Source organism: Cervus elaphus, chromosome 5 (genome assembly GCF_910594005.1).
Source record: "Cervus elaphus chromosome 5, mCerEla1.1, whole genome shotgun sequence".
Taxonomy (NCBI): domain Eukaryota; kingdom Metazoa; phylum Chordata; class Mammalia; order Artiodactyla; family Cervidae; genus Cervus; species Cervus elaphus.
This window is the reverse complement of record NC_057819.1, coordinates 132147759-132219847: the sequence shown is the minus strand read 5'-3', so window position 1 is coordinate 132219847 and position 72089 is coordinate 132147759. Positions and strand designations below refer to the sequence as shown.

Here is a 72089-nt window from a genome sequence, read left to right as displayed (position 1 = left end):
CAACTGAACACGCGTGCCCGCAACTGTTAGAAGGGAGTGGGTTTCTCGGGAGAGAGATCTCTCAAATGAATGACATTTAACCATTTTATTTTCATCATGTTTTATTTGTACTACCACTTGAACCTATTCTCAGTTATAAAATTAATAAAATAAGGGCTGACTCTGGGCCTTCCTTGCTGGAATTAGAGGTTATGGAGCTATCGATATTAATTTGAAAGGATCAGTGGCCTAGAAATCCAGAGAACTGTGATTTCAAATCTTTGTATCTGTTTGTCTGTTAAAGGGAGTTTATTCACTGGGGTTGGGGACCTTAGCTGAGGCCATGACACTGAGTGTAATAATATCATCTGAGTTTCATGACACGAAGTATAACAATATCATCTGGGTCCCAAGCCATAAAAGTGACTTGTGGGAAAGGGGTAGTTGCAGTCATTTTTTCTATGTAGATTCTGTCCCTGGAATACAAAGAAGTAAAAGAAGGAAGAAAGAGGAGAAAGAGGAGGAAGAGAAAAATTCTATATCTTATTTGCTGTGCTGTAGTGAAATATTACTAATATACAATAATAATCTAGGATCTTACTCCCCTGAGTTGCTTTGAGAAAACCCCGATATAATCATAAAGCCTTTTTCCAAGAGTAAAAATTATTCGAACCTTAAGTACAATAAATAGGTTAAAAGTATTTAGTCCTCTTGAAGGCCTCTGCTTAGAGAAGAAAACAAATGAAAATAACAGCCAGGATTCAGCATGGATAACGTGATGAATGTTTGCATGACCAGTCTGTGGATCTTGTAATTTTTCTAGCGCTCATCTTCCACTTGTGGAGGCCTAGGAACATATACATCCTTATCGTTTTGATTAAGCTTTTGCTTTTAATGTGCCCAAGTTTTCATGAGAGCTATCGCTTTATTATTGTGTTATGATAATATTTCATGTCTTTGTCCATGCTGAGTTGCTTCAGTCATGTCCAGCTCTTTGCGACCCCATGGACTGTAGCCCACCAGACTCATCTGTCAAAGAGATTCTTGAAGCAAGAATACTGGAGTCCATTGCCTTTGACCCATACAAAGCCAACCTAAACACATTTCTACCTAGTACATTATTTGAACTTCAAAGCTATCAGAAGAGTAGGTAAAAGAAATCCAACTATCTATATTTTACGAGTAGAAACATGAAGTTTCAAGATACTGTGACTTCTTTAACTTCAAGGTCACACATCTATAAATCATGGGGGCTGCATGTTAGAATTTTTGTGCCTTTCTAATATAGCTTGTTCCAGTATTATTAACTTTAAAAGTTTCAAGGAAAATTTTTAAAAATTCCACTTACTTTTTTTCAATACCATCCCTCCCTCCTCCCAAATTAAAAAAAAAAAGGGGATTCTCTTTAACCTGTTGCTCATCAAATTCATTTTGTGGAACTAACCAAGAGGGGAAAAAAAAAAACTGGAAGAAAAAATAGCAAAATGTCACCCTCTTTAACTGCACTGATTTAAGACATAACAAGGGAAATGGAAAAAATTGGGCTATCCTGACAGATAATTTTGTTTGCCAAACTACAGGCAGATCAGGATTTAAGAAGCTTAGTCTTAAACTCCTGGAAAATAAGAGAATTATTCCAACTGGAAATTTTGTAAAAAAAAAAAAAAAAGACTTTCAAAAGTAGGACATTGCAGATTAGTGATACGGTACAAATGCAAAAGTTAATAAAGAGAGTGTAATTCATCAGACTCTAGGTACACTTACTCACATGTCTAGAGGCATTCTATATGTGTTGGTAAACATCTTTATTGCCAGTGGTGCAAAAATGTTATATATTCTCAACAGTTTCAAATGGTCTCTTCCAATTTAAGACCATTAAAACCCACTGAAATCCATGGGGCTATAGTATAAACAGAGATATATAAACATGCATGCATTAAATGTCTTCAACAGCGACCAAAATGTTAAATCGATTTTATGAGAACTTGGTTTTCCAGCCACTGAGTGGCTGTAAATGTTAAATGTTTTTACAGGTTGTTGCTTCCCCAGCTGCTGAACAGCCTTAAATGTTATCACACACACACACACACACACACACACACACACACACACACACACACACGCATTCTCCCTTTCCCAGCTGTTAAGCCTCTCTGTACATTTTTATGAAGTTTTTCCTCATTCTTCCACTTGCTAAATCTATTTATATTTTACTCACAAAAGCAAGTGCAAAGTTGTCTTGGCATCACCCAGCTTTTATTTTTATTGTATTTTTTTAACTACAAATAAAAATTCCATCCCCGTTTCAGTGCTTTCCAGAAAGTAGGGGCTCGAGTTATAATGAATCCAAGATGAACATTACGCGTTCATCTCAGAATTTAGATACCACAAAAGCACTCTCGTTGCGGTACGCTCAGTGGAAACACTGTTCTTGTGGTATTTCCATTGGAAATATTGTACTTGTGGTATTTTTCAATGGAAAAACTATTACCGTGGCATGACTGAGTGCTGCAGGAAATGCTGGCTGGAGTCTCGTAGCAAGTGGCCAAGAGACAGACAGAGATGCTGAACAAGAGAGTTACACTCAGGTACGCCAGAGGAGAGCCGGGGTTAAAACAAGGAACGGTGCGGATGGTGTTTTATTTGAGAATCCAAAATGAAGTCCCTGTTCTATTATAAATGAGCGAAGAAGGAAATCCTTTCATGTGCAGCAGAAGCTTCATAAAAAATAACCCAAGATAAAAGTGGGGGTTTGAAGTAAGATTTACACATGATAGTGGAATGAAAATAATGAACACAAAATAAATGTGTGAGATGGGGGTGAGCCATGGGGGTGGGGGATGTGCTTAGAGTTGAATCTGAGTGTCTGTTCACAAGTCCCAGAAAGAAGTGTGCAAGGAGGGGGGACACAAATAAGAAGTAGATATTCAAAGAAAAAGACCCAAAGGAGAATTTGCTGAAGAGCTTTTCTCCAGTCATGTTTGAGGCTGGACTGCTGTGCTGAACTCAACCGGCTGAAATAACCGCCTGCTCCCCAGGCTTGTCCGGGTCTGACGTGGGCTTGGGTGCTTCTCTGGGTGGCCAGCACTCCTCAGCAAGACTCTCTGCTTCTGTGGGGCAGAGGCCTCACCATCTCTCACTTATGCCTGGCATTTCTTCACATTTGTTTCCTGCAAGGGTCCCCTCCTTCCTGGGAGACCCTGCACAGATCCCAGTTCCTCCTGGGCTTCGAGCCAAGGTCAACGTCCAGCTCATCGAATGAAGCCCTTCTGACTTCACCAGCCTCTGTGGATAAACCACTCTTTCAAACGTTAACTTGGTGGCATTTCTGTACATGTCAGCATTTAACAGTGTTCTTATGATCCACTGCCTTCCCAGAAATGTGGAGGTCGGCGCCATAGTTGTTTTTTTTTGTTTGTTTTTAAATCCGAAATATTCTGAAAGCACTTTTTTATTGGAGTAGAATTGCTTTACAATGTTGTGTTGGCTTCTGCTGTAGGACCACATGAATCAGCCGTTTGCACACAGATATCCCTGCCCCTCGAGCCTCCCCGCCACGCCCCGTCCCACCCTCACCCCAGAGCCCCGAGCTGAGCTCCCTGTTCTGCCCGGCAGCTCCGCACTAGCTCTCTCTGTTACACGTGATAGCATGTATATGCCAATGCTGGGGCTTCCCTGGTAGCTCAGCTGGTAAAGAATCTGCCTGCAGCGCAGGAGACCCCGGTTTGATTCCTGGGTCGGGAAGATCCCTGGAGAAGGGATTGGCTACCCACTGCAGTATTCTTGGGTTTCCCTGGTGGCTCAGCTGGCAAAGAATCCGCCTGCAAGGCAGGAGACCTGGGTTCAATCCCTGGGTTGGGAAGATCCCCTGGAGAAGGGAAAGGCTGCCCACTCCAGTGTTCTGGCCTGGAGAATCCCATGGACTGTGGGGTCTGTGGGGTCACAAAGAGTTTTTATTTCTTTGTGCCCTACAGCACCTAGCATGACAGTAAGCGCCAAGTAAGGGCTTATTCGTTGGCAGTTGCTTGATTGACCAAAGCCAAGCAAACAGCATGTGTCGTTTCTCTGAATCCTCGTGAGATGATTATTTGAGCTGCTATACCAGAGGAGCCCCCGGATCGCAGAGTCTTTAACAACAGCAGCTGCTTTCTCATACACAGCCCGTTTCCACGTGAGCAGTTCTGGTGGAGTGGCACTTCTGTAAGCACGGACTTGCGTATAAATCGTGAGAGAGAGAGAGAGAGAGAGAGAGAACGTGCTAGGAAGGCCCGGGGACAGAGTAACTCATTCTGCCTGAATCCCACACACACAAAAAGGGTGCACACAGTAGGTGCAATTTGGGCTGAATCCTAAGGCACTATGGTGTAAATTCAGGAGCACAGACATCGGTGTGGGACACAAATGTCTGTCATTTGTTTAGCAAAATAAATTTGGGTTTTTTTTTTCAGTGTAGTGGTTAAGGGTACAAACTCTGGAGTCGGATCGCTAGGGTTTGCATCCCGGTTCTATTACTCATTGTACAACCTGGGGATGTTTATGTAACTCCTCTGTCCCTGATTTCTTCAATTATAAAGTGAGGATAAAAGTAAATAGACCCTGCTCTGTGGGCTTAGTGAGAAGACCTATGAGTTAGCACGTGCAAAGAGCCCTGAGTGCTTGTGTTACTACCCACGCCTTGTTCTGCTTATTCTCAGTGATGCGGGGAGAAGCAGCCTTTAGGATGGATCTGAGGAACAAAGTCAGGATGCTTGCACAGACCTCCCTGGTGCTCCAGCGGTTCTGACTTTGCCTTCCAGGGCTCGGGTTTGATCCGTGGTCGGGGAGCTAAGATCACATGTGCCTCTCAGCTGAACAGCCAGAATGTAAAACAGAAGCAATATTGTGACAGGCTCAATAAAGACTTCAAAAACAAACAAAAAAAAAGCCTACATGCAAAATGTCTAGGCAGTGGACTTCAGCTCAGAAACATTGCTTGCTTATTGATTCACTGACTCAACCAAGAGACAGGACTGTAGGTTGCCTCTATGAGGATTGCCTTTTCCTCTGTGCAGGAGACCTTTACCTTTATGTACATGGATTGAGCCCTACAGATTAGGATCTGAGCAGCAAAGTCAACATAGACCACACATTAACTGCTTTCAAATTCTGTACTGAGTTTATTTTGTTTTTCCTTTATGTGAATCTCTGTGATCCCACAAAACAGTTCAAATTAGAGTGTGTGAATCAGTATACTGTGAATAAGATTATTTCTCCCATGTAATTAACATCCTTTGCAATGTTTGGCTAAATGATATGATGAGACTTAGAAAACATAGCCGCTCTGAGTGAACAGGTGCATTTACTGTGCCTTTCTCAGAATTATTTTTAGCATCATTCCTTACATCCCACTTCGTGTAAAATATATTTTTAGATGGCTGAAAATGATACATAAAACTAAGCTAAAAATAAAAATAAGAGCAGCTGAGGGGAAAAATAAAAGTGGCGATATGAGAAAAACTCAGAGTTTCCATAGAGATATCAAATCTGAACTGTAGGTCAAACTACCATATGGCTAGTGAGGGACCACAGAAATTGGCCCTGACCATCCTGTAGATTAAACCAAAAAGGGAAAAATGATCTGTTCTGATACCTGTAGGGCCCATCAGATAGAAACAAGCATGTTAAAAGAACGCGTTTAAACACTTTTATCCATTTATTCATTGCTGCCTGGGCCGGGCCCTCCGTTGCCACGCAGCTTTGCCCTGGCTGCCATGAGCAGGGGCTGCTGTCTAGTTGGGGTGGGTGGGCTTCTCGCCGAGCTGGCGTCTGTCGCTGCAAAGCGTAGGCTCAGTAGTTTCATCACGTGAGCTCAGTAGTTGCGGCTCTGGCTCTAGAGCACAGACTATAGTTGCAGCACCCGGGCTTGGTTGCCCTGCAGCGTGTGGGATCTTCCCGGCCCAGGGATTGAACCCATGTCTCCTGCATTGGCAGGCGGATTCTTTACCACTGGAGCACCAGGGAATCCCCTCAAAAGAACACTTCTTGCCAGTCTTCTAAATACCTCATGGTTCTCTGGACTCACAAACGTTGTTTCTAAGCTTCTTTTGTGTATGCACCTAGCTTCTGTTTTATTATCTATATCTGATTATTAAAATGGGCTTCTCTGCTGGCTCAGACGGTCAAGGATCTGCCTGTAATGTGGCAGACCCGAGTTCAATCCCTGGGTTGGGAAGATCCCTTGGAGACAGGAATGGCTACCCACTCCAGTATTCTTGCCTGCAGAATCCCACGGACAGAGAAGGCTGGCGGGCTACAGTCCATGGGTCGCAAAGAGTGGGACACTAAGCGTGCACACACACACATTTACTAAATCATAGGCTCCCTGAAGACAGAGGCCTTAGTGTGTCGACTTTTGTATAACAGTGTACCTCACACAACACAGGACCTTCATAAAATGTTTGCACAATGAATTAGTGAAACTTTAAGATCAAAGATCAAAATTAGTGAAACTTAAGTTCAAAGAAAGAAGCCTGTTTGAGTGGACTTCTCACTTTCAAAGAAACTGGCCAGAAAGGCAAGCTAACTGGTGAACTGTGTTGGAAAAGATGAAAGTTAGAAGTGAATCTCCCTGTTTGTACAGAGATAATTGCCATGGAGACTTATTATCATTTTCACATGATGAGATAAGACTGGCCATTAGAAGGTAATTGCTTGCTAAGAAGGGAGAAATTATTGAATCCAAATTCTTCATTCCAAAGATCAATCAACATCTAAATCTCAATAAGACAATAATCTAACTTCACTGGGCAAATGCTGTTCATTTGCTTTAAAACCAATATTCATGAGCAACAAGTTCCCTCTATTTGCTCTTGCTAAGTCCCTTCGGTCATGTCCAGTTCGTTGCAACCCCATGGATGGTAGCCCGCCAGGCTCCTCCGCCCATGGGTTTCTCTAGGCAAGAATACTGGAGTGGGTTGCCATGCCCTCCTTCAGAGGATCTTCCCCATTATATGAAATGGCAAAGTTTATGGCATGTTAATTCCATCTTCATTAAAAAATAATGTGTTTTGAAAATTCATATATCCAAGCACTCTTGTAAATTGTTTAACTTAATTCTTTTTGTGTGTTTCAGAATCGTTTGTTCATTAGCCCTCCTTGTTTTCACACCTACTTTGATTTGATATCTGAGACCACCTTTTCTGTCTTATTCAGATTAGCAATCCTGCTTTTTGTAATCCTGGTTTTGACAGTGGTCTTTCTCCAGCTTTCCAGTTCCAGTCTTGTTGTTAATTCTAATATAGAAGACTAACTCCCCATCCTAGCAGCTGCGACACTGCCCCCTGATGCTTTTCTTTACCTGACTCCAAGGTTGGCTGGGCAGGGAAATTGTGCACAGAGATTTGATTGGAGTTAGGTAAACTGGGCACTTTGCACAAGTTATATGCTTTTTTTTTTTAAGTTATACGCTTTAAAAAAATGTTTTATATTTATTTATTTGGCTTTGCCCCTTCTTAGTTGAGGCTCTTGGGGTCTTCAATCTTTGCTGTGGCTTGCAGGATCTTAAGTTGTAGCATGTGGGATCTAGTTCCCCAACTAGGGATGAAACCCCAGCCCTCTGCCTTAGGAGCACGGAGTCTTAGCCACTGGACTGCCAGGGAAGTCCGTATATGAGTTACATGCTCCTAAGGCTTAACCTGGGCTTCCCATGTGGTGCTAGTGGTAAAGAACCTGCCTGCCAATGCAGCAGACGTAAGAGACCCAGATTCAATCCCTGGGTCAGGAAGATCCCCTGGAGGAGGGCATGGCAACCCAGTCCAGTATTGTTGCCTGGAGAATCCCGTGGACAGAGAAGTCTGGCAGGCTATAGTCCATAGGGTCGCAAAGCGTCAGACATGACTGAAGCGACTTAGCATCCAAGGCTTCACCTCCAAGGAGGTGGGAGGAGGAATGGACACGGGAAGCGGGGAAGGACAGGACCACGTGCAGGAGTGGACAGGAAGGCGGAGCTGACGCATCTGGGGTCGAGACAGAGCAGCAGAAGCCAAGGTACATTTTTAGTACCAGCCAGCACCACTTCTGGTCATTTAGCTTCTCAGAGTTTCTACTGGAAGGTTATATATTGTGATAAAGCGTTGCATGGTACCTGGCATAAACACTTCATAAACTACAAGGACGGTGCTAGGACTCTGGGTTCTGTTTTTGCTTCTTGGAGACTCTTGCTTCCAAGCCGGTTCATGAATCATCATCATTATCATCTATGAGAGGTGGGGACTAGCATCCCAGTTTTATAAATAAGACCACTGAATGACGAGCAGGATCCTGGGACTTGCTCAAGGTCACGCAGTTAATGTGCCCTTGGCCTTTTCCTTGGGCTGTGGTTTTGTGCTGAGACAGAGCAAATCCTGCTAGATCTGGAAAGAAGCTGGGAGCTCACAGAGGGTGATAAAATCTAAGAGTAGCAAAAGGGAGATGGGAATTAAGAAGTAGAAGTGGGGGCAAGGTGGATGCCAGGAAAATCGAGGTCAACTGAGGAAACCTCTGAAGAAATAAGGCAGATCCTGACGGGACCAAGACCTATCTTTAGCGATTTGAATTGGCAGGGCTGAGCCTACAAATCAGCCCAGCAATAAGAAAGAAGGGCAGGGTGCCTTTGATGGATGCCAATGCCTTGGAGCTTGGATGGGAAAAGCTGAGACACTCTGAGCGCCTAAGCAACTGGAAGAAGGGGCCAAGTAGGGCAAATCTCACAGCAAAAGTTATTTGTGGAAATATGTTTTTTACCTCTTGCCATGGTGAATTGTCTGATAGCTTCATCGGGGGAGGCATGAAGACATAGAAAGACCACTTGGAGTCAAGCTCATTTGCAGCCTGAGGGCTCTTTAAATACTGGTAAATTCACTATCAAGGAAGGACAATAGCTTGTAGGGAATGGTCATCAACCTTGATGACCCCCAAACAGCCAAGCAGCTACTTTGTCCTAAAACCAGTCTTCCTTTCTCCTAAATCCCAATATCACAAAGTCCTCTGAGAGTTGTCAGTTATTATATACTATTGAGCAACAACAATTATATATTTCAGATCATCTTTTTGTGTATTTAGGCTATCCCCTCTTTGTTGTTGTCGTTCAGTCACTAAGTCGTGTCCGACTTTTTGCAAACCCATGGACTGTAGCCTGCCAGGCTCCTCTGTCCTTCACTATCTCCCAGAGTTTGCACAAACTCATGTCCATTGAGTTGGTGGTGCCAGCTAATCTTCTCCTGCCCTCTCCTTTTGTCTTCAGTCCTTCCCAGCATCCGGGTCTTTTCCAACGAGTCGGCACTTTGCCTCAGGTGGCCAAAGCATTGGAGCTTCAGCATCAGTCCTTCCAATGAATATGCAGGACTGATTTCCTTTAGGATGGACTGGTTTGATCTCCTTGCTCCCAGGGACTCTCAAAAGTTTTCTCCAACACCACACTATGAAAGCTGCCTCCCCTACTAGATTATAAACTCTTGCCAAGATAGGTGTGGATATTAATGTTTTTTTTTTTTTCCTATGGATGTTGCTTGTCCATTGGACTCATTTATCAAATCTTGAATGATTGACCTCTTGCATCAAGCATAGAAATGATTTGCACAGATGGGTCCTGTTTGGGCCCACTTGGCCAGTGCAGAAGGGCAGATACTGTGAGGCAGATACTGAGGTGGGAATTACAGCTCAGGATGTTGATCGAGGTGTCCTCTTGGGATCAACACCCGAGGAGAAAGAAGCAGGAAGCAGATGAGACAGAGGAAGACGCTGAGCTGCAGTGGGCCTGATGACAGCTCGGGGGACCACAGAGCCAGAAAGATGCTTCGGGCTTGTCTCAGGCTGGGCTGATGCAGACAGGACCCTACTGCTCCATCAGTCAGCTGCTGGACCTGGGAAGGGGTGGGCCGGGGGGAGGCAGCTATTTGAAGGGGCTGACTTCTCAGGGACTGAAGGGCAGCCATTCTTCAGTGAAGAGGGTCTGTGCGCTGCAGCCCCATGCCCACCTGTGCCAGGGAGCTCCAGACAAACGGAAGTGCTCCCTTTAAAGGTAGGGATTATTTATTTCCTCTGCTTTGCAGTACCTCTCTGAGGCCACAGACAAGGGTTTCAGTGTCCACTGTTATGTTCATCATTTTCTGGTTGAGCTCAGTTAAATTGCATTTGTTATGGCAGTTTTAGAATTTGCTGTCAGCACCTAGAAAAGAGACACATTTTTGAAAACTCAAACACTGCCTTGGCCACTATGTCAGGACTCTTTCGGGCTTCCCTGGTGTCTCAGTGGTAAAGAATTCACCTGCCAAGGCAGGAGACATGGGTTCGATCCCTGGATCGAGAAGATTCCCTGGAGAAGGGGATGGCAACCCACTCCATCCAGTATTCTTGCCTGGAGAATCCCATGGACAGAGAAGCCTGGAAGGCTACAGTCCATGGGGTCACAAAATATTCGGACATGACTGAGCGACTAAGCGACTAAGCAGACAGGACACTTCCAGACTAAGTTCCCAAGATGCTACATGGTCTAAGGAAATGCTGGCTGAGATGGGACTTAGATTCAATTGCAATTGTTCCCTTTTCCTAAGATAACTTCAAGTATCAATACATTCCGAATTGCAAACACAAGCTTGGAACGGACATGTGCACACTGCTGTATTTAACGTGGATAGCGAACAAGGACCTTCCCAGAGCACAGGGAACTCTGCTTAATATAGTGTGACAACCTAAATGGGAAAAGAGTTTGAAGAAAGAAGAGATACAGGTATGTGCATCACTGAAGTGCTTGGCTGACACCTGAAACTAACACAACATTGTTAATCAACTCAGCTCTACTCTAAGATAAAATAAAAGGTTAAAAAAAGGTACTGGGGTAACTAACACCACTGCAAAGCAACCATACTCCAACTTTAAAAGTGTTTAAAAAAAGAGGGGGAGACGGAGAGAAACAGTCTGCTGGTACCCTTTGCTGGGTTCTTCAGAGGAATCCCCTTCTCTTACAGATGCGGCTAAGGTGACAGCGTAAGCTGGGAAGTGAGCCGGCTCCCAGGCGGCGCTGGTCCTAAAGAGCCTGCCTGCAGTGCAGGCGATGTTGGTACACGGGGGTTCCATCCCGGGGTCAGGATGACCCCCCGGAGGAGGGCCCGGCAGCCCACTCCAGTACTCTTGCCTGGAGAATCCCAGGGACAGAGGGGCCTGGCGGGCTGCAGCGCATGGGGTCACAGACAGCTGGACACGAATGAAGCGCCTTAGCACGCGTGCACACACATGCGCACACGCACGCACGCACACACAGAATGGCTTGCACGGGAAAAGCTAGTGAAACAAGAGCGCATGTCCCCGGTGGGTGCTTGATGCTTCTCTGCGAACAGGCACCAGGGGAGCGGCGGGGCTTCGAGCTCACGGAGGAACAGCCGGGCAGAGCCTCTCCCGGCTGCGCGGAGAGACCAGCAGACGCACACCTGCTCCTGCGCGGGGCCTCTGCCAGGTCCGCCGGGCCGCTCCAGGCTCTCAGCTCCTGGCCGCTGCTCCGAGCTCCGCCCGTCCTCGGGGAAGGAGCCCCTCCCAAGGCAAGTTCAACCGGGTTCCTTGGCAGCCGAAGTCTACACGGACCCCGCAGGGAGTGGTGGAGAAAAGTGAGTTTGACATGCTTGGAAATATTTAGATCTGGGATGTAAACTGCAAGGAAAATATTTACACTGTTTGTTTTCATACCACAGAGATCTGGATCCAGAGAATCTTCAGAGAAGCCTGAACGGCTCCTGCCAAGACATCGATTTGACAATCTGGTCAGTGACACAGGGCATCCTGTTTGGGAAGCCTGAGTTTAAAGAGCGTGTTTCCAGGGCCCTGACGTGTCTGTCTTGTCACTTTACAGGACTGTTTTCTTTAATCTCTGAATCTGGGGTTTGGTGTCTGCATTTGGACAGAATCAAAATGCTTTCCCTTGATAAAAAGCAAGTGAGCAAGCACATCCTATGCGCTGAAGAGCCTGCTCGCCAAGCCCAGGCAACCCAGAGCCACCTGGCTCTTCTGAAGCCAGCTCTTCATAGGAGTCGCCTGTGCTCACGGCCCACGGTAAAAGTCCCCGGACATGTCGCAGCCTGGAGTTCAGACACTGCAGCGTGCTACAGAGCCTTCTCATCGTATACTTGCTCAGTAGGTTTTAACCAGGACTTATGATAAAAGAGGGCTTCCCAGGTGGTACTAGCGATAAAGAACCTGCTTGCCAGTGCATGAGATGCAAGAGAGGTGGGTTCGATCCCTGGGTGGGGAAGATCCCCTGGAGGAGGGCCTGGCAACCCACTCCAGTACTCTCGCCTAGAGAATCCCATGGACAGAGGAGCCTGGTGGGCTGCAGTCCATGGGTCACAAAGAGTTGGACACGACTGAAGTGACTTAGCTCACTATGATAAAAGAGAAGACTTTGTAGACGTGATTGGAAAGCTTGCCTGATCTGAGGTTTTGTCTTCTGTGGAGAGATTTCGTCTCGTAGGACCCAACCTGACCTCTTTAGCATTTTCGGGTCAAGTTAGTTGACAGCAGATTGGGGAAGTTACTTGTAAAGGGAAGTTTTAGAAAAGTCTGAGTTATGTCCACGGTGTATGTGAGGACCTACTGGGAGGAGAAATGTGCCAGAAATCAGGCTGACATCCAAATGTTCCCTACATGAGTCTGTAAGAGATTAACTGGGACACCTTCCTGCCTTCAGATAACATACAAGGCAGAGGCAATTTAAACCATTTTCTGCTCTCAGAAAAGCAGATTCTGTGATCTCTTACAGTTTCCTGTCCCACCATCTAATTACTTCCCTGCTTTGGCGATTTCTCTTTCAATCAAGCCTCTTTGGCTGCACGGCCAAGCCAACTCCTCTTGTCTAATTGACATGGAGAACAAGCGGCTGCTTCGCAATTGTTGGTCACAGTTGTGTTTCTCTCCCGACAGCTGTGAAACAGAGTTCCTCTTTGGAATCTTGTAACAGCCAACTAAAAGCAGAGGGCCTCTTTTCCTCTCTGTGGTGATAGAGACTCATTTTCTGCTTCCTTTTCAGGACACTTAATGGCAACCCACTCCAGTATCCTTGCCTGGAAAATCTCATGGACAGAAGAGCCTGGTGGGCTGCAGTCCATGGGGTCCCAAAGAGTCGGGCACGACTGAGTAACTAATCCCTTCACTTTGACCCTTTCTGCGTCCCCTTTGACTATCCTCACTGTACCTGTAGTTCCAACTAAATCTGATGTCTGCTGATGAAACTTCAAATATTTAAGATCCTCTGGTCCATTTCTCCCTGAGTCTAAAGAGAAAGTTATTTCATTTCTTACCTCTCGACAATGAAATGAAGAAAGCCATTTAATACCCAAGCAGATATTCTGACATAGTGCACATTTTTCCACATTTCTTCTTAGTTGCAAATTAGTCATAAGAACATCTATAGTGGGAAAAGTTCAAGCATGCAAAGGAATTACATTTATTAATGAACTAATTTGCATGAAAATGAAAATATAAATGTATTTGATTTTATCAGCTTAGAACACAGGAATAGGAAAGATGAATTATTCTAAATCTAGTTCCTTTTATTTTGGAGAAAGAAAACCAAGCAAGAGAGGTAAAATAATGTTTTTAGTCAGATAACTAGTCTCTAGTGTAGCTCAGACTGAGCCATAAGTGAACATCATCTTTGTCCACCTTCTATTAACCAGCTAAGTCCTAGGCATGCATGCTAAGTCACTTCAGTTCAGTTCAGTTCAGTCGCTCAGTCGTGTCCGACTCTTTGCGACCCCAGGCCTCGCTGTCCATCACCAACTCCCAGAGTTTACTCAAACTCATGCCCATCGAGTCAGTGATGCCATCCAGCCATCTCATCCTCTGTTGTCCCCTTCTCCTCCTGCCCTCAATCCCTCCCAGCATCAGCGTCTTTTTTAACGCTTTTTGAGCCAGCTCTTCGCATGAGGTGGCCAAAGTATTGGAGTTTCAGCCTCAGCATCAGTCCTTCCAATGAATATTCAGGACTATCTCCTTTAGGATGGACTGGCTGGATCTCCTTGCAGTCCAAGGGACTCTCAAGAGTCCTCTCCAACACCACAGTTCAAAAGCATCAATTCTTCGGTGCTCAGCTTTCTTCACAGTCCAACTCTCACATCCATACATGACCACTGGAAAAACCATAGCCTTGACTAGACAGACCTTTGTTGGCAAAGTAATGTCTCTGTTTTTTAATATGCTATCTAGGTTGGTCATAACTTTCCTTCCAAGGAGTAAGCGTCTTTTAATTTCATGGAGGCAGTCACCATCTGCAGTGATTTTGGAGCCCAAAAAATAAAGTCAGCCACTGTTTCCACTGTCACCCCATCTATTTCCCATGAAGTGATGGGACCAGATGCCATGATCTTGGTTTTATGAATGTTGAGCTTTAAGCCAACTTTTTCACTCTCCTCTTTCACTTTCATCAAGAGGCTTTTTAGTTCCTCTTCACTTTCTGCCATAAGGGTGGTGTCATCTGTATATCTGAGGTTACTGATATTTCTCCCGACAATCTTGATTCCAGCTTGTGCTTCTTCCAGCCCAGCATTTCTCATGATGTACTCTACATATAAGCTAAAATAAGCAGGGTGACAATATACAGCCTTGATGTACTCCTTTTCCTATTTGGAACCAGTCTGTTGTTCCATGTCCAGTTCTAACTGTTGCTTCCTGACCTGCATACAGATTTCTCAAGAGGCAGGTCAGGTGGTCTGGTATTCCCATCTCTTTCAGAATTTTCCACAGTTTATTGTGATCCACACAGTCAAAGGCTTTGGCAGTCGTGTCCAATTCTTTTCAAACCTATGGACTGTAGCCTGCCGAGCTTCTCTGTCCACAGGATTCTCTACGCAAGAATACTGGAGTGGGTTGCCTTGCCCTCCTCCAGGGAATCTTCCCAACCCAGGGATCAAGTCTAAATTTCCTGTGTCTCCTGCATTTCAGATGGATTCTTTACCAGTGAGCCACCAGGAAAGCCCAGTTAAATCCTATCGTGGTTTAGTTGCTAAGTTGTGTTGGACTCTTTGGGACCCCATGGACTGTAGCCCACCAGGCTCCCCATGGGATTTTCCAGGCAAGAATATTGGAGAGGGTTGCCATTTCCTTCTTCAGGGGATCTTCCTGGGGATTGAACCCAGGTCTCCTGCACTGCAGGCAGATTCTTTACCAATTGAGCTATATTTATACCTAGTTGCCAAGGGTGACAGGAAGTGTATTCTGGTATGTTTCCAGTGGGAAAAGGTATGGAATCTGGTATGTGTGTGCCGTCTCCATCACCAGAGGGTGCAGAATTGAGTATATTGTTCACCAAAAGCCAGCTGCACTTGGTTACAGAGCGTTGCTTAGGGGTAACCATCACTGGCAGTTATTGAATAGTTAGCAGCAAAATCCCTGTTAATAGAATAATATTCTTATCCAGTGATTTTAAAATCTCAAGGTGTTCAAAGCATCATAGATCAGAAGTTGTTTATTTACCCAAATGTATTGTTATATATGTTATTGATATGGGCTTCCCTGGTGGCTCAGATGATAAAGAATCTGCCTGCAATATAGGAGACGTGGGTTCGATCCCCGGGTTGGGAAGATCCCCTGGAGAAGGGAAAGCCGACCCAGTCCAGTATTCTTGAGGGCAGGAGGAGAAGGGAGTGATGGTTGGATGGCATCATGAGTCCATGAACATGAGTCTGAGCAAACTCCGGGAGATGAGGGACAGGGAGGCCTGGCGCGCTGCCGTCCATGGGGCCACAGAGAGCCAGACACAGCTTACCAGCTGAGCAACAACGGTTGGTGTGCTTTTGATAATATCTGGTAACCAGACATTGTATGACGTGCTAGACCAATGGAGACCAATAAGATACATTCTTATCCTTGAAAAGCTCTCACTATTTAGAGGAGGCAGGCATGTGCACAGGTAACTAAAATACAACCCTTTTTTCTATAATAAAATTATATACATTTGGGGTTAACATATACACACTACTATATATAAAGTAGATAAGCAGCAATGACCTGTTGTAAAGCTCAGGATTGTTGTTTTTTAGTTGCTGACTCGTGTCCCTGATGCTGGGAAAGACTGAGGGCAGGAGGAGAAGGGGGCAATAGAGGATGAGATGGTTGGATGGCATCACCGACTCAATGGACATGAGTTTGAGCAAACTCTGGAAGATGGTGAAGGACGTGGAGGCCTGGAGTGCTGCAGTCCTCGGGGCCACAAAGAGTTGGACACGACTTAGTGACTGAGCAACAACGAAGTTGTATCCGACTCTTTTGTGACCCTGTGGGCTGTGGTCCTCCAGGCTCCTCTGTCCATGGGATTCTCCAGGCAAGGATACTAGAGTGGGTTGCATTTCCTTCTTCAGGGGATCTTCCTGACCCAGGGATCAAAGCTATGTCTCCTGCACTGGCAGGAGCTTCGCTATCACTGGGCCACCATGGAAGTCCATATAGCTCAGGGAGCTATATTCAGTGTCTTATAAGAACCTGTAATGGAAAAGAATCTGTCTATATTATCTTTCTGTCTGTCGTCTGTCTATAACTGAATCACTTTTCTCTGCACCTGAAGCCAATACAGCATTGTGAATTAACTACACTTAATTAACTACACTTCAATTAACTGCACTTCAATAAAAAATGGTTTAAAAACGTACATGTGTGCTATGTGTTCTAAGTTGCTTCAGTTGGGTCTGACTCTTTGTGACCCCATGGACTGTAGCCTGCCAGGCTTCTTTGTCCATGGAATCCTCCAGGCAAGACTACTGGAGTGGGGTTGCCATTCCCTTCTCCAGGGGATCTTTCGGACCCAGGGATCAAAATTGGCCTCCTGCCTCTCTTGCATTGGCAGGCAGATTCTTTACCACTGGCGCTGCCTGGGAAGCCCATATATATATATATATATATATATATATATATATATGTATAGATAAATCAGATAAGAAAGAGACAAAGACAAAAATGAAGAATGAATATCTAGAATATTTTTCAATATTGGAATCCATTATAGGGCTATTAAAATTCAAGCAATTGCTTTTGATGAATTCTTGGCTCATCAACATTACTGATTATTTATATTATTTTATTTATTATTTCTGTCATTTATAAGTAAATTTTTATAATACCCATTCCAAGTTCCTCTGTCCATGGGATTCTCCAGGCAAGAATACTGGAGTGGGCTGCCATTTCCTTCTGCAGGGATATATGTGCTATAGAGGCACCAAAAAGGGAACTATTATGTCCTGGTCTGATAAGAGAAGTAAACAGGGATGGTGAGGGAATAGTCAGCAGTAATTAACCGTGCCTGTAGTATCTCATTAAATAAGGTAGTTTACGAGTAAGGGGTTATCAAAATGCAAAACAAACCGAACTGAAGAAGTAAAAACAAAAAGTGTTTTAAAAGGTCAGTGGTTTTTCTAGTTCAACATCTTAGGAAAGAGGTCTTGAAATCTAGAATAACGTTCAAACTAAGAAAATCAGCAAAGCCCGACACCCACCCCCCCACTTCGTGGTTTCCCCTTGGATGGAGCCAGTTAATGGTCAAAGTCTTGTTGCCGAGATGCTTCCAGCAGGGCACTTGGGCCACCTCCCGCGATGCTGGGCCCCCGATGGGTCTGACGAAGGCAGACTTTCATTAGAGCCGCTCACCACCAGTGGCTGGAACCCGTCCACTCCATGCGAATGGAGAACCACAAGTATTCCGTTCTGTGGATCAGCACCAGAAGGAGAAGCATGGAATGCACCCAGTATGCTTTGAACCTCATAATTGTTCCTTGTAATAATAAATTTTTACATTTGAACCTGTGAGTTATCAAGGAAAAAGAAACACAAAGCCACTTTGGTTAAAGGATCGACTTAAAATAACAGGAATTATGGAGATGGAAAAATACCACTTTTCTTTGTTGGCCCAAGGATTTATGTTTGGGGAAAAAATGATTCAGAGGTGATGGCCTTTCTTGGACAGCGACAAACTGGAGGACGGTCTGCGTCCCTGACAGGGGCTGGTGTGTCTGCTCTGGTGGGGAGGGGCTGGGGCAGAGAAAAGGAAAGAGCTACGTTCAGACAGCTTGGTGTTTACAAAGGGGAAAATTCTGAATTCCTTTTGTAAGGAAAATTTATTATGAAATTCTCCTCAGCCTTTACTAGAGAGTGAGAACATTTGTTGTGCTTTAAACTGGAATACCAATATTGCTGAAAGTGATATATCCATACAAACAACAGGTTTTTCCAGCCAACTTGTTATACTCAACGCATGCTTATCAGATTCTGAGCCTTATACAAATGAACTCCAGATGGGAGAAACAGTCAAACATTTACACGTTAGAAACCCCGTGACAAAAGAATAAAGAAAAGATAGACATTTTTTCCCCGAAATTTCCAAAGAGGAGAATTGAAAGGAAAAAGTTGACTGTTGGAATTACAATACATTTTTCAAATTTCATACATAAAAAATTACTTTATATTGAAAGGCAAGCTGCAGAGTACCCAAAGGGAGTTTGTCTCTCTTGTTAATGCCATGTGCAAATTCATAACAAAATAATTAACTAATAGATACACTATCCAATGTTGTAGCTAATTTATATGAGCAAATATAGATAACAGATAAGCAAATAAAAATATTTACTTATGTTGATGATTAAACATTGTCATTAAGTTAAGGTCATATTTCATCTGTTAAATTACAGTAAACATCAAAAGGGAATTTTTAAAGCTAGCAAAAGCATCATAGAACTAACTTTCCTTCATCACTGATGAAACTTGTAAATAGGTAAAAATGTTTTGGGATGCAACTTCAACTTCCACATACTTGTTGATTGAATGAGCTACGTTCAGAGATGTGAAACAGTGAAAAAATTATGTTTTTCTTTCACAGTAGCCTGTTAAAGTTCTGTGTTGAATCTACCTTCTTTGCTTTTGGACAAAAACCTCTGGTAAATTCATTTTTGAGTATACAGAAGTCCAGTTTGAGCTTAAGAAACAAACACAGCGCCAGCCCTTCGTTGTGTAATCCTGCTTCACGCTTCTTCCCTGGACACCCGACTTAGAATTTGGAAACCTGGAGTGCGGAAGGTGGAGGATCTGTCATCTGTCCACCTTGTTCTCTGTTCCTCCTTCCTTACTGTGCTGCTTGGCCCCTCCTTGGCGATAAGGAGTCAGAGAAGAGGAACTGGGTCTTAAAAGTTATCAGTTTGTGCACTGGTCCAGTGACCCACGATGGAGGCACGTAGTTACATGCTGGCCTTTCTGCCTCAGGGTGTTTAGGGACTCTTCAGAGACCACCCGTGATCCCACCCAGTGACTTGGGCAGTGGCCCACGCGGGTGGCCGTGAATGATGTCCGTCTGAACTCCTGCCCCTCGTGGAGGACTTCTTACACCCTCTTACTCTTGCAGGCAGGCCACGGATGGTCCTCTGCAGTGGTCCTCTCCTCCTCTCTGCAGGGTCCATCCTGACTCAGTTTCCTTTTCTGTGCTGAGCCCTCTGGATTCCTTCCATCCCACCTCTTGCCTTTAAATGTTTCAGGCGAGGGTCAGCTTCTTTGTTTTCCAAATTCCTCACATAGCCACGTTTTCTCGCTTGACCTGAGACTGGGTGGTAAAGCAGAGTGGAGGGGAAGAAAACTGTGGGATTTACTGACAATTGTTCTAAAACCTTACTTAGCCATCTTCCCAGTGCAGTCTTAGCTTTTGTTACATAAAAGAAGGTAGGTGATAGGCTGAGAGGAGCTGAATCTGGTTTTGGCTACCTCCTTCACAGGTCACAGGTAAATGACCATGCATCTCTCTCTACAAGGACAATCATACATGCCGTTGCTGTCATAAGACTTACATGAGCTGAGACAGAGACAGTGTCAGTAAGTATGCACTCAGAAAGCCCTCTTCAAATCTTGAGAAAGACATGCAGAAATGAAAGTAGGATGAGGTTAAAAGGATGATATTTCTTTCACCTTATTCATATTCTTCAACAGTGCTCTATTACTTCCACAATTAAAAACAGACTCAAAGAAACCAAGTGGTAGGAAATTGATATATTGGTGATGCCAGCCCACGAACTCTAAGGACGACTCCTGAAGAGGAGGGTGCACCAGACTGAGGCTTCTGCATATTTCCCTGGCAAATCTGTTTCGTCACAGATTGTGCTAAATCATCTAAAAAAGACTCTGCACATCCCAGTTATCGGTGCTCCCTAGCCCTCTCTGCATCCCCGGGTACCGCTCCCTTGGACTTCAGATATAAGCTCTCTGATATATGTTCACCCAGCTTTCTCCCAAGTCCATTAATGTCAAATGATATGATCTCAATAAAACTCTTAAGAAATAAACCAAAGCTAATGTCCTTTGATGAAAGAGGGAAAATTACAACCTCCTAGAGTGTGTTTAATGCAAACAAAAGAATACATCTTGGCAAACCTTTCAGTGAATTTTATCTGTTTATTACATGTCCTCATTATCTGAACTATAATCTGCATATACATTGGATATGAAAGTAAACTGCTTTTGAAGGTTTGCAAATAAACTCTTCCTAAAGCATGATCACTCTTTTATTTACTGATATTTGCACTAATAAAAACATTATATGCTTTGTTTCAAACCAAGAAGAGAGCTAATGATAGCATTTAAAGTGGATGAAAAGGTCGAAAATTTTAAAGGTCTTTGTTGAGTGGGTTTAGGGACTAGAACTTTTACCGTGTGTGCCCCAGAAACATCTAACTGATTAACCTAAGCGAATCTACTCAAGTCTAAGTAAAATTAACTTTTGCATATCTACTTTTTACATGGCTTTATGCTGTTGCTTACACTGAGAACTAGTCAACTTGCACAATCAATAGTGTTAAAAATCTAAATTCTCATGTTTGAGGGGAAGTTTAAATCTTTATAACTACATGTCTTGGTTCATGGTTACATAAGGATAATTGATTAAAAATAACCCCCCAAATAAAAGCATATCAGGTGTATCCATTTAAGAATATCATCCTTTGGGGCTTCCTGGCGGTCCAGTGGCTAAGATTTCGCCCCTGGTTGAGGAGCTAAGATTTCACGTGCTTCGGGGCCAAAAAACCAAAACATAAAACAGAAGCAATATTATAACAAGTTCAATAGAGATAAAAAATGGTCCACATCAAAAACTCTTTTTAAAAAAAGAATTATCTTCCTTTGATCTTTTAGTATTTAAAGAAAAGAGGGTAAAGCTTGTGGTCAATTATTTTTAAAGGAACGTGGAGTTGGGCATAACGGCTCATTGAAATTTGGGCCCTGTGGTGCATCAATCCACTTTGGCTCCTGAACAACGACGGGAACTCAGTCGCACTCAGGCACAAGCACTTATTTCCCGTCTGTGTGTCTGTGTGGGAGCAGGGTGCGGGGTGGGGATTCCCTGGGTGGCTGGGACCAGCCGGACCTGGGCTCTGGACACAGTCAGTGTTGCTGTGTGTGTTCATCTTCAGGGACCAGGAGGCGAGACAGGGAACGTGCTCATCAAGGGGGACAGATGACCCCAAAGAGGATGAGGAAAAACAAACCATACCTCTCAAGGCTCAGAACTGTAACGTGCATGCTATCCTTTCCACTCATTATTATAAGTTACGCATTTGTGTGTTGGAGAAATATACTCCTCCCACAGAAATTCTGCAAGAATGGAGGGACGGTCCCTGAATAACAATCTCATGTCACACAAGCAACATGTGTATTCTACTTCATGGTCCTACAACGATGTCATAAATACATCAATCTAATCACTGAATTCTCTCGTTATTTTTTCCACTTTAGTGTTTCTCCCACCTCTCCAATTTCTCCATCCCTTGTTATGTGTATAACATCCCTCCCCTAAATTATTACAAGGGATTCCTTCCCTGTATTTCACGCACCTTATCTGTACCTCCTATAACACTGTCATTGTTTACTTTTTAACATAAAATTTGGTCATATTGTTGTTGTTTAGTCACTAAGTTGTGTCCGACCCTGAGACCCCGTGGACTGCAGCACGCCAGGCTTCCTTGTCCTTCCCCATCTCCTGGAGTTTGCTCAGACTCAAGTCCATTGAGTCGGTGATGCCATCCAACCATCTCATCCTCTGCCACCCACTTCTCCACCTGCCCTCAGTCTTTCCCAGTGTCAGGGTCTTTTCCAATGAGTCAGCTCTTCGAATTAGGTGGCTAAAGTATTGGAGCTTCAGCGTCAGTCCTTCCAATGAAGATTCAGGGTTGATTTCCTTTGGGATGGACTAGTTGGATCTCCTTTCAGTCCAAAGGACTCTCAAGAGTCTTCTCCAGCACCACCATTTGAGAGCATCAGAACTTCAGTGCTCAGCCTTTTTGATTCTCACATCTGTACATGACTACTACTCTTCCCCTTATAATTCAATGAGCCCTCCTTCATGACAGGTGGGCAGGTTTTTTAACATGGAATGAATGACTGTCCTCTAATTTGCTCCTCTCCCCTCACCCCTTTCCTGAACAACTGCTAGTTATTGCCATGGCTTTTGTTCTTGACAAAATTTTGATGACTCTTGGAAGAGTCTACCATGGGCAAGTTTAATAATTAGAAGGACAGACAGAAGAGTATGAAAAGTCTGGCAAGAAATCTGGATTCACCTCCTCCAAAGCCCGCATAGAACATGTTCATTCCCGATCCTCTAATCCTAGATTGAGTCTCCGGGTTTGGGTACCTTGTGTGTCTGTATCGGTTTCTGGGACCCTTTCTAATAAGCTTGCAATAACATAGGATCATTTCAGTAGCTTCCTTGAGTCAGATTCAGTGGGCCTGTTGGCCCCTTCATGCTTAAAAAAAGATGGTTTGGAGTCAGGGGTATTTCTGTGACAACTTTGCTCATTAATCAATGCCTGTGATGAACAATGAGAACCAGCCATTTGGGGGGTTTGGCCTCCTGTTTTATTCCTTCCTACAGTGTGAATTTCTGCCAGGGGTGATCAGATTTCTTCTTGTTCTCCCAACCAAGATGCAGGAGAGTGATGAATCTGCTTGAAGAAAAGGATAACATGGAGACCTGGGAGAGTGGGAATATAGCTTACCTCTAGACCAACAGAGGTAAGTCTAATATTTTATTTTACTCTGGAAACATGCCGAAGTAAGGGGATTATGATCCTTTAGCTATGTTTCTATTCTTTATTTTACAATTATTTTATTATTCTTATTTTTATTTATTTTTTGGCCATTACTGCCCAGCATGGGGGATCTTAGGTTCCTAACCAGGGATGGAATTCACACCCCTTGCATTAGCAATGCAGAATCTTAATACCTGAAGCATCAGGGAAGTTCCTAGCTATATTTTTTGTTTAAAAAAAGTGCAAGTCAATGTGTTAGTTGCTCAATTGTGTCCAACTCTGCAACTCCATGGACTATAGCTGCCAGGCTTCTCCATCCATGGAATCTCCAGGCAAGAATATTGGAGTGAGTTGCCATTCCCTTCTCCAGGGAATCTTCCTGACCCAGGCATCAAATCCAGGTCCCCTGCATTGCAGGCAGATTCTTTAGCATCTAAGCCACCAGGGAAGCCCAGATACATTTTTAGATAGCCTATATTCCCTGGCAGGTCAAAGTATAGCCTATGAATTTGACCTGAAGAAAGTGAAGGAAAATAAGTCATTAGAAAAGAGTCAGAGAAAGAGGAGGGCTTGGTAACCTCTGGGATGACGGCCCAGAACTCGACAGCCATCTCCTCTGCTATGAAACCCCATGAGTAACCTTCACCCTTGGCAACGAAAGCCGAACTGGGAACGGTTGGACACTCTGGTGATTCCCCTGGACGTAGAGGAAGGAGCCCTTCGGCTTCATGTCCGCCCGATGCCCCGTGAGTTGTGACAACCAATGACATGGGTGGCATCTGTGGGCGGAGGAGAGTGAGAGACTGTTTCAAAGGTAGGGAATTCCATCATGCGCCTGGAGGAGCATTTCTTACTGCTGTTTATTCCCCGTAGAGAACCAAAGAGGAACGTTTGTTTTTCTCCTTGTAACAAAAGTGCCGTTAATTCTCTGAAGCACATGGATGAGGTACTTCCCTGGGGGCTTGGTGGTAAAGGATCCACCTGCTGATGCAGGAGACATGGATTTGACCTTTGATCCAGGAAGATCCCGCACACTGCTGTGGAGCAACCAAGCCCGTGTTACAACTACAGAGCCCGTGTGTTAGAGCCGGGGGCCACGATTTCTGGGCACACACACACTGTCCTGCAACAAGAGAAGCCACCTCAAGGAGAAGCCCATGCACCCCAACGAAGAGCAGGCTCTGCTCACAGCAGCTGGAGAAAACCCGGCGGAGCAAGGAAAAAAAAAAGCACAGCCCAAAACAAATAAATAAAACTTGTACAAAAGAATATGCATATGAGAAGGGAAATACTTTACTGCCTGGACATTTGTTCTTGTCAAGGTGATGGAGTGTAGGTATGATTGACAAATAACCTTACTAAAGCACTTGTCTTTCTTACTGACATTGGGCTTTCTGGTGGACCATCAGCTTGTATGACCTCAGAAGTAAGGTCACAAAACTTGCCAAACTTGGTGGAGAAAAACTTGTGTCTTTGAAATTTAAGAGCAGTTTTTATTCCCTCTGGTCGTCTCTCTGAAATTCTGTGAGCAGGACTTACCTAGTTTGATTCTCCATTACTTGGAAGTGCTGAATCGTTTTTCTTGGAAGTGACCAGATGGAAAAAATTAAAAATGTTTTAGAAGAGCTATTAATGCTGGGTGGATTTTTTTCTAGAAGCTTTTTTATTTTTATTTAGATTTCGATCAGGCACATTTATGAGCTTAATATTTGCTTATCCAATGTGATAAAATTTGCTTTGGTTGGAATTTTAAGCCAAAGAGAAATGCATGGATAGGCTGGATTCTGCTTCAGATGGTCATCTTTGCCTCTTTTGAGCATTCAGAAGACAACAAAATGAAAATTTTTACTATAGTTTTGCTTCAAATGGCATAAATTATTGTGTTTAAAAATGTGAACCCAAGGGAGCAATGGTTTGTCTCCAGAATCCTTTCATAGAGGACATTTAGTCCCATTTCTTTTGTTCTAATGGATGTTCCTTGGTAAAGAACAAGACCAAGAGGATAACAGGGAACTCTCAAAGGTTTTTGTTTAGTTTTTTAAACAAACTAGATTTTAGTGAGTGGTAGGAAGAGAAATTCTACAGAGAAAAATAATGAATAAACTCAAATAAATTAATTTTCTTCTTCATATTTTATAATCCTATGCCATCAACAGTTAGAGATTACGTGTTGAAATCCTCAAAATTTCCACAAATGGGAGAGCATTTTGTAAGATTTTCATGGTGCAGACCCAAATACTGTAGGGTGGACAGAGGAAGAACAAGGCTCTTAAGTCCAAGGAGGCGCCAAATAGTTGGCTGCTCAGTGAATGTGACTTACTGCCTTTGCCAGAAACAGCCCCTCCAGGAGTTAGTGTGTTCCTCTTTCTCTTTTACAAGACAGAGGCTGAGACATAGAAGAAGCGAGAAGGTTTTGGGTGAGACAGAGGCTGAGACATAGAAAGAAGCGGGAAGGTTTTGGGTGAGACAGAGGCTGAGACACAGAAAGAAGCGAGAAGGTTTTGGGTGAGACAGAGGCTGAGACATAGAAGAAGCGAGAAGGTTTTGGGTGAGACAGAGGCTGAGACATAGAAGAAGCGAGAAGGTTTTGGGTGAGACAGAGGCTGAGACATAGAAGAAGCGAGAAGGTTTTGGGTGAGACAGAGGCTGAGACATAGAAGAAGCGAGAAGGTTTTGGGTAAGACAGAGGCTGAGACACAGAAAGAAGCGAGAAGGTTTTGGGTGAGACAGAGGCTGAGACATAGAAGAAGCGAGAAGGTTTTGGGTGAGACAGAGGCTGAGACACAGAAAGAAGCGAGAAGGTTTTGGGTGAGACAGAGGCTGAGACGTAGAAAGAAGCGAGAAGGTTTTGGGTGAGACAGAGGCTGAGACGTAGAAAGAAGCGAGAAGGTTTTGGGTGAGACAGAGGCTGAGACACAGAAGAAGCGAGAAGGTTTTGGGTGAGACAGAGGCTGAGACACAGAAAGAAGTGAGAAGGTTTTGGGTGAGACAGAGGCTGAGACACAGAAGAAGCGAGAAGGTTTTGGGTGAGACAGAGGCTGAGACACAGAAAGAAGTGAGAAGGTTTTGGGTGAGACAGAGGCTGAGACATAGAAGAAGCGAGAAGGTTTTGGGTGAGACAGAGGCTGAGACACAGAAAGAAGTGAGAAGGTTTTGGGTGAGACAGAGGCTGAGACACAGAAGAAGCGAGAAGGTTTTGGGTGAGACAGAGGCTGAGACACAGAAGAAGCGAGAAGGTTTTGGGTAAAGCAAACCTGGGTATGCAGCGGCAGCAGCTTCATCTTCCAAAGGTTTCTAAATCTTTCCAAACATCTGTTTTCTCCTTTCTTAATTTCTAAAAGGGCTTCCCTTTCACAGTGTAGATACAGTTGACAAATAATCACACCAAAACACTAGTCTTTCTTATTGACATCAGGCTGACCGGCTGACTTTGTCACAAAAAGCTAGAGATACTGCATAGCTATTTCCATCATGCTTTCTGGTGTACCGTCGACTTCTATGACGTCAGGTTAAGGTCATAAAGTGTACCAAACTTGGTGGAGAAAAACTTGTGTCTCAGGGGTAAAGAACCTGCCTGCAATGCAGGAGATGTGGGATTGATCCCTGGGTCAGGAAGTTCCCCTGGAGAAGGTCTCCCACTCCAGTATTCTCTTGCCATGGACAGAGGAACCTGGCTTGCTACAGTCAGTCCATGGCATTGCAAAGAGTTGGACGTGACCCAGCAACTAAACAACAGACAACAATATTGCTTAGGATGAAAACGAGAAACAAACTATCCCTTTAATCAGAAAACCAAGGTAAAGAAAGAAGTGACAATGGTAAAGAAATAAGCAATTATTTCTGTACTATATTTACTTCATGACATTTCCTTCTAAGCAGGATGTTTAATGAAAGCCCCAAAGACGTGATGCAAGGTCTCATAGTTCTGAATCCTTGAGTTTCTCCAGGTTCCAATCCCTTATGGCAATAAAATTTCTTATCTTCTACTTACAATGGAATTCTTACTCCAATACTGCCCTTGTGACTATAGTAGCTGATGATTGATTATGTAGACAATTTCTGTTTGTACAGAGCCAAGCAAATAAAAAATGCAATAGGATTATTATTATGAAGTATAAATTCACATGAACTCTGTACATGGAGAGTACCAAAAGCCATCCAGAGAACTAATTGTCAGAAAGAATCAACTCAGCCAGAGGATGGCCCATTTACTGACTATCACAAACAGCAATATTTGGTCCTTGATGGAATCTTCAGCATCCCCAGATATACAACGTCAAGTAGCCCCAGTTTTCAGTTTTTTAATGATAATTTATAGGGATTTATACATTCTGCTTATTTTTTTGTAATTGTTGTTTTTCAGTTGCTAAGTCATATCCAACTCTTTGCAACTCCATCAACTTGCAGCACACTAGGCTTCCTTGTCCTTCACTATCACCTAAAATTTGCTCAAACTCCTGTCCATCAAGTCGGTGATGCCATCCAACCATCTCATCCTCTGTCGTCCCCTTCTCCTCCTGCCCCCAATCCCTCCCAGCATCAGGGTCCTTTCCAATGAGTCAGCTCTTTGCATCAGGTGGCCCAAGTACTGGAGCTTCAGCTTCAGCATCAGCCCTTCTGATGAACATCCAGGGTTGATTTCCTTTAGGACTGAGTGGTTTATTCTCCTTGCAGTCCAAGGGACTCTCAACAGTCTTCTCCAGCACCACAATTCAAAAGCACTTGCCCAATTTTAATTTTGGAGAAGCAAATCAAATTGCATGAGTTCCTGGAACTGTTCTTTATGTAGCCTCGTTGTTCGGTTATCCTGGGTGTAGTGAGGTTAACATTGACCTTCTGCACTGGAGACCAGCTCTTCTGGTCTAATCTTCCACATGGATAATAATACCTGGAAACAGTGAAGCTGTGAAGGACACGGATGATCTGGTCCAAGGTTTCAAGAACGTCTGGTAGTTTTTAGTTTTTCTTTCCTCATATTTCTCCCCTAATATGTTTTCTCTCAACACAGAAACACCTTAGAATATAGACTGGTGACAGAAAGAAAGCCGTTCGGAACTGTAAGATACTGATTTTCCATGCCGCTTAAAAGAAAATCTACATATATGTGATTATGCTGAGAGGAAACAATTAAAAGTAATGTCTATTTTATTGCAACTAAAGTTTACAGCTTTTCAACACACCAGCTCCAGCAAGACTTGGAGAAATATCCAGAAGACTCATAAAATGCCCTTAAATATCCATCTGAAAGTGAATTTGTTTGTGGCCTTTTGGTTTTGCCAAAAGAGGGAAGTTTCCTGAAATGTTTGCCGATTTTTCTCAGACTCAGGGTATAATGTCCTAGTTACTGAGATCCTCTGGAAAATCAACGAGGCAACTTTGTCGATCTCACTCATTCAGGAAGCGAAATGAACAAGCATCTCTTTTCTGATGGGGCAGTGCCATCACTGGGCACTGGAGTGTATTGACTGATCCCCAAGAGAAGAGAGGTGACGAGAATGTCCTTTCCTAAACTGCTCACATCTCTTTTTATTTTCCTCCAGTGAAGCTCAGTCACAGACCTAAGGCGTCTTACGAGTTCACTGGTCTGCCTGCCCAGTGCTAACTCTGTCAGATCTTCTGAACCTTGTCCCTATTGATATTTGGGGGCACGTAATACTTTGCTGGGGGTTCCCTGGTGGCTCAGTGGTAAAGAGCCTGCCTGCACTGCAGGAGAACCGGGTTCAATCCTTGGGTCGGGAAGATCCCCTGGAGGAGGGATTCTTGCCTAGAGATCCCATGGACAGAGGAGCCCAACAGGCTGCAGCCATATAATACGGTTGCATAAAGTTGGACACAAATGAAGTGATTAAGAGGCAGGAGCAGCAATGCTTTACTGGGAGAGGGAATGTCTTACACACTGTGGGGTGTTTAGTAGCATCTTTGGCCTCTGCTAGATACCAGTTGCCCCCCGCCCCCCACTAATTATAACAACTAAAGATGTCTCTAGACATTGCCTTTGGTTGAGAACCATTGCTATAAATCTTAAAAAATAGAAGTAAAGCATCTTTAATATTTTAAGACTTAAGATGTGATGTAGAATATTAGATAGGCAGAAAGATAGATACATATACATAGATATGTACTATATATATATATATATATATATATATATATATATATATAAAGTATAAATATATATTTAGTTTTGTACATCTATCTTGGCTTACCAGGTGGTACAGTGGTGAAGAATCCTCCTGCCAATGCAGGAGACCCAAGAGACTTGGGTTCAATCCCTGGGTCAGGAAGATCCCCTGTAGTAGGAAATTTCAACCCACTCCAGTATTTTTGCCTGTAAAGTTCCAGGGACAAAGGAGGCTGGCGTGCTACAGTCCATGAGGTGGCAAAGAGTCGGGCATGACTAAGTGACTGAGTGACACAGATTACATCTATCCATATGACATGCATTTGTCTCTTTCACATACGATTATCTACAGTCTTTGGTTGATCTTTTAAAAGAAACTGAAGGTTAGCTAATAAACTACTGTCTTCTCAGTCAAAACTTGTAATTTGTGGGACATGTGTATTTTGAAAAGTGTTTTTAATGGGTGGGCTGCTTGTTCATTATTGATAGAAACCATTTTTTGCCTTTGACCCATCCCTCAGAGATCTCAGATCGTGGATGGGGAAGATTATGTTCCTGGACTCGCTTCCGAAGGGATCGCATCACTACTTTTAAATACACTTTCTGGTTTCACAGTCTTATGTGCAGTGGTCTCCAAGAACTAACGGGCAAGGACCTCCTTGGAACACGCGTCCCATGTTCCTCTCCCAACATTTCTCCCTCCCTTCCATGCTATACGTATATAGATTCTGATGAGAGGACTTGCTCAGAGAAATAGTCAAGAAGGCAATATATTGAAAGCAAAGCTGTGACTGACAAGAAAGGTCCTCAAGGTAAGTAAGAAGATGGGGTTGCACTTGTATGCTGTGTCGGAAAAGGTCATCCTCGAAAAATCTGACTCTGGAGGTCAGCCGTTATTCCCTTTGGGGGAGTGTGTTATGCAGAAGTTCTCCTGATTTTAAGAAGTATCACAATGACCTCTAAAGACCTTGGTGCTTTACTCAGGAGCATGGACCAAGTTTCAATCAAAGAAAGAACATTGACTTAACACAGCACCTTTCTCTGGGCAAGCTGCCTTCTTTGTAATCTCTCCAGTGTTATGTAAAATTTATATTTGCAATAGAAAAATATGTAAGCATATAATTCAGCCCACAGATTAATTGTTTGGATTTTCTAAATTCAGGAGAATTGACTTACTGAACCAGATGTTTCTAAATTTTATCTCTTTACTGAAATCTCCACAAATTGAAATTCCTTTTAGATTTGCATGATTTGGGGGCCTGATAACCTTGAAAATAACCATCTGATAAAACTATTGCACCTTCTCTCCATGTTTCTGTTCATGTATTTTCAAGAAAGCATTGAAATTTGTACCAGAGCTCTTATGTAGATGGTCTCTTAAAAGCTGGGCTCCATCCCGTGTGTGTGGGTGTGTGCTCAGTCGTGTCCAGCTGTTGGTGACACCAGTTGGACTCTAGCCCACCAGGCTCCTCTCTCCATGGGATATTCAGGCAAAAATACTGAAGTGGGTAGCCATTCCCTTCTCCAGGGGATCTTTCCATTATAGGGATGGAATCTGGGTCTCCTGCATTGTCGGCAGATTCTTTGCCGTCTGAGCCACTAGGGAAGCCCTTTAGATGAGTGGAAAGGTTTAAGAAGTGCATTCATTAGAAGAAACAACATCATAGAGATGGCAGTTTTCCCTAAATTGCCAATAGCAAAAATATCCTCAGGTTGCCAATTTGTTGATCTTTGAGTAATACAATTTTTTTTTTAAAGGCTGGGAAATTTAAATGTAAATGATTAATTGTAGGATACTTTTAATGAAAGATTTAACACACTGGTTGCTATAATTATTAAAAGTGTTAGCATTTCTCTTATTTATCCATTTCATGAGCACACATGCTCTGAAAGCTTTATGACCCACGTGCTTCGCAGAGACACTAAGAATGAACAAAGCTGCAGGCTGCATCGCTGCTCTGACAGCCATCCTATCAGAAGTTAAATACAGTGAGATCAATACAGATAAACCTGAGACCGGAATAAATGGGTGCTTTTTCAGCTCTTCAAATTTTTGGTTCTATGTAAATAGAAGACCCACATGTGTGGCATGGAGCTAATCAAACAAGACTGAGGACAAACCAAACTGATGGAAGAGCTAACTGGAAAAGGCAAGCAGAGGAAACTATATGGTGATCAGTCCTGAAATAAGTGCATTTTTTAAATGACTCCCCACGTTCCAGATGGTGAGGTGGGGCCTTGTAGACTATCCATTCAGTCCTTTCCATTGCATCAAGAAGCTGTGATTATTTATGACTCTGGTACAGATTAGGAAGCAGACTTAAAGAGATGACTTCCTCTGTTGTACCCTATAGAGCTAGTAAGTGGTGGACAGGTTTTGAATCCCAGTCCCGACTGCCCAGCTCTGCTTCGCCCCCCTGAACTGAAGCTGTGACGGGGGCTTCTCTGTAGGACAACCAACAGGGTCTAACTCCTTCAAAGATCCTGGCACCCTGGGAGCCTGTTTCTTTAGGTAAGGGGGGAAAATAGAACCGTCCTCATTTTCTCCTGACAATAAATCCTTCAGTCATACAAACTCCAAGTATAAATGCTTGGGAATTTAGTGGAACTGTGTTTTCTTCTTCTTTTTTTTTTTTTTAAAGGGATGTGGGGGATGGAATTTCAAACCAAGCAGCTTCTGGAAAGAGCCTCGCCTCTGAAGCTGCACTCGTCCTCTGGAGGTCCCGCCATATTGGAACAGGTCCTAGCTGGCGGAAAGAAAGGGCAAGATTCGCAATGAATGTAATAACAGGGCGAGATGGAAGGAAAAGGACTCCTTTCTCTTTTCCTTCTAATCTAGGGGCCTGATAAAAGACATGCAGACACATAGCGAGAGCCTTCCAAGGTTGACTCATATTTGTTTTCAAACCTGCTGTCCTTAAAAATGTAGGTTCAGAAAAATAAGCAACCAACAATCAAGAAAAACCCTCTCATCCTGGGCCAGGTTCTGAGCTGAACAAAGGCAGGATATTTTCTAGAAGCCTATTAAGTGTTTGACCAACATGAAACAGTCCTGCATGTGTTATAAAATGTTTCTCAGGCTCCCACAGCTCGTGATACGGATGGGTTTAAGTGGAGAGAGTGACATGGGAGAGAATGTTCATGACGCTGTTCACGTTGACTAATGGGAGATACAGGGTGGGACCACTTGACTCATCATTTCTATTATTACAGGTGCCCACGTTGATGGCTTTGATCTCCACTGCAGACAGCGTTCTGCTCCATCTCAAAAGAGGTTGCCGTGTGTGCCCCATTAGCTGGCCTTTGGAATAAACTTGCAACAGACCTCACAGCTAGAATTCCACCACTGACCATTCACAAAGAGGTAAGTTGTAAGTGCTTCGCATCACTTCCAAATATTTCTTTCAACAGAGAACAGTTTTTTTTTTTTTAATCTATTAGCTAATATTGCCATCTGCTTTGGTCCTAATAAGGTTTAGAGTTTGGGCCTTAATCATGAAGTGTTTTGCCACAGCCCCCTTTTTCTTGCAGTCGTTGAAGGAACTGCAATTTTAGGCCTGGGTAGACTTTGTAAAAGATGTTTTTAAATGTTGGCATTACACCCTTGCTGCTAATGAGAAGAACACTCATATCTGCAATTTGAAACCTGATTTCAGATAAGGATGCACCATAGAACCACAACTGTAGTCAGTTGGGAGGAGATGTTAGTCCATTTTCCGTGGGATTTTTTAAAATATTTATTTGGCTGCACTGGGTCTTCATGGCAGCATTCGGGATCTTCATCTTCAGTGTGGCATGCGGGATCTTTAGTTGTGGCGCGGAGGTCAAACCCAGACCCCCACATTGAGAGAGCAGAGACGTAATCACTGAGCCACTAGGGAAGGCCCTCCACGGGGCTTTTTCCCGCTAGTGTGTATTTTTAGTCTAGGGGCCGGTAACATGTGCATTTCTGAGGTAGAGGGAGGTTGTTTTGCCATTACAGGGGACAGAAAAAATATAACTGGCTCTCGTAAGGCGAGAAAGTGTGACTCATTGGCCGCTGAGTTTTAATTACCTAAGACTAAACGAAGGCAGGCAGGTCGGCAGACTGAATAGCCTGGGACTTGTGGTCAGAGTCCTGAGACAAAAGCCAGGATGTGTCCTCAGTCCTGGCTGTCCTTGGGTGAGCCCATTCAGACCGCACAGACTCAGTGCTCCGTATCCTATCTCTTACCTGAGATGCATGCTCACAGCTTGTCTCAGTGAACCGTTGACTTAATATTTATGGGACTAGTTTGTAAACAGTCAATCCTGTGTAATGTGGAGTGTGCCATCCTCAGTCGTGTTTGAATCTCTGTGGTCCCGTGGACTGCAGCCCTCCAGGCTCCTCTGTCCATGAGATTTCCCAGGCAAGAATCCTGGAGTGGGTTGCCTTGTCCTCCTCCAGGGGGTCTTCACAAATTAAGGATCAAACCCATGTCTCCTGTGTGTCCTGCATTGCAGGCAAATTTTTTTTTCTCTCCTGAGCCATCAGGGAAGCCCCAATGACCACCAGCTTTATGGCCTAAAGCAGCACACATTTGTCACCTCACAGGTTCCATGGTGAGGAATCTGGGCTCGGTTTAGCTGGGTTGTCTGGAAAGTTGCCATCAAGCTGTTGGTCGGAGCTGGGTTCTCATCTGGCGGCTTGACTGGGGTGGATCTGCTACCCAAACCATCCAGTGTGCTGGCAGAGTTCATCTCTCCGTGGCTGTAGAACTGAGGCCTTGGCTTCCTGCTGTCTGTTGACTGGGGACTGCTCACGGCTCTGAGGATTGCCGTAGCTCTGTGTCAATCTGGGACCCTCATCAGGCTTCTTCCCAACAGCTTATTCCCTCAGCCTGGCAGAAGAAAGAGTCTTTAGCATGAGACTGCTTGCTAGCAGAGCGATTTTATATAATGTGATCATGGCAGTGACGTCATCACCTTTGTCATGTAGGGAGCATCGTCACAGGAGAGACAGCAGTCCTCTGCAGTTTCTGGGGGTAGAGGCAAGTCACAGCTACCACCATCCTCGGGGGGAGAGGACCTCTCAAGGCATGAACGCCTGAGAGCAGGGGTCATGTGGCTGCCTTAGCGTCTGTCCACCAAATGCTTCATTTTTAGGTCTCTCTGTGTTAAATATACACATCAGAGCATTTCTTCAGTTCGTAGACTACAGAATTTAGGTATTGACTTCCCAACCTTTCAAGCAGACCCAACTGCAGAAACTAACAAATCGTCATACAAAAATAGACTAAGTCACATTCCCGCAAAGTACAAAACAGACAGAATATTCTACTTCTCAGCCAAAACTGGGTGTCCAACCTCTGTTAGTCTCCTCTAAGACAAGATGAAGATCTTCTTTAAAAAAAAAATTACTTATTAGCTGTCATGGTGTGGCCTGTCGGATCTTTAGTTGAGTCACGTGGGATCCACTCCCCTGACCAGGAATGGAACCCGGGCCCCCTGCATTGGGAGCACAGTCTCAGCCGCTGGACCTCCAGGGACGTCCCAGAGGTCATCTTTATTTCAGTGAAGTCGGGTCATTACGATGAGTGTTGCCACTGGGACTAGCAGCCTTGTGATGTCCCCCCTGAGTCCTTCTCCATCATCCCCCTTGCTGCGGGCTCTGGGAGGCTGACCACTCTAGATTCGATCAGGTCCTTTGAATTTCCTTTGGGCTCAGCCGGTGGGAGGCCACAGTGGGAGTGAAGAGAGAGGGGCTGAGTTGTCTTTCTGTCCTGTGTCCCCCCGCTGTGGGGTCTGCGTAGGCTGCCCTTGTCTCTGCCCCACCGGCCCCCACCCCATGCTATCCCCTCCTCCCGTCTCTCCAGGAGCCTTCTGTCAGGACACGGGAACTGCTCTCTTCCCCATCTACTGGGCCACAGATTACAACCTGGGTGTTACTAGCCCTGGGGGTACTGACGGCCCTGTTGGCATGTACTTGTGTGTGTGTGTGTGTGTGTGTGTGTGATTTCTCTGACCTCTCCCCGCAACTTTGCTAATAATTCCTCCATTAAAAATCTTCCTCAAATTACCACAAATCAAATGTGGCATTTTTTTTTTCTTGCAGAATCTCTGGCAAATATATCCCTCAAGGAATTTAAGTTTCAAAAACACAGGGGTTTGTGCATAAAAGGCAATCAAAGCATTGTTGAATGATCGAGAAAAAAGATCCTTTACCAATAAGTGGGTTCTTTTTCCTATTCAATAGATCTTGAGGGGCTTCCTCTGTCTTGCAGAGTTCTATAAATTTTCTTTCTTTTTTTAAAAATTTGTATTGAACTTATTGCAATGTTGCTTCTGTTTTGTGTTCTGAGTTTTTGGCCACAAGGCACGTGGGATCTCAGCTCCCCAGCCAGAGATCGAACCTCACTCACTGCATTGGAAGGCAGTCTTAACCACTGGACCCCCGAGGAAGTCCTTGCCTTGCAGAGTTCTTGAGAAACTTGAGGAACATCAATATAATGGTTCATATTTCCTGGAAAATCTTCTAAGAGGCTTGAGATGACAGATTGCTTATTCCAGAAAAGATAAGGGCATTGCTTTTTACAGAATTTCTCCCTTACTCTTATCCAGTAAACAGGGATGGGGCGACGGGGGAGCAAGGTGTATATACGCGACGGACAGCACCCACTTCCGTGTCCACTGATGTCAGAGTCCACGTCTGTCTTTGGTGGAAAAGCAACAGTGCAGTAGCAAAGGGTGTAATATTAAAGAATTATCATAACATGCTTAAAAAAGACAAAATAAATGTGAATATTGCATAAAGCTAAAATGTTAAAAAAAATTAAGCATGCTATAAGGAAAATCTAAGTAAAAATATGAGAGATGGTAGGATAAACACTTGAGGCAGTGTGAAAAGTTTGATTTTTAATGATAATTTGAAGGGAATTTGGCTGAATATTCTATATCGCCTTGTGGATGGAAACTGGGAAGCGATCAGGGATTAAATCAATAATTTCGGAGTCTTATTATGGCTCTGATGGTGTATAGGGCTATCTCATCATATTCTGGGGTTAACATTTGCTCAGTGGTGTCTGATTGATGAGAGATTGCTGAGATTTCTCAAACATCTGTTTTGATCACGCAGATATGAGTTATCTTAGCTGAAAATGGAAATAAGCAGTGGCCAGATTTCTGGGTTTTGTCTGCATTCTTTTCTCCTATTAGTTTTGACATTTACAGATACAAGATATCCTGGACGGACGTGGGGCCGTGGAGGGTGAAACCCGTTTCTAGCCGTGGAGTCATTTTGCTTGTTTGTTGGCCAGCTCGCGGCCCCTTTCCTCTCTGTTTGCTGCCTGCACTGCCGCAAAAGTAGGGCACGCCGTGTCGAGGCTGTAAATCTGAGCTCCTTTACAGACAAGCAGTCTGAGGTTCGAAGGAGGAAGGACCTGACTCGGGGGCTCTTCACAGACGTCATTAGTCTGTTTGTTTGTTTCTAATTAACTTTTTATTGGAGAAGAGTTGCTTTACAATGTTGTGCTAGTTTCTGACACGCAACAAAATGAATCAGCCATTTGTTGTTATGGTTTAGTTGCTCAGTCGTGTCTGTCTCTTTGCAACCCCGAGAACTGTAGCCCACCAGGCTCCTCTGTCCATGTGATTTCCCAGGCGTGAATACTGGAGTGGGTTGCCTTTTCCTTCTCCGGAGTATCTTCCCGACCCAGGGATGGAACCCACGTCTTCTGCACTGGCAGGCGGGTCCTCAACCACGGAGCCACCGTGGAAGCCCGGATCAGCCGTGCGTACACTTACATCCGCGCCTGCTGGGCTTCCTCCCCATCAGGTCACTGCAGTGCATTGGGCAGAGCTCCCTGGGCTACACAGCGGCTCTCGTTAGTTAGTGATCTACTGTACCATCGTATCAGATTGGGACCAACACATACGCACTATTGATATCCTGAGAAACACTTTATTGCCAAGAGGAGTTAAGCAAAAATATAGTCTGAGGTTAATCTCAGGTAAATGTTCTTCTTTAATAGGGGTGCAACAGTTCAGTTCAGTTTAGTCGCTCAGTTGTGTCCGACTCTTTGCGACCCCATGAATCACAGGACGCCAAGCCTCCCTGTCCATCACCAACTCCCGGGGTTTACTCAAACTCATGTACATCGAGTCGGTGATGCCATCCAGCCATCTCATCCTCTGTCATCCCCTTCTCCTCCTGCCCGCAGTCCCTCCCAGCATCAGGGTCTTTTCCAGTGAGTCAACTCTTTGCATGAGGTGGCCAAAGTACTGGAGTTTCAGCTTCAGCATGAGTCCTTCCAATGAACACCCAGGACTGATCTCCTTCAGGATGGACTGGTTGGATCTCCTTGCAGTCCAAGGGACTCTCAAGAGTCCTCTCCAACACCACAGTTCAGAAGCATCAATTTTTCGGCATTCAGCTCTCTTCACAGTCCAACTCTCACATCCATACATGACCACTGGAAAAACCATAGCCTTGACCAGACAGACCTTTGTTGGCAAAGTAATGTCTCTGCTTTTTAATATGCTATCTAGGTTGGTCATAACTTTCCTTCCAAGGAGTAAGCATCTTTTAATTTCATGGAGGCAGTCACCATCTGCAGTGATTTTGGAGCCCAAAAAATAAAGTCTGACAGTGTTTTGTCTCCCCATCTATTTCCCATGAGGTGATGGGACCAGATGCCATGATCTTAGTTTTCTGAATGTTAAGCTTTAAGCCAACTTTTTCACTCTCCTCCTTCACTTTCATCAAGAGGCTTTTCAGTTCCTCTTCACTCTTTATGATAAGGGTGGTGTCATCTGCATATCTGAGGTTATTGGTATTTCTCCCGGCAATCTTGATTCCAGCTTGTACTTCTTCCAGTCCAGCGTTTCTCATGATGTTCTCTGCATAGAAGTTAAATAAGCAGGGTGACAATATATAGCCTTGACTTACTCCTTTTCCTATTTGGAATCAGTCTGTTGTTCCATGTCCAGTTCTAACTATTGCTTCCTGACCTGCATACAGGTTTCTCAAGAGGCAGGTCAGGTGGTCTGGTATTCCCATCTCTTTCAGAATTTTCCACAGTTTATTGTGATCCACACAGTCAAAAGCTTTGGCACAGTCAATAAAGCAGAAATAGATATTTTTCCAGAACTCTCTTGCTTTTTTGATGATCCACTGGATGTTGGCAATTTGATCTCTGGCTCCTCTGCCTTTTCTAAAACCAGCTTGAACATCTGGAAGTTCACAGTTCATGTATTGCTGAAGCCTGGCGTGGAGAATTTTGAGCATTACTTTACTAGCATGTGAGATGAGTGCAATTGTGTGGTAGTTTGAGCATTCTTTGGGATTACCTTTCTTAGGGATTGGAATGAAAACTGACCTTTTCCCGTCCTGTGGCCACTGCTGAGTTTTCCAAATTTGCTGGCATATTGAGTGCAGCACTTTCACAGCATCATCTTTCAGGATGTGAAATAGCTCAACTGGAATTCCATCACCTCCACTAGCTTTGTTCATAGTGATGCTTTCTAAGGCCCACTTGACTTCACATTCCAGGATGTCTGACTCTCGGTGAGTGATCACACCATTGTGATTATCTGAGTTATGAAGATCTTTTTTGTACAGTTCTTCTGTGTATTCTTGCCACCTCTTCTTGATATCTTCTGCTTCTGTTAGGTACATACCATTTCTGTCCTTTATCGAACCCATCTTTGCCTGAAATATTCCCTTGATATCTCTGATTTTCTTGAAGAGATCTCTAGTCTTTCCCATTCTGTTGTTTTCCTCTATTTCTTTGCATTGATTGCTGAGGAAGGCTCTCTTATCTCTCCTTGCTATTCTTTGGAACTCTGCATTCAAATGGGAATATCTTTCCTTTTCTCCTTTGCTTTTTGCTTCTCTTCTTTTCACAGCTATTTGTAAGGCCTCCTCAGACAACCATTTTGCCTTTCTTTTCCATGGAGATGGTCTTGATCCCTGTCTCCTGTACAATGTCACGAACCTCCATCCATAGTTCATCAGGCTCTCTGTCTATCAGATCTAGTCCCTTAAATCTATTTCTCACTTCCACTGTATAGTCATAAGGGATTTGATTTAGGTCATACCTGAGTGGTCTAGTGGTTTTCCCTACTTTCTTCAATTTCAGTCTGAATTTGGCAATAAGGAGTTCATGATCTGAGCCACAGTCAGCTCCTGGTCTTGTTTTTGCTGACTGTATAGAGCTTCTTCATCTTTGGCGCAAAGAATATAATCAATCTGATTACAGTGTCGACCATCTGGTGATGTCCATGTGTAGAGTCTTGTCTTGGGTTGTTGGAAGAGGGTGTGTGCTATGACCAGTGCGTTCTCTCAGCAAAACTCTATTAGCCTTTGCCCTGCTTCATTCCGTACTCCAAGGCCAAATTTGCCTGTTACTCCAGGTGTTTCTTGACTTCCTACTTTTGCATTCCAGTCCCCTATAATAAGAAGGACATTTTTTTGGGGTGTTAGTTCTAAAAAGTCTTGTAGGTCTTCATAGAACCATTCAACATCAGCTTCTTCAGCGTTACTGGTTGGGGCATGGGCTTGGATTACCGTGATGTTGAATAGTTTGCCTTGGAAACGAACAGAGATCATTCTGTTGTTTTTGAGATTGCATCCAAGTACTGCATTTCGGACTCTTTTGTTGACCATGATGGCTACTCCATTTCTTCTAAGGGATTCCTGCCCACAGTAGTAGATAAAATGGTCATCTGAGTTAAACTCACCCATTCCAGTCCATTTTAGTTCGCTGATTCCTAGAATGTCGACATTCACTCTTGCCATCTCCTGTTTGACCACTTCCAATTTACCTTGATTCATGGACCTAACATTCCAGGTTCCTATGCGCTATTGCTCTTTACAGCATCGGACCTTGCTTCTATCACCAGTCACATCCACAACTGGGTATTGTTTTTGCTTTGACTCCATCCCTTCATTCTTTCTGGAGTTATTTCTCCACTGATCTCTAGTAGCATATTGGGTGCCTATTGACCTGGGGAGTCCCTCTTTCAGTATCCTATCATTTTGCCTTCTCATACTGTTGATGGGGTTCTCAAGGCAAGAATACTGAAGTGGTTTGCCATTCCCTTCTCCAGTGGACCACATTCTGTCAGACCTCTCCACCATGACCCGACCGTCTTGGGTGGCCCCGCATAGCATGGCTTAGCATCATTGAGTTAGACAAGGCTGTGGTCCTGTGATCAGATTGGCTAGTTTTCTGTGATTATGGTTTTAGTGTGTCTGCCCTCTGATGCCCTCTCGCAACACCGACCGTCTTACTTGGGTTTCTCTTACCTCGGACGTGGGGCATCTCTTCACGGCTGCTCCAGCAAAGTGCAGCTGCTGCTCCTTACCTTGGACGAGGGGTATCTTCTCACGGCCGCCCCTCCTGACCTTGAACGTGGAGTAGCTTCTCTCAGCCCTCCTGCGCCCTGCAGCAGCCGCTCCACAGATACATGTAAATGGTTCAAAATATTTCCAGTGGCCACTGCTACAAACATGCATTTCCACAGAACTTAGAGTTAAAATTGTTATTGTGTAGCTGCTAGGTCGTGTCTGAGTCTTTGTGACCCTGTGGACTGCAGCATGCCAGGCTTCCCTGTCCTTCACAATCGCCTAGAGTTTGCTCAACTCACGGCCATTGAGTCAGGGATGCCACTCAACCATCTTATCCTCTGTTTTCCCTTCTCCTCCTGCCCTCAATCTTTCCTAGCATCAGGGTCTTTTCCAATGAGTTGACTCTTCACATCGGGTGGCCAAAGTCCTGGACCTTTAGCTTCAGCATCAGCCCTTCTGATATATTCAGCCCAATTGAATATTCAGGCTTGATTTCCTTTAGGATTGACTTGTTTGATCATGCAGTCCAAGGGACTCTCAAGAGTCTTCTCCAACACCATAGTAAGAAAGGATCAATTCTTTGGCTGTCAGCCTTCTTTATCATCCAACTCTCACATCCATACATGACTACTGGAAAGACCATAGCTTTGACTATTTGGACCTTTGTTGGCATAAGATCCAATAATTTCTTGCTATGGTGACCATGAAGGTGGAAATGGGTTTTATCCCTCTTAATTATCACAAAAATAAATTGTGTGGCATCTGAAGGTGCTAAGAGAGGAAAGCAGATATCAGATCAGGGTGCTCTTATTCTCAGAGTGCACTCTTGCCTTAAAGCAGGGGTGCCTAATGAGCTTGCCTGAAGCAGCCCGTCACTGATGAAGCCGTGCTTCCTCTGAATCAGCTACTACTTGGGACCAACTGTGAAGTGTTCAAAAGGAAGCTCTCATCTTTCTGAGTCATCAATAACTTGAACATTTATTTTCAAGTCCAATCTGGAAGCAGAAGCAGTAAGATGAGTCAATACCAAAAGCAAAAGGGAGACCACATTGACAAAACCATCAGTGCTGCCAAGTTCAGACGCCTCCAGCTTTGCGGCAGGATTCAGGGAGGTCTTACCCATCAGAACCAGTTCCCCCTTCTTCTTCATTTCCCTTTCATGGACTCTGCCTCTGGGCATACAAAAGTGTCCTTCCATGCAATGGGGACTTAGCTTATTTGTGTGTGGGGGTAAGGCAGCCTTTGATAAATATAAAACCCCATCATTATCTCATTTTGGTGTATTCTGAGATTTTCCTAAACAGATGTCATGGAAAATTCATTGAGAAAGAACATAACTTGTTGCAAAAGTAACCCACAGATTTTATCTTTCTCTTTTCCCTTAGGAGTTCAAAGCTGGGAGAAAAGGGCTTGATTGAGATAGGCTTTGGAAGAGAAAGAACTGAACGGTCAGCATGTGGCATTGACAGGGTGGGAGAAGTGAATTGTTTGGGATGGAAACTTAAATGCTGTCGATGCCCTGTGATTGGGTTTGGCAACTGCAAATCATCCCATTTTCTTGCAGTATTAAACCGTTCTCCTTTTGAACATCACTACGCTCCCCGTAGTAAGAGGGTGTCACCATGGACAGAAAACACAGTTGCGTTTACTTTCCTACATAATAGACTGGTTTTTCCCTCGAACTAAGGAGAGGCCCTCCTCAAACCTCTGATCACAGAACTTTGGTAAATAATTTGAAAATTTGTTTTAAACATACATTTGCCATACGACTCAGCCATTTTAACCCTTGATGTTTACCCAAGAAACATGAAATTTGGGGTGTACAGAAAAACCTATATGTGAACGGTTGGCATGCTTTTTTTCACAATCGCCAAATCCTGGGTACAATCCAGATGTTCTCCATTCAGTGGCTGGATAAACAAACCATGTTACATCCACACAATTAAACTGATGCCTTAATCAACAGGAAATGGCAACCTGCTCCAGTATTCTTGCCTGGGAAATCCCATGGACAGAGGAGCCTGGCCAGGCTATAGTCCATGGGGTTGCAAAGAGTCAGACACAACTTAGCAACTGAACAACAACAAATATATGTATTTATACACACACACACACACACACACACACACACACACACACACACCACGGGCTTCCCAGGTGGCACAGTGGTAAAGAACCCACCTACCAATACAGGAGACGTAAGAGACGCAGGTTCCATCCCTGAGTCTCGAAGGTCCCCTGGAGGAGGGGATGGCAGCCCACTCCAGTCTTCTTGTCTGGAGAGTCCCATGGACAGAGGAGCCTGGCGGGCTGCAGTCCATAGGGTGGCAGAGTCAGACGTGACTGAAATGATTTAGCACACATGTGCACATACACACATACATGCATACAAATACTACAAACTTATCTACCACGTTCCTAACGCACTCTCAGAGACTAGAGATTCATCGGCTGAAATAGATGGAATCTATCATTCACCAAGCAACTTGAATTTGATGTTTGTAATATTCTGGGGTCAAACATCTTTCCCTTCCACTTGCTTGTTTGTCGGTTACTGAAAGCTTCCTGATTCAGCTGTTTCAACTACTAATTAAAGTTGATTTGAAAAGCACACAGAAGTAGCATCAATGAAAAAATAAAACAAAACACAGTATCCATTTGGTGGCCTCAGTCATTTCTGTTTTTCTGATTTATAACTCAAAAAGAACTGGAGTCTTTTGCAAGCTGAGATTCTGGAAACTAATTGCCATTTTCACTTTCACTTTCAATCTCATAAATCTATAGGCAGCACACACTCATTTGTTCGTTTGAATGTAAATTAGAAGTGGAAATTAGAAGTGCTGAGACACGAGGTGAGGACACCTTGTCAGGTCCTGGGGTGCGTGGTGAGGACACTTGTCTCTCAGGAGAGAGCTGCGAGTATGTGGCATCGACTATTTAACTAGACAGACATCTTCTGAGCATGCCGGAGCCAGGGGTTCTCCAGAACTCTGAGAGAGGAATTGTATGTGGTAATGAAGCGCTATCTGTCCATCCAAGGCAGTTCACCCTGAGTAACGTCACCACCTGAGCAAACTCGTCAGCCTCCAGCTCCGATCTGCGCTCAGTTAAAGTCGCATTAATGGGTCTGTTCACCCCTGGAGATCCTGCAGGTTCCACTTCAGATCACAGCAGGAGTGCTGCAGGAAAGTGAGTTGTACAGACTTTCTGGTTTTCCAGTGCGTATAGAAAGGATGCTTACACGATACCATCTATTAAGTCTATTAAGTGTGCAAGAGCAGAACTGTCTGTGCTGAGTCGCTCAGTCGTGTCTGACTCTTTGTGGCCCCCTGGACTATAGCCCGTCAGGCTCCTCTCTCCATGAGATTTCCCAGGCCAGAATACTGGAGTGGGTTGCCATGCTCTCCTCCAGGGGATCTTCCCAACCCAGGATCAAACCCAGGTCTCCCGCATTGCAGGGTTCTTTACCATCCGAGCCAGCAGGGAAGCCCAAGAATACTGGAGTGGGTGGCCTATCCCTTCTCCAGGGGATCTTCTGACCCAGGAATCAAACCAGGGTCTCCTGCATTGCAGGCAGATTCTTTACCAATTTAAAAAATAGTTTATTGCTTTAGAAAAATGCTATCACCTGAGCCTTCTGCAAGTCCTAGGAGCAAGTTCAAACATTACTGGTAGCAAATCACTATAACAAATATACTAATAATGAAAAAGTTTGAAATATTTCAAGAATACCAAAATGAGATATGGAGACACAAAGTGAGCAGATGCTTTGGAAAGATGATGTTGACAGACTTACTTGACACAGGGTTGCCACAAACCTTCAATCTGTGAAAAATACAGTCTTTGTAACGTGCAATGAAGCAAAGCCTGATAAAGTATAGTAAGAACTGTATTTCTCTGTGTTGACACCAATAAACAGGACTTTCTAACTCCTTTCTTGCAAGAATTTGAAGAACCTCTAATTCTAGGATAAAACATGGTTTTGCTGGACTTAAGTGTTTCACCCTTGACTGGGATTTCCTCATTTGAGGCAATTTTGACCAGATTTAGCTTTTTGTTCATCTTTATTTTTCTAAATAGTGATTTAGAAAAATACAAATGAGAACCATGAGCCTCTTACTATTTTACTTTGCTGTAAGGAATTCACAAAATGATGAAAGTATCATAATAAAATCTGAATTATTTACATTTAGTGTGGACTTTTTAGCCACTTAGCAGTTTCTCTTATCATAAGAAAGACCATTTGAGAACCTTAAAATTATGTTGGATTCTTTTAAATCTGTGACTCAACCTTTTTAGCAAAGAGTGACTCCATGCTTTAAAGGAGATGAAAAATATTCATAAAATTAACTTGAGGTTTTGTAGACATCATACAGCTTGGATTTTTCTCTTCTCTGACCTCATAAATATTTTCATGTGCTAAGTGTACATGGATATGAAACATACAGATTAAAATAAATATACACTATTCAACAAAAAAGGAAAAAGCTTCTTGAAATGAGATGACTTAGAATAGACAAGACTGGTAAGGACCTCTAAGGACCACCAGCTTGGAAGCACCCGTTTTGGAGTCTGACAGATTTACGTTTGAATGACATTTTTATCAGGGCAGATACTATATTTTAACCACCTCAAATCTGGTGTTCTTTTTTTCCCCCTTCTTCGGTGGAAATAAAACTCCCATACATATGGGAGTTTTCAGCTTTCTTTTCGGCTTCAGTTCAGTTCAGTTCAGTCGCTCAGCCGTGTCTGACTCTTTGCGACCCCATGAATCACAGGACGCCAAGCCTCCCTGTCCATCACCAACTCCTGGAGTTTACTCAAACTCATGTACATCGAGTCGGTGATGCCATCCAGCCATCTCATCCTCTGTCGTCCCCTTCTCCTCCTGCCCGCAATCCCTCCCAGCATCAGTGTCTTTTCCAATGAATCAACTCTTTGCATGAGGTGGCCAAAGTACTGGAGTTTCAGCTTCAGCATCAGTCCTTCCAATGAACACCCAAGACTTATCTCCTTTAGGATGGACTGATTGGATCTCCTTGCAGTCCAAGGGGCTCTCAAGAGTCTTCTCCAATACCACAGTTCAAAAGCATCAATTCTTCGGTGCTCAGCTTTCTTCACAGTCCAACTCTCACATCCATACATGACCACTGGAAAAACCATAGCCTTGACTAGATGGACCTTTGTTGGCAAAGTAATGTCTCTGCTTTTTAATATGCTATCTAGGTTGGTCATAACTTTCCTTCCAAGGAGTAAGCGTCTTTTAATTTCATGGAGGCAGTCACCATCTGCAGTGATTTTGGAGCCCAGAAAAATGAAGTCTGACACTGTTTCCACTGTCTCCCCATCTATTTCCCATGAGGTGATGGGACCGGATGCCATGATCTTGGTTTTATGAATGTTAAGCTTTAAGCCAACTTTTTCACTCTCCTCCTTCACTTTCATCAAGAGGCTTTTCAGTTCCTCTTCACTCTTTATGATAAGGGTGGTGTCATCTGCATATCTGAGGTTATTGATATTTCTCCCGGCAATCTTGATTCCAGCTTGTGCTTCTTCCAGCCCAGCGTTTCTCATGATGTTCTCTGCATATAAGTTAAATAAGCAAGGTGACAATATACAGCTTTGATGTACTCCTTTTCCTATTTGGAACCAGTCTGTTGTTCCATGTCCAGTTCTAACTGTTGCTTCCTGACCTGCATACAGGTTTCTCAAGAGGCAGGTCAGGTGGTCTGGTATTCCCATCTCTTTCAGAATTTCCCACAGTTTATTGTGATCCACACAGTCAAAAGCTTTGGCACAGTCAATAAAGCAGAAATAGATGTTTCTCTGGAACTCTCTTGCTTTTTTGATGATCCAGTGGATGTTGGCAATTTGATCTCTGGCTCCTCTGCCTTTTCTAAAACCAGCTTGAACATTGGGAAGTTCATGGTTCACATATTGCTGAAGCCTGGCTTGGAGAATTTTGAGCATGACTTTACTAGCGTGTGAGATTAGTGTGCACATGTAAAAACAATATCTTTTCCACTCCTAGGCATATATCCAGAGAAGACCATAACTGAAAATGATACATGATACATGCATGTAAATAGAAGCCCCACTTACAATAGCTAAGACCTGGAAGTACCCTTAATATCCATCAACCCAGGAATGGATAAAGATGGTGTGGTGCATATATATATGATGGAATATTATTCAACCATAAGAAAGAATGAAGTAATACCATTTGCAGGGACGTGGATGAAACTAGAGATGATCATACCGAGTGAAGTAAGTCAGAGAGAGACAAATATCATATGATATCACTTGTATGTGGAATATTAAAAAGTGATACAAATGAAATTATTTGCATAACAGATTTACAGACTTTGAAAACAAACTTACGATTACCACGGGGGAAGCACAGAGGGGAGGGATGAATTAGGAATTTGGGGATGACATATATACACTACTATATATAAAATAGATAACCAACAAGGACCTACGGTACTGCAGAGGGAACTCTGTTCAATATTCTGTAATAGCCCAAGTGTTAGTCACTCAGTCGTGACCTATTCTTTGCGACCCCATGGACTGTAGCCCACGAGGCTCCTCTGTCCGTGGAATTCTCCAGGCAAGAATACTGAAGTGGGTTGCTATTTCCTTCTCCAGGGATCTTCCCGACCCAGTGACTGAAGCTGGGTCTCTCACATTGCAGGCATAGTCTTTAGTGACTGAGCCACCAGGGAAGGCCTGTAATAACCTAAATGGGAAAAAACTGAAAAAGAACAGATACATGTATATGTGTAACTGAATCACTTTCCCATACACCTGAAACTAATACAACATTGTAAATTCTAGACCAATATAACATAAAATAAAATTAAAAAATAAATAATAAAAGCCAACTTTCCAAGATTTCCTTGCAGTTTGTTGTTGTTTCATCACTAAGCCATGTCCAACTCTTCATGACCCCCTGGACTGGAGCCCGCCTGGTTCCACCATCTATGGGATTTTCCAGGAGTGGGTTGCCGTTCCTTTCTCCAGGGGATCCTCCCGCCCCAGGGATCAAACCTGTGTCTCTTATGTCTCCTGCGTTGGCAGATGGATTCTTTACCACTGAGCTGCCTGGGAATCCTTGCAGCTAGTATGCCCTAATTAAGCAGGTTCAGACCTGTGGTATAAATGAAAACAGTGGTTCAACTTCGTGGAAGGAGGAATCGTGTGCTTCCCTTCTTTCCTCCCGTTCCTTCTAGTGCTGGAACACTCATCTTGGACCAAGGTGTAAAAATGGTAGTATTGGGATATCATTGAAATCTGTGGATCAATTGGGTAGAAAATTTACATTTTAACAATAGTGAATCTTTCCATACAAGAGCATGGAGTAGGTACCTAGTCAGAATTGATCAATAAAGGACCTGAGCCTGGGGATTTCTTTATGGGAGCATTTTTGGTTAGAAATTCAAGTTTTCAATGTATATATAGTTAACTATATCAACTTTGCTCCACGCCAATATGTAATGTTGGCCTAAAACTTCCAATAAGATGCTTTATTTTCTCCTCCCACTAAGAGGAGTTCAGGCAGAGATATGCATTCTCATGGCCATATACACAAGCTGGTGAAAGGTCTTAGTTAGCCCACCCAGCGTAGAAGACGTAAATCTAGCCCAGACCCACCAGGATGTAAATGTCAGTCTCTCAGTCATGTCTGACTCCTTGTGACCCCATTGACTAGTCCCATTGGCTAGTCCACCAGGCTCCTCTGTCCATGGGATTCTCCAGGCAAGAACACTGGAGTGGCCTGCCATTCCCTTCTCCAGGGGCTCTTCCTGACCGACCCGGGATTGAACCCGGTTCTCCCGCATTGCAGGCAGGCTCTTTACCATTTGAGTCACCGGGGAAGTCCCACGCCAGACATGAGGCTCAATTCTAAATCTCAGTCTAATGCAAGTTCAGTGCAACCGCTGCTGTTCCTCCATATGAATCATCCATGGTCTAGCCGTTCCGTTCAGTTTCCGGGGTTCCTCTGGCAAAACCATCTATAAACTCATCTCTTGAGCTCAAGTTGCCTCTTTATTTCTGGAACCTGAGAATTTCCCTTTCTTTCATTTGGATTCAGCTATATGATTAATCAGCAATTTCATTGTAGGGAGGAGAGTTCCTCACTACCTTCGAACCTAACATTGCCATTAGAGTTTATTATTCTTGAAAGCATGTAGACGGATGTGTTTTATTTATATTTTTATTCTTTATAGTACTTAGCTCATGGCTATAAAACTCCATTAGTGCTTAATAAAAATAAGCAGGATGGATTTTAAAGTGGATGAAAGCAGGGAACTGTAATACTCACAGTTAAAGGAGAGAAGGCTTCAGTATTTTAAAAGACGAATTCTGCCTCTCCATCTCCAGGGGTTGTGAGAATGAGGTGGGGGAGAGGAGTTGGCAAAAGGTCTTCTTTCCTCACTCATGTATCAACAGTCTCGTGTACCGCTTCATTTCCAAAAGAAAAACGTCCCATGCTGGTTGCTGTCCACAGACATTCTGCCAACATCCTGGTGGTTGCTGGTTTGTAATTTTATGGGTTTCCAGAGGATCAAACACTGTGTTATTATGTTTGGCTACTAACTTGGGTCAGCAGTTCAAAAGGAGAAGAGAAGGGGAATGAAGTGGGTAGAAGGGGACTTGGGGATCGTACCGGAGTCTGCGCATTGAAGACGATGTATTGAATGTGCTGAGAGTAAACCCAATCCTTACCAAAACTCAGTTAATTTCATTTCAACAGACGATGATGGTAGAGGTTCAAAGCTCTGTTTCACAAGACCTAAAGATGTGGCAGTTAGGTACCCGTTTTAATTTTGACTAAGGAGGAAATTAATAGGTTGTTTGCCCCACGCATAGTCTTCCTTTTACAAAATGTTGAAATGGAAGATTTTGTATCAACAATGACAACAACAAATACATGATTAAACATACCCTGAATCCCAAATCCCTCTTCCTTCAAAATAAATTTATTTACCTTAATATAATTTGTAGGAATATTGATATGAAATATTATAATTTTTGACCTTTAAAAATAATGTTCAGTATTAAGGGATGGCCAAAATAACTGATATTAAGTTCTGAAACAATGTGCATATTTTCTCAGAAAATGAAGCTCAAAGTAAGAACTTAAGTAACTCTGGACTTACTGTGTTATTATTGAAATCTGCATTTCCAGTAATTTCTTTAGCGTCAGAAAAGAATCGCATATGTGTAACACATGTATCAGGTGTAGCATCCTCTTATAGAACCAAGAAGAAATTATGTCATAGTTCATTTGCCCTGGATCCAGAAGGGACTGAGAGAGAAATGGGTAAAACCATTTTGTTTGACGCAAGACAAACTATTCCTGTATCTGTTGCTTCTCTTTCCTGCTGTATCCTCAAAATAATTGCTTTGTGTTGTTAACTCTCTACAACCTAGATGGGTGGGGTGGGAGTTGGAGTTGGGAGGGAGGTTCAAAGTGGAGGGGACATACATATACTTACGGCTGAAGTATGTAAGCTGTGTGCCATTGATACATGGCAGAAGCCAACACAATATTGTAAATCAATTATCCTCCAATTAAATAGAAATACATTACAATGAACAAAAGGAATAGGAGAGAATGGTGTATGGACATTAAAACAGCATCAGAAAGGCATGAACTGACATTTTGGTACTGACATATATACACTACTGTATTTAAAATAGGTAATCAACAAGGACCCACTGTACAGCCCAGGGGTCTCTGCTCAATATTCTGTAATAATTTAAATGGAGAAAGGATTTGAAAAAGAGTACACACACACACACACACACACACACACATATAACTGAGTCACTTTGCAATACACCTGAAACTAACACAACATTGTAAATCAACTATAGTCCAATACAAAATAAATTTTAAAAAAAGCGTCATAGTACAGCTCTTTATTATTGTTACTTATGATAAAAGTGCATATATATATATATATACACACACATACATCTATTTTATTTATTTATCAAATTATCCACTGCTTTCAATATTCCATTATTCTCTCCTCAATCCAATGTTTATGGACCACTTATCTTGTGTTTCTAGGTGCTGGGACTGCAGTCATGAGTAGTGAAACAAGATCTTCACTCCGGAGGAGGAGACACTCTGGCCTGGAGGTACCATAAACAAGAATGCAAATAATGCAAGGGCTGTGGATGAAACCAAGGCAAGAACTAGAATGACCAGCTTGTATCGGAAGGGCTGTGCAGGACAGGGTGGCCGGAGATGGCCTTTCTCAGGAGATGCCACGTACGCTGGTGTCTGACGACGGAAAGGGCCCCTGAGTGAGCTTGGGGAGTAGCCACTAGCAGCAGTGCAGGGGCCAGGCCCTCCGTGAGCTGGGGTCCAGGCCCTAGTGTGCTTCTGTGTGCATGCTAAGTTGCTTCAGTTGTGTCCAACTCTTCGTGATCCTGTGGACTGTAGCCCGCCAGGCTTCTCTGTCCATGGGATTCTCCAGGCAAGAATACTTGAGTGGGTTGCCGTTTCCTTCTCCAGGGGATCTTCCTGACCCCGGGATCACACCAGAGTCCACTATGTCTCCTGCATTGGCAGGTGGGTGCTTTAGCATTAGTGCCACCTGGGAAGCCCTAGACCCCCATCTAAACACTTGAAAGTTATAAATCAAGCTCACAAACCATTACTATAAATTTTATACAACCTTGACAAATAAGCCTGCTGAACAACCTGGAAGGCTTGCTTTGTATTTAGAATATCCTGGACTTTCTGGCATTCTTCACTGGCGCATGGAAGCTTGGGGAGAGCCAACCCCATCCCTGGCATGTTCCTCCTTCTCTTCTCACCGCTGGCCCCCTCCCCAATCCCAGGAGCCTCCACACTCACCTGTGGACCCCTCAGGCCATGCACCCAAGCTCTGTCTACACCCTCGCCAACTGCCATTATTGGATCACTCCTTGGGCCAGGAGAATACACGTCAATATCGTCAACCAACCTGACTTTACTGAGAATCGCCCCTACACCTAGAAGTTATGGCTATAATGCTCATGAGCTGTGACTGTGATTGGGATGTGTCAGCAAAAAAGCAGAAAGTTCAGGGTGGGCAGTGAACATTCACCCAGGATAGTGGAAAGGTATTGAGCATGACCTGCTGTTCTCCACATGTTTGTCTCCTATGGGCTTTTCCATGTGTTACAAATATGCTTGTGAATTTCAAGGCATCGTTTCCAATCAAACGCCTGGTATCATTCATCCCTGCTCCACTCTCCTGGAAAGAAGGACCCCTACTCCAACAGTAGCTCCCTGGAGAAAGGAGAGTCAGCTGTGGTTTATGGGTAAGTGAATGAAGCTCAGTGTTCAGCGGTGGCAGAACAGAAAAGGGTGAGGAGCATGGAGACCGACTTGGGTCCCAAGTGTCCTGTATGTTGGTTGTGTGACGTTAGATGAGTTCATATCTTTACCTTTGGTTCCATCTAAGAAATCCTCTAGTCAATGGTGATCACGACAGTATTCATCACCCAGCGTCATGGACGGAACTTAAATGAGCTGACATATGCAGTGCATTTAACAGGAGGCCTTGGCCATCATTTATGGTCAAGAAACTTTGATTTGCTTTCACTATTACTTCAACTACGGGACAACTACTTCTGCTACGATTATTTACTCAGGACTGTGTGCGTCACATATGCTAAGTCACTCGGTCATGTCCGACTCTTTGTGACCCTATGGACTGCAGCCCGCCAGGCTCCTCTGTCCATGGGATTCTCCAGGCAAGAATGCTGGAGTGAGTTACCATGCCCTCCTCCAGGGGATCCTCCCCATCCAGGGATCAAACCTGCACCTCTAAGTCTTCTGCCTTGGCAGGTGGGTTGTTTACCACTAGCACTGCCTGGAAAACCCATTACTCAGGGTTTCATTAAGCAATTGAGAGAATTTAAATGTAGACTTTCTGATTCAAAGACTTGAACCCTGGAAAGCCTTCAGCGATGCTCATTTCATAAAAAAAGTAAACATAAAACATAAAACAAGAAAATCCAACAGCACCCTTACTTGCAGACACCCACCGTCATCCACAGTCACAGTATGAAAGGGGGTGAGGTCAGGGCATTGACATCTGCTTGCCTTGTAAAAGGCAGAGCTATTTCCTTTCCTGTATGATCACACTCACTGTGTGCTGGCCCCGGACCAGAAGCTGGAGGAAGCTCTTGACTGTTCACACAAATGGAGTGTGACAGCTTGGAAAATGCAGAACAATGGGCCGCTCAGCCTAATTACAGCTTGGCTTTTGGCTTTAGGGCTGGAGGTTCTAAGTCTGTCTCTCTCTGCCCTTCTCTGCCTCCCTCCCTCTCTTTTCTCCTCTGCCTCTGTCTCTCTGTGTCTCTTTCTCTGTCTGCCTCTCCCTCACATGCACACAGAAGCACAGACACATACACAAAGACACACATAGGCACATGTTAGACGTGCATGCTATATTCACCTCTTTGCCTCACCTTGTTGCCCTTCGACTATAGTAGATAACCATTCCTAATCAATAGTTAGCTATACGCAAAATGCCAACATCACCTTAAATATCCTGCCGTGTTACACATGGCATGCAATCAGGATAGGGTCAGTGAGTTAGCGAATGGTGCTGAGGTTGTTTTCCAGAAGAAGATACTTTGTTCTCAGGCTTTGTTACCCGAACTTTGTTCTGCTTCTTGGAAATCTTCTATCTCTGGTAAGAACTTTGAGCTCAGGAGACTGGGGGTCAAATTCTAGCTTTCCACAAGGGATTTCTGCAAGGTTCAATCTCTCTGATGAAGTTAATCATAATAAGAACACTGTTATTATTCTACCAGGTTCAACCTCTCTGAGCCTGCCCTTTGTTGTAAGGTAGACTCTCATAAAGAGCTACTTTTGTTATTGTTAGTATTCATTATCATGATTATTCCTTCAAATTAGGGCTGAGAGACTCTATGAAATGTGTAGTAGTCCTTATCGACCACTCAGAAGGAAAATGTTTGACCAAAAACATCTTAAAGAGCATGTTGTTGGCCTAGGTTTCTTAGGGAAAAAAGCCTGAGGCTGTGTGGGATGGTTTCTTTGGGGAAGTCATCTCAGACATGAGGAGGGGTGGGCTAGAGAAGGTGGAGCAAGGTGGGTGGGGAAATGGCATTATCTCATCCTTTTGTCGGCTGAGTAATATTCCATTGTACATGTATACCATGCCTTCTATATCCATTCCTCTGTTGACGGACGTCTAGGTTGCTTCCACGTCTTGGCTGCTGTAAATAGTACTGCAATGAACACTGGGGTGCACGTATCTTTTCCAATTATAGTTTTCTCCAGATATATGCCCAGGACTGGGATTGCTGGATCATATGGTAGCTCTATTTTTAGTCTTTGAGGGAACATCTGTACTGCTCTCTACAGCGGCCACACCAATTTCTGTGCCCAGCAACAGTGTAGGAGGGTTCCCGTCTCTCCACACCCTGGAGATCCACACCCTCTCTAGCAAAGACTCGGACAAAACTGAGCAGCTTGCAGGTACATACACACAGTCTACTAAAATAACAACATCTCTCCTTATCCCCTTTCTGTCTACCTGTCCAACCCCCAACCACTGACCCCTTCCTGTATGTGTTCCCTAGGCCCAAGTACAAGGAAAGTTCATCTGTATGCCTGACAAGCGACCATCCAAGCGGCCTGTACCCAGAAAGATTTTTTTCTGTAGTTCTGTTTACTAGAAGTGCTATTAAAAGCAACGTGATAGAGCCAACACAACTGGTTGTAATCAAGAGCAGTTAAATAAAGGAATCTTCTAAAAAAAGTATCAAGGGAGGACTCAATAGTTTGCTAGGATGAGGTACGCTTAAAAATATTTTTTATGTGTTTTTCTCCATGTTAAAACGCTCCTCATTTCAAAGGGAACGGCTTCTGTAGCTCTTCAGAATGTTTCCTCTGGTAAGTGCAAACCGAACCATCAGCAAATTAACGAAGATAATATAAGTCTGTCCAGGAACAGTTTTTTCCCTTTCAGATGTTTTTGTCAAATAAATGTTTCATTTTAGAATAATTTTAGATTGACAAAGGTAATGCAGATGGTCCCCAAGCACCACATTCCCAGTCATCCTTGTATTGTTAACACCTTCCACTTGCATGTCTGTTTGTCACAGTAAATGGAGCAGCATTGCTACTTTATTATTAACTAAAGTCAATACTTTACTCAGACGTCTTCAGTTTTTCCCTAAAGTCCTTTTTTATTCCAGGATCCCACCAGGAAACCACATTACATTTAGTCATCATGTCTCCCGAGGCAACTCTTGACTGTGCCAGCTTGTAGCATCCTTTTTCATGCCCTTTAGGGCAGAGTGCTAATGATGGCTATGGATGGGGACACATGGCTTTGCCCTCTGTGTATTTGTAGGGATTGCTACATCATGGGGATTCCCTGAGTGTCAGGACCATTGAACCAGAGACTATAATCTCATAACGATGCATGAGGTTCCTTGACACATGAAGACTTTGAGTGGCTTCATTTTTTAATGTTTTCCAAATTTTTTTTTTTTTTAATGTGGACCATTTTTAAAGCCTGCATTGAGTTTGTTAGGATATTTCTTCTGTTTTATGTTTTGGTGTTTTGGATCTTAGCTCCCCAACCGGGGTTTGGACTCTACCCGCCTCACTGGAATGTGGATTCATAACCACTGGACCACAGAGAAGTCCCTCAGTGGCTTTGGAATCTGGTCCCAAGCTCCCTTTTCGGCGCCACGTCTTTCTGCCCCCACCATTTTCTTACATCCTGAGACTCAGATGTTCATGTTAGTCCGCATTTGGCTATGGTTTTTCCAGTGGTTATGTATGGATGTGAGAGTTGGATGGTGAAGAAAGCTGAGCACTGAAGAATTGATGCTTTTGAGCTGTGGTGTTGGAGAAGACTCTTGAGAGTCCCTTGGACTGCAAGGAGATCCAACCAGTCCATTCTAAAGGAGATCAGTCCTTAATATTCATTGGAAGGACTGATGCTGAAGCTGAAACTCCAATACTTTGGCCACCTGATGTGAAGAGCTGACTCATTTGAAAAGACCCTGATGCTGGGAAAGATTGAGGGCAGGAGGAGAAGGGGATGACAGAGGATGAGATGGTTGGATGGCATCATCGACTCAATGGACATGGGTTTGGCTGGACTCCAGGAGTTGGTGATGGACAGGGAGGCCTGGCGTGCTGCAGTACATGGGGACACAAAGAGTCGGACACGACTGAGCGACTGAACTGAGCTGAAGATGCTTGACTCAGCTCTGGAATCCTGATGAACCCGTTTGGAGGGTTTTCCCCTCCCCTCGGTGCCTGTTAACACCACCCCAACATTCACGGTTCCCCCTCTTATGAGCCTTTCTCCCAGGCACAGTCAGCTTCCCTGTTGACTCAGCTCAGCATGGACCACTTCCAGTTACCTGTTCCTTCTGTGTGCGTGCATGCTTCAGTCCTGTCTGACTCTTTTCTGACCCCCCTGTACTGTAGCCCACCAGGCTCCTCTGTCCATGGGATTCTCCAGGCAAGAATCCTGGAGCAGGTTGCCATTTCCTCCTCCAGGGGATCTTCCTGACTTGGGGATCGAACCTGAGTCTCCTGAGGGTCCTGCTTGGGCAGGCGGGCTCTTGGCCACTGAGCCGCCAGGGTCTCCCGCTTGTTCAGTCCAGACACGTGCGGGAACAGTGCTCAGCACCTCATTGCTCTCCCCGTGTGCCCTGCACTGGCGCTTTCCACACGTTGCCTTGTTTAATCTTGGGGACAACCTCGGGAGGAGGTACTGCAAAGTGACCCCACTGTAGAGAGGGCATGGGGGTGCTACACATTTTTCACCATCCCATGTCTCCTGAGTGGGAGTGTGATGCCCGCAGACTCAGCCTGCCCTGCTCCTGGTAAAGTCTGAGGCTGGCGCCTTATTTTTCTCGTTTCTGATATAAGGCACTGCTTTTCTTGCTGAAGCCCATCTTTCTCTGTCCCACAGTCTCCTGTGAGCTGCTTACACCTGGGATCCAGTTTATTCATGTCTCCATTCACAGGGTGCTCAGTTCCATACCTTACTTCTGGAAGGCATTCACTAAAAGCTTATTGAACTGGATTTCTTATATTAAAAGAAAAGAATCCTGTCCTCTAAGCTTGGACCAGGCACCTGTGAAAGTGAGTATTGGAAGACATCTCATGGGAGGAGAAGAGCTAAAAATACCTTCTCATTAAAGTGCTAATGCAAACTACCAATAGACTCCGGGAAGGACAGTCTCCAGGGTCTCTGGCTGCCCTGGGCTGAGGTCTGACTGGGGAAACACGCCCCGTCCAGGGACCATCCTTTGCCCACACTGGGAAAATGACAAGATGGGGTAGAATGCACTTTGCTCTGCGACTCAGCAGACCTGGCGTCCAGCCTGCCAGATGCTAACTCCGTGACCTCCAGGGAGTTTCTGAACCCCTCCGGCTCCAGCATCCTCACCTGTAAAATGAGGGGGAAGGACCCTGGCCAAACTCTGAAGACCCTGCCAGCTCACAAATCCTGTGCTTTTAGGTGCAGTTATGCGGGTCCTGGAAGCTGGGATCATCCACACAGCCTTTTGGAAAAAAGGAAAGGAAAAAGGAAAAGAAAAACACTTCCATAAAAGTATTTATAGCACAGCCAGTGACTATGAATCATGGCATAATTAATTCTCTTTTATGCAGTTGCCTCGCTCTGTCTTGGTGCGGTCATTCCCAAGCCCGCCCCAGCAGCAGCTTCATTGACAGACATGGCATTTTCCTTGTCATCTCTCATGGAATAAGTTCAGAGCACCCAGACTGAGTTTCTGCCAGTTCCAGATTTCTGTAACTGCATGATTCTAATCTTCTCTGACTAACTGACAGACCTAGTTCCCAAAGGATGGGAGATAACTGTGATCTATTCTGACTTCAACAAAGTTTGGAATTAACTTCCTCACATCAGTTTTGTCCATCAGTTTTGAGGATTAAGTGCTTTGCCATTTAATTATGATTTGTCTAGAAAAATTGACCATGGGCTGGTTTGACATTGCCCTGTGCCCATCCAATAAAATAAAATGTTAGTTGCTCAGTCATGTCCGACTCTGTGGCCCCATGGACTGTAGCCCTCTAGGTTCCTCTGTCCGTGAGATTGTCCAGGCAAAAATACTAGAGTGGGTTGCCATTTCTTTCTCCAGGGAATCTTCCCAACCCAGGGATCAAACCAGAGTCTTTACATTGCAGGCAGATTCTTTACTGTCTGCGCCAGCAGGGAAGCCCGATTCTGTAGTTAATAGATAATAAACATCCTTTTCTGCAAATGAGTTCAACCCTCCCTGTCTTAAACCTGGTTCTTCCTGGCACAGCTTTCCAATAACTTGTCTCCTCCCAGAAGAATGTTTTCTCTAATCTCAGATCCCATCCCAGAATTCTTAAAATGGCATTTAGGGAACTCCCTGTAAGTTTTCCAGCTTCCCAGGTGGCTCAGTGGTAAAGAATCCACCTGCCCAGTGCAGGAGACAGGGGTTCAGTCTCTGGATGAGGAAGATCCCCTGGAGAAGGAAATGGCAACCCACTCCAGTATTCTTGCCGGGGAAACCCCATATACTTCCAGAGAGGTCTAGCGGTTTTCAATCCATGGGGTCACAAAGAGCTGGACATGGCTGGGTGATTGAGCACTCATGCTGAAAGTTTTCTTGCTTGATATCATTTTGATCAAATTTTTCAAGCTTTGCTTTTATTTGCTACCCATCTGCTTCCACTGCTGAGTGGAGGAACCACCACTTCAGTTCCTTCGCCTCTGCATTAAGTTTAGTCTGACGCTAATAGCAGTTGATTTTATGTTGACAAATTCTTCAGAGCAGCCAGAGGGAGGAAAATGGCAGGCCTGCCCAGCAGCAACATACAAGCTCTCACGTCCCTTTTATTCCGTCTCTTGTCTTTTACTTGAATTTTGATAGGAACTGTGTGAGTAAAATGTAGTATGACCACAGCTCAGGTTTCTTCTCTGACCTGGAGCAAGGCAATTTACCTCCCTGGCTTCAGTTTCCCCACATGCAGAATCAAGAACTTGGCTGGATGACTTTTTAAAAAAAGCTATTGTTCAATGTAAAGAATCAGGGAGCAGTCTGGGTTAATCCATTTTTTATCTGTCCAAGTTCATTTGTTTCTTAAAACGATAAACGTTTCAGGGTCATTTTAAAGTGTTTGCTTTTTAATCTAAAATCTTATTTTTCAGTGGTGTGCTTTTGACGTACCCCTCCAGGGGAATGCTATATAAAATGTACGGCCACAGGGGTGGTGAATTTATCAGCTAGAAACAACATCATCCTTTTATCACCTGAGGTAGTAATAGAACATTATATGCTGCACTAAAAGTCTAAACACTTCGGGATCACTCAGAAAATAATCGGCCTGCCATAAATGTTCCTGAGAAAGATAGCAGCGAGCCAGACAAGAAGTGCAATTCTTGGCAGAAATAACTGCTTTTCTAAGAGCAAGGTCCTTACCATCCACTTGACCCCAAATGGAACAGATTTAAAAACACTCAAGGATTTCCAGCTTGATCTGCCTGTTTCACTGCCTTCAACCAATTCTGAGTCCTTAGCTTGCCCTTTGGAGAGCTGTGTCTTTCAATCCTATTTTTAATTTGTAAGCAGATAGAGCAGGAGATGCAGATTCTACCCTTAGGTCAGGAGGATCCCCTGGAGGAGGAAATGGCAACCCTCTCCAGTATTCTTGCCTGGCAAGAATACTGTCCCATGGACAGAGGAGCCTGGTGGGCTACAGTCCGTGGGGTCCCAAAGAGTCGGACACGACTGAGCAACCACACAACAATCAGATAGAGGTGCCCCTGCAGAGATGATACGGGGACTCTTTCTTGTTTTAGTGATGGTCAATTTCACGAGAAAAAAGCATAATCTTTTTTACTTGACATCATGTGAAGTCTGTTGTATACATTTCCAGAGAACCTCTGAGCCTCCACACGACAGCAGTTTAAGACTGGATCTTCTGAATTAACTGCGGTTTTGTCTTGTGCTCTTCGGAGGGTGTCTCCTTGTCTGTAGCCAATCTGATGTCCTCACACCGCTCAGCACCAATGCTTGTAGAACGCTGGGGAGGAGGCTGCAGGGTGCCCGGACGCTGTGTGCAGATGCCAGAGGAGATGTGGGCACGTGGACATCTCTGCTGTCCCGCTCCGCAGCTCGGCCCTCAGAGCTCTGTCTCAGGACCTGTGCCGGGAGAGGGCTGGTGGGTCTCCATCTAGTCCGGGCAACTGTATTTTCCAGGCTTAGCATCTGATTCTCTGACAGGCAGCTGAACGTCAGAAGACAGTCCTGCCAAGTTTTTGGCATGCAACTTGGCCCCCTGGTATCCTTCGCACAGTGAGGTAAGAAATCTGTGAGGGGAGAGCTGTGTTCAATGCGGCAATTTCCGGTTTCTGTTCACTACAGAAGTGAACCTCAAGTAGGCCTCGTTTTGCAACAAGATAAACATTAATTTCAGGTCGGGTTTGCCTCACATGCTGGCTGACTCCAGCTTTTAGTTTCTTGCAGTCGCCTTGATCTAAAGGGGAGACGTGATTGTTTTTCAGCCGGGACATGCTGTTGGTTCCTGTTGTCTTTCTCGAATGTATACTTGGTCTGCTTGGAGCAGGAGAAAATGAGAACAATAACAGAGGAGAAATAGGGATGTGTTTCCTTGTCTCGAAACCAAACCAAAACAAAAAGCTTCTAATTCCAAAATTAAACGTGTCGAACAAAACAACCTCTTCCTCTGCAGGACAGACACACGTGATTGGAAGCTGAACAGAATGGTTCTCACGCTGTGTGCGGCCACTGAGAGAGAAGACGGACTTTGCTCCATTTATATCCTGCCATTCTTTAAAAGAATGCTTTTAGGTCTGTCTTTAATTCTATTAATGTCACATTGCTTTAAACGGTGCTTGTTTTCTGTAGATCCCCTTTATTAAGTCAGAGCTTCATGAGGGGCTATTCTCTAGAGGAAAGTGAAAGTTGGTCAGTCATGTCTGACTCTTTGCGACCCTATGGACTATACAGTCAATGGAATTCCCCAGGCCAGAACACTTGAGTGGGTAGCCTTTCTTTCTCTTTTCCAGGGGATCTTCCCAAGCCAGGGATCCAACCCAGGTTTCCTGCATTGAAGGCAGATTCTTCACCTGCTGAGCCACAAGGGAAGCCCAGGAATACTGGAGTGGGTAGCCTATCCCATCTCCAGAGGATCTTCCCAACCCAGGAGTCAAACCGGGGTCTCCTGCATTGCAGGCGGATTCTTTACCAGCTGAGCTATCAGAGAAGCCCTTCTCTAGAGGAAAGTGAAAGTGAAGTCACTCAGTTGTGTCCGACTCTTTGCGAACCCATGGACTATAGCCCACCAGGCTCCTCTGCCCATGGAATTTTCCAGGCAAGAGTACTGGAGTGGGTTGCCATTTCCTTCTCCAAAGGAGAAGGAAAATTCTTCCTTCTCTAGAGGAAAACAGTAACAAATACTGCTGAAACCTGTGTATTATAAGGGAGATCACATGACTTGCTTGTAAACACTCAGGGCAAAAGGAAATTTCTCTTTTTTTAATTAGCAGAGGACTGCCCAACTGAGTAATGAAAGCATGATAGAAAGAATCATCAAGGTTTTTCTAATCCATCCCCTCATTCTATACAAGGTTAGATGCATCTAAACATTCTTAGAGTGATTAAAATCTCCCCTGTATTAAATCTTCCAAGGAAGAAAATCTGTTGAGCAGTATATTGTATAGAAAGACTGTGATCATAGATTATACCTATATTTTTATTCTTACTTCTCCACTTCTAGACTGTATAACCTTGGACAGTTATGTAATGTTTAGAAGTTTAAATATCTTGCCCCTCTCACTTTCACCTAAAAATTGCTCATTAATTGAAGTTGGTAATAAGTACTACATTTATTATTACAGAGATTAAAAAGCATAGCTTGTATTGCTTATATGTGGAATCTAAAAAGAAAATGATAGAAATGAACTTATTTACAAAACAGAAATAGATTTGCAGATGTAAAAAAATAAACATACAATTACCAAAGGAAAGGAGGAGGGATAAATTAGGAGTTTGGGATTAAAATATACATAAGACTATATATACAGTAGGGTAGGGCTGTATGGAAATTTTATAGGAGAAAAACAGGACTATCCTGGGAAAAAGGGACTGAGGCCTTAACTCCTCTCTGCAATTCTCGGGTGGTGAAGCCAGTTAGACTGGACCTAGATGGTGCCTCAGTGAAGGTGTCCGTAAGGAAGGGGAAGGTGGCACTGGGGTCTGAATCATGGGAAGATGGGCATATTCATAAGTACATAAAGGTGCATCCCAGATTTCATATCTCTTTGCCGACAAAGGTCTGTGTAGTCAAAGCTATGTTTTTTTCAGTGGTCATGTATGGATGTGAGAGCTGGACCAAAAAGAAGCCTGAGTGCTGAAGAACTGATGCTTTTGAGTTGTGGTGTTGGAGAAGACTCTTGAGAGTCCTGTGGACTGTAAGGAGATCAAAATAGTCCATCCTAAAGGAAATCAACTCTGAATATTCACTGGAAGGACTGATGCTGAAGCTGAAGCTCTAATACTTTAGTCACCAGATGTGAAAAGCCAGCTCTTTGGAAAAGACCCTGATGCTGGGAAAGGTTGGGGGCAGGAGGAGATGGGGACGACAGAGGAGGAGATGGCTGGATGGCATCACCAACTTGATTGACATGAATCTGAGCAAACTCTGGGAGACAGTGGAGGACAGCGGAGCCTGGCGTGCTGCAGTCCATGGGTCACAAAGAATCAGACACAACTTAGCAACTGAACAACAAGGTTTAACATTTCTCCAATGTTGTCTCAAATGTACTAAAAACCAATCAATCCTGGTTCTTTGTATAGAGAGCTAATATTCTTTACAGATTCTCCACAAATACAGTAAAATTCCATTTCTAATTTCCCAAAGCCTGTTCTCTCTTAGCAAAACAGACTAAGACTTATAAATCTTACCACTCGTCAGATTGTATTCAGCTCCTGGACCATTGACAGCCGGCTTCCAGCTTATCTGGAGTGGGTTGAGCAGTTGAGAGGTTGCTCAAATCTGGTGTGGGAAATGGAAGAGATTCAATTTGTGGTGGTCAAAAAAAATGGGAAATGATACTTTTCATATCACTGAGAAAAACACTGCCTTGTTCTTTGGCCTTTGGTTTCATAAATAAGCTTGCTCTGGATCAAAATAGTGTTCAAGCCACAAATTCCCTGAGCATCATCTCTTCACTTTATTCTCACCATTTTAAAGTTGAATGAGTTTTTGTTTAAGAGTTCCTAGGTAGAGCTGTTTTTTCCTCTCCTTCCTGTTTACCTCTGTCCCAGGTCATCCTTGAGTCCTGTCTTACCAAAGTTCTTTTGTTTTCATAAAGGAAACAATGGTTTTTTAAATAATTGATATTGGATAACTGATAGCCATTTGAAAAAAGATAAAACTGAGCTTATGTTTCACACCACATATCACAATACACTATAAAGGCATCTGAGTTCTAAAGGCAAAAGCCAAAACCATACAAATACTAGAGGAAAGCATGAGGGAATTCTTTTATAACCAAAGTGTGGTGAAACTTTTAAAATTCTTTCTTTTTTCTGATTTCTTTTCCCAAAAAGTGGGCAGAAGCTCTAAACATGCATTTCTCCAAAGAAGACATACAGATGGCTAATAAACATACAAAGAGATGCTCAACATCACTCAGTATTAGAGAAATGGGACCCAAAACTGCAAAGAGGTTATCATCTCACACCAGTCAGAACGTGTGGTACTCTGCTAAGTCACTTCAGCTGTGTCCAACTCTTTGCAACGCTGTGGGCTGTAGCCTGCCGGTTCCTCTGTCCACGGGATTCTCCAGACAAGAATACTGAAGTGGATTGCCATTTCCTTCTCCAGGGGATCTTCCATCCAGGGGATAATCCTTCCAGGATCAAACCTGCATCTCCTAGACTATCAGGCAGCTAGGGGTCTTACTGCACTGAAATTCTCATCCATGTCTCAAAGTCAGCTTTTGAGAGAAACCACTTAAGAGGAAATGATTGATAAAATGCCTTTAATGATAAAAATATATGTGTTTATATTTAGAACACATTTCTTCATCCTTTAATCTGTTCATTCATTTAATCACATTGGAGAGCAATCTATATACCAAGTGAAGGTTACTGACTATCTGGGAAGAAAAAAAAAAAATAATAATTTATGACTCCAAGGGGACCCTAGTCTGGTAGCAATAGGCAAGTGAAAATAATATGCAAGTAAAAATAAATATGTAGAATGAATCTTGGATGCCTTCAATAAGGAAAACAGGGGGAACAAAGTAGGACATTAGGGGTCGTTTTGAGAAAAATAGACCCCTCACTTTATAAATGTGGACACAGTGAGGGAAGGCCACTTGGCTAGCCTGGGGAAGAGTGAAGACAGGAGGGCAGGTCTCTCTATTCCAGTCCAGTATTCCTTCTACCTTCCTATATGGAAAAATGGAAAGAGGTGAATTCTTGACATTTTATGACTGTTAATTATGTCTAGAAATGTACGTGATAAGGTGGTAGGTAACCAGTAACTTTTTGTTTCAAATGGACTTAGTTAACTGGAGAAAGAAGTAGGTGAGGGAATTATTTTTTCCACTTCTTAACCCACTTTCATGGGCCAAATCCAGCACTCTTAATATCAGTCTGTAAAAATAACAAAAAACAAAGAAAGCAAATATAAAACTCAAATTATGTTTATGTAGCTGCAATGAATTGCGAAGAAACAAGGTGGTTTCCAAATGATTTTTTAAAAATTTTACTTAATAAGGGAGTACAGTTTGTTAACAATGCATTAATTTCAGGGGTCCAGCAAAGTGGTTCAGTGTTACATATACGTGTATCTATTCTTTTTCATCATCAGCTAAATGGACATGCGTTTGATCAACCTCTGGAAGATAGTGAAGGACAGGGAAGCCTTGCATGCTGCAGTCCATGGGGTTGCAGAGAGTCAGACAGGACTCAGGGACTGAACAACAACAATTCTTTTCCAGATTCTTATCCCATTTAGGTTGTGACATAGGATTGAGCAGAGTTCCCTGTGTGATACAGTAAGTAGGTCCTTGGTGGTTATCTATTGTAAACATAGCCGTGTGTACCTGTCCATACCAAATACTTTTTATTTTCTGGTTTCCCAGCTTTGATCTCAGAGCACTACTGTATAGTTCAGACTTTCTCCCTCAAGCTGGACATCATGTGATGAAATATTTGGGATGATGAATGTTTGGGAATTGATCATGGGTAATGGCTTGGCAGTTGCTTGGCCCCTGTGTCTTCAATAGCTGCTTACAAGGCAGAGCCAAAACGTTGCTTGGGGTCCTAAGTTCTCTCTGAACAGGCAGAACGTGTCTTACTGTGGTTCAAATTCAAGTCCAGGGCCCTTTATTGTTATTCTCTTCAAAAACAGAGCCTGCTCATACTGGTCCATATCCCCCTGTGTTTGTTTCAAGAGCAGTATCAGCTGACTCCCAATGATTGATTTGTTCATAAAGCAAATTAACAGAAATAAATTCTGATTCTCACTAGTCCAGTGAAGGCACTATGGCAGTTGTATATTGGACAAGCTTGTGACTTCGTCTTTATTATGATGGTACCAGCAATTCATAGGTATGGACCATGGGCTTGCCTCTACTGGTCTCCTAAATTAGAAAAGTTCAACAAATGACTTATACACCTGCGTCCCCTCAAATGCTTATCTTCCTTAGCTTTCTAGCATCCTTTACATTTATCCCCTTCCATAATTCTCAAGCAATTACAAAATCCATTCACTATAATTACAAAGCTCCATTATAATTTGATATATGCAACAATTAATATTCACATCTGTAATTTTCCAAATGAATATTTGTTTATTTCAATACTTCAGCTGTGACATCTAAAAATGAAGGTGAATAATTTGACAAGGGCCTCAAAAGCCTTGAATATTTTCTTTCAGTTGAGAAGTGTATGACTTCTTAAAATATCTCAGCTCTTCATCTTTCATAGAACTTCTATGAATGTCCTTATGGATTATTTTGTGAGACTATAAAGGGAAAAGATTTGGATTAAAACCCCCCTTGGCTATTTTTAGAGAAATACTCAACAATCAGAAGATGTATTTAGAGTTTTTCTAAAAAGGATGCTATTCTGTTGTCAATGCAATTCCTAGTTCATAACTGAGGCACTAGAATTAAAATTATCATCACCATCATCATCAACTAGAGGCATCATCATATTTATCGAAGGAATCTAATATTATGCTACTTTGAGTCAGAGTTCTTGTTTGAAATTTGTTGTTGTTGTTCAGTCACTAAGTCGTGTCTGACCCTTTTTGATGTCACAGACTGCACCACACCAGGCTCCTCTATCCTCCACTATCTCTTGGAGTTTGCTAAAATTCGTGTCCATTGAACTAGTGATGCTATCTAACCATCTCATCCTCTGTCGTCCCCTTATCTTCCTGCCTTCAATCTTCCCCAGCATCAGGATCTTTCCCAATGAGTCAGCTCTTTGCATCAGGTGGCCGAAATATTGGAGCTTCAGCTACAACATCAGTCCTTCTGATGAATTTCAGGGTTGGTTTCCTTTAGGATTGGCTGGGTTGATCTCCCTGCTGTCCAAGGGACTTTCAAGAGTCTTCTCCAGCACCACAACTCAAAAGCATTAATTCTTCAGCCCTCAGCCTTCTTTATGGTCCAGCTCTCACATCTGTACATAACTACTGAAAAACATAGCTCTGACTATATGGACCTTTGTCAGCAAAGTGATGCCTCTGCTTTTTGATACACTGTCTAGGTTTGTCATAGCTTTCTTTCCAAGGAGCAAGTGTCTTTTAATATCATGGCCTCAGACATTCTCTGGAGTAATGTTGGAGCCAATAAAAGAAAATCTGTCACTGCTTTCACTTTTTCCTCTTTCTCTTGGTTGAAATAGAAACCAACAAACCATTTCTGGGTAACTTATGTGGAAAAAAGTATAGTCTGTGAGATCTGTAAGTCTCTCAGATTCAAGCTGGAGAACCAGGCTGACACCAAATCAAGGAAGGAAGGTGTCTTTAATATATCTTCAGTGAACTTCAAGACATCACTGTTCACCAGATGACCCTTTTTATAGCTACCTCTGGGGTCCAGCAGTGAGTTCAACAATATGCGAACCAAGAAATTCCAGATGAAATTAGACAAGGCAGAGGAACCTGAGATCAAATTGCCAACATCAATTGGATCATAGAAAAAGCAAGAGAATTCCAGAAAAACATCTACTTCTGCTTCAGTGACTAAAGCCTTTGATTGTGTGGATCACAGCAAACTGAAAAATTCTTAAAGAGGTGGGAATACCAGACCACCTGTCCTGCCTATTGAGAAATCTGTGTATGCAGGTCAAGAAGCAACAGTTAGAACCAGACATGGAACAGACTGGTTCCAAATTGGGAAAGGAGTACTTCAAGACTGTACATTGTCACCCTGCTTATTTAATTTATATGCAGAGTACATCATGTAAACTGCCGGATGGATGAAGCACAAGCTGGAATCAAGATTGCTGGGAGAAATATCAATAACCTCAGATGTGCAGATGACACCACCCTTATGGCAGAAAGTGAAGAAGAACTAAAGAGCCTTTTGGTGATAGTAAAAGAGGAGAGTGTAAAAGCTGGCTTAAAACTCGGCATTCAAAAAATGAAGATCATAGCATCTGGTCCCATCACTTCTGGCAAATAGATGGGGAAACAATGGAAACAGTGAGAGACTTTCTTTTCTTGGGCTTCAAAATCACTGCAGATGGTGACTACAGCCATGAAATTAAAAGATGCTTGCTCCTTGAAAGAAAAGCAATGACTAACCTAGATGACATATTAAAAAGCAGATATTACTTGCCAACAAAGGTCCATCTAATCAAAGATATGATTTTTCCAGTAGTCATGTACAGATGTGAGAGTTGGACTATAGAGATGATTGAGCAGCAAAGAATTGATGCTTTTGAACTGTGGTGTTGGAAAAGACTCTTGAGAGTTCAAGGAATTGCAAGGAGATCAAACAGTCAATCATAAAGGAAATCAATCCTGAATATTCACTGGACGGACTAATGCTGAAGCTGAAGGTCCAGTAATTTGGCCACCTGATGTGAAGAGTTGACACATTAGAAAAGACCCTGGTGCTGGATCATGACGATCTTTTTTTCTTTTTTTTTGTATAGTTCTTCTGTGTATTCTTGCTACCTCTTCTTAATATCTCTGCTTCTGTTAGGTCCATACCATTTCTGTCCTTTATTGTGCCCATCTTTGCATGAAATGTTCCCTTGCTGTCTCTAATTTTCTTGAAGAGATCTCTAGTCTTTCCCATTCTATCGTTTTCCTCTATTTCTTTGCCTTGATCACTGAGGAAGGCTTTCTTATCTCTTCTTGCTATTCTTTGGAACTCTGCATTCATATTGGTGTATCTTTCTTTTTCTCCTTTGCTTTTCACTTCTCTTCTTTTCTCAGCTATTTGTAAGGCCTCCTAGACAGCCATTTTGCCTTTTTGCATTTCTTTTTCTTGGGGATGGTCTTGATCCCTGCCTCCTGTACAATGTCATGAACCTCTGTTCATAGTTCTTCAGGCACTCTGTCTATCAGATCTAATCCCTTGAATCTATTTCTCACTTCCACTGTATAATTGTAAGGGATTTGATTTAGGTCACACCTGAATAGTCTAGTGGTTTTTCCCTACTTTATTCAATTTAAGTCTGAATTTGGCAATAATGAGTTCATGATCTGAGCCACTGTTAGCTCCCAGTCCTGTTTTTGCTGACCGTATAGAGCTTCTCCATCTTTGACTGCAAAGAATATAATCAATCTGATTTCGGTGTTGACCATCTGGTGATGTCTGTGTGTAGAGTCTGCTCTTATGTTATTGGAAGAGCATGTTTGCTATGACCAGTGTGTTCTCTTGGCAAAACTCTGTTAGCCTTTGATCTGTTTTGTTTTGTACTCCAAGGCCAAATTTTCCTGTTACTCCAGGTAGCTCTTGACTTCCTACTTTTGCATTCCAGTCCCCTATAATGAAGAGGACATTTTTTGGGGGGGATGTTACTTCTAGAAGGTCTTGTAGGTCTTCATAGAACTGTTCAACTTCAGGTTCTTCAGCATTACTGGTCAAGTCGTAGACTTGGATTGCTATGATATTGAATGGTTTTCTCTGGAAAAACAGAGATCATTCTGTCATTTTTGAGATTGCATCCAAGTACTGCATTTTGGATTCTTTTGTTGACTATGAGGGATACTCCATTTCTTCTAAGGGATTCTTGCCCACATTAGTAGATATAATGGTCGTCTGAGTTAAATTCACCCATCCCAGTCCATTTTAGTTCACTGATTCTTAAAATGTCAATGTTCATGATTGCCATCTCCTGTTTGACCTCCCAGTTCAAATTGCCTTGATTCATGGAGCTAACATTCCAAGTTCCTATGCAATATTGCTCTTTATAGCATCAGACCTTGCTTCCATTACCAGTCACATCCACAACTGGGTGTTGTTTTTGCTTTGGCTCCATCCCTTCATTCTTTCTGGAGTTATTTCTCCACTGATCTCCAGTAGCATATTCGGCACCTACTGACCTGGGGAATTCATCTTTTAGTGTCATACCTTTTTGCCTTTTCATACTGTTCATGGGGTTCTCAAGGCAAGAATAATAAAGTGGTTTGCCATTCCCTTCTCCAGTGGACCATATTTTGTCAAAACTCTCCACCATGACCTGTCCATTTTGGTTGGCCCTACACGGCATGGCTCATAGTTTCATTGAGCTAAACAAGGCTGTGGTCCATGTGATCAGTTTGGTTAGTTTTCTGTGATTGTGGTTTTCAGTCTGTCTGCCCTCTGATGGAGGTTTAGAGGCTTATTGAAGTTTCCTGATGGGAGAGTCTGAGGGGGGAAATGGGTCTTATTCTGAAGGGCGGGGCCATGTTCAGTAAATCTTTAATCCAATTTTCTATTAATGGGTGGGGCTGTGTTCCCTCCCTGTTATTTGACCTGAGACCAAACTATGGTGAAGATAATGAAGACAATGGCGACCTCCTTCAAAATGTCCCATGCATACACGGCAGCTCTCAGTGCCCCCGACCCTGCAGCAGGACCCCACTGACCCACACCTCTGCCAGGGACTCCTGGTCACTCCGGGTGACCTGGGTCAGCCTCTTGTGGGGTCACTGCTCCTTTCTCCTGAGTCCTGGTGCACAAGGTTCTGTTGTGCCCTCCCAGAGTCAGTTTCCCCGTCCTGTGCGTGTTCTGGGGGCTCTGTGGTTGGGGTTGGTGGTGACCTCCACCCAGAGGGCTTGTGCCACACCCAGGTCTGCTCCACCCAGAGCCCCTACGCAGGCCACTGCTGACCGCACCTCCACAGGAGACACTCAGACACAGCTCTGGCTCAGTCTCCGTGGGTTGCGAGTGCGTTGTGTGCCCTTCCTGGGTCCGAGCAGCTCAGGCGACTGGGTGCTTGGGAGCACACTGTCCCAGGAGGGCCGTGGTCTTACTCACCTCCCCGGTGAGCTGCTCAGTTTCCCGGGAGCACCGGGAGAGTACCATCTCAGGTGTGCCGTGTGTCTTCTCTGGGGAGCTGATCTCAGGCTGCACCCGTCCTGGCAGATGTCAACCGTCCAGGATACCAGGGAGACGTGGTTAGCAGCTGGGAGCCTGCTTGCAGTTTGGTGGAGGATGCCATCTCTGGGGCTGAGATTGCCCCTCGTTTTCCGGCTCTGGCTGTCGCCCGCCTGCCTGTCTGCCTCCTGGCAGGCTGGGGCTGGTCCGCAGCCGGCCAGTTCTCCTTTGGGGTTTGCTCAGTCCTTTGTTCTGTGAGGGCCAGGCTGTGCATTAGGTTGTTAGGTTAGAGCCTTTTGCAGGAAAGTTCTCTTTTCCACAGTTGGGGTTAGGTGTGTATTCTTTGTGTGTGTGTGTTTTCTCCCAGTTATGTTGCCCTCTGAAATTCCAAAACTCCCCACAGACCCTCCAGTGAGAGGTTTTCCTGCTATGTGGAAACTTCTCCTCCTTCACGACAGGTCTCCATCCCTAACTCTTTTGTCTCTCTTTTTGTCTTTTATATTTTGTCCTACCTCCTTTAGAAGAAATGGGCTGCCTTTCTGGGTGCCTGGTGTCCTCTGCCAGTGTTCAGAAGTTGTTTCGTGGAAGTTGCTGAGCATTCAAATGATCTTTTGATGAATTTGTGGGGGAGAAAGTTGTCTCCCCATCCCCGTCCTTTCCTATAAAGTGGGCCTTAGGAAGCATCAGTATGAACAAAGCTAGTGGAGGTGATGGAATTCCAGTTGAGCTATTTCAAATCCTAAAAGATGATGCTGCGAAAGTGCTGTGATGCTGTGAAAGTCAATATGCCAGAAAATCTGGAAAACTCTGCAGGGGCCACAAGACTGGAAAAGGTTAGTTTTCATTCCAACCCCAAAGAAAGGCAATGCCAAAGAAAGTTCAAACTACCACACAATTGCACTCATCTTATATGCTAGAAAAGTAATACTCAAAATTCTTCAAGCCAGGCTTCAACAATATGTGAACCACAAACTTCCAGATGTTCAAACTGGATTTAGAAAAGGCAGAGGAACCAGAGATCAAAACACCAACATCCACTGGATCATCAAAAAAGCACAAGAGTTCCAGAGAGACATCTACTTTTGCTTTATTGGCTACATAAAAGTCTTTGACTGTGTGGATCACAACAAACTGTGAGAAATTCTTAAAGACACTGGAATACCATACCACCTGTCCTGCCTCCTGAGAAATCTGTATGCAGGTCAAGAAGCAACAGTTAGATCTGCACATGGAACAGCAGACTGGTTCCAAATTGGGAAAGGAGTACCTCAAGACTGTATATTGTCACCCTGCTTATTTAATTTATATGCAGAGTACATCATATAAAATGCTGGATGGATGAAGCACAAGCTGGAATCAAGATTTCTGGGAGAAATATCAATAACCTCAGATATGCAGATGATACCACTCTTGTGGCAGAAAGTGAAGAAGAACTAAAGAGCCTTTTGATGAAAGTGAAAGAGGAGAGTGAAAAAGTTGACTTAAAACTCAACATTCAGAAAACAAAGATCATGGCATCTGGTCCCATCACTTCATGACAAATAGATGGGGAAACAATGGAAACAGTGAGAGACTTTATTTTTGGGGCTCCAAAATCACTGCAGATGGTGATTGCAGCCACAAAATTAAATGATGCTTGCTCCTTGGAAGAAAAGCTATGGCCAACCTAGACAGCATATTAAAAAGCAGAGACATTACCAACAAAGGTTCATCTAGTCAAAGCTATGGTTTTTCTAGTAGTCATGTATGGATGTGAGAGTTGGACTATAAAGAAAGCTGAGCACTGAAGAATTGATGCTCTTGAACTGTGGTGTTGGAGAAGACTATTGGGAGTCCCTTGGACTGCAAGGAGATCCAACCAGTCCATCCTAAAGGAGATCAGTCCTGGGTGTTCATTGGAAGGACTGATGCTGAAGCTGAAACTCCAATACTTTGGCCACCTGATGCAAAGAACCGACTCATTGGAAAAGTCCCTGATGCTGGGAAAGATTGAGGGCAGGAGGAGAAGGGGGCGACAGAGGATGAGATGGTTGGATGGC

At 43.7% G+C, this 72089-nt stretch overlaps 3 long non-coding RNA genes across 3 annotated transcripts; all 3 read left to right on the top strand.

The window, feature by feature from the left end:
- Nucleotides 1-11406: 11406 nt before the first annotated feature.
- Nucleotides 11407-12165, top strand: LOC122695599. Its single transcript, XR_006341435.1, has 3 exons — nucleotides 11407-11594; nucleotides 11679-11747; nucleotides 11837-12165. It is a non-coding gene; the product is annotated as an uncharacterized LOC122695599 (long non-coding RNA).
- Nucleotides 12166-22932: 10767 nt separating this feature from the next.
- Nucleotides 22933-50894, top strand: LOC122695601. The gene is made up of 3 exons (XR_006341437.1): nucleotides 22933-23010; nucleotides 32362-32512; nucleotides 50541-50894. It is a non-coding gene; the product is annotated as an uncharacterized LOC122695601 (long non-coding RNA).
- An 8825-nt stretch (nucleotides 50895-59719) lies between these two features.
- On the top strand, nucleotides 59720-60615 carry LOC122695600. Its single transcript, XR_006341436.1, has 3 exons — nucleotides 59720-59826; nucleotides 60219-60337; nucleotides 60556-60615. It is a non-coding gene; the product is annotated as an uncharacterized LOC122695600 (long non-coding RNA).
- Nucleotides 60616-72089: the final 11474 nt, after the last annotated feature.